At 41.2% G+C, this 67,886-nt stretch overlaps 6 protein-coding genes, 1 long non-coding RNA gene and 1 other non-coding gene across 10 annotated transcripts in view; 2 read left to right on the top strand and 6 right to left on the bottom strand.

Annotated features, from left to right (window-relative positions):
• The first annotated feature begins 10,422 nt into the window (after positions 1-10,422).
• Positions 10,423-25,398, top strand: pkd1l3 (polycystic kidney disease 1-like 3). The gene is made up of 21 exons (XM_086025728.1): positions 10,423-10,536; positions 10,612-10,639; positions 10,739-10,800; positions 10,895-10,957; positions 11,202-11,360; positions 11,464-11,576; positions 11,663-11,786; positions 11,868-11,990; positions 12,933-13,152; positions 14,137-14,318; positions 14,584-14,814; positions 14,965-15,066; positions 15,901-16,079; positions 16,922-17,068; positions 17,151-17,353; positions 20,846-21,030; positions 21,220-21,352; positions 21,434-21,629; positions 21,722-21,938; positions 23,022-23,106; positions 24,280-25,398. The coding sequence occupies exons 3-21, from the start codon at positions 10,762-10,764 to the stop codon at positions 24,321-24,323; spliced, it is 2,745 nt and encodes a 914-aa protein (XP_085881854.1). The 5' UTR covers positions 10,423-10,536; positions 10,612-10,639; positions 10,739-10,761; the 3' UTR covers positions 24,324-25,398.
• Positions 25,399-27,334: 1,936 nt separating this feature from the next.
• ist1 (IST1 factor associated with ESCRT-III) lies at positions 27,335-40,545 on the bottom strand. Of its 3 annotated transcripts, XM_086025370.1 has the most exons (11): positions 40,336-40,542; positions 34,446-34,562; positions 32,943-33,046; positions 32,672-32,852; positions 32,511-32,598; positions 32,350-32,433; positions 32,141-32,251; positions 31,886-32,062; positions 29,987-30,088; positions 29,499-29,538; positions 27,335-28,087 (listed from the first exon to the last, which is right to left on the bottom strand). In XM_086025370.1, the coding sequence occupies exons 3-11, from the start codon at positions 33,028-33,030 to the stop codon at positions 27,927-27,929; spliced, it is 1,032 nt and encodes a 343-aa protein (XP_085881496.1). In that variant the 5' UTR covers positions 33,031-33,046; positions 34,446-34,562; positions 40,336-40,542; the 3' UTR covers positions 27,335-27,926. The 3 variants fall into 3 exon arrangements, with proteins under 3 accessions (XP_085881496.1, XP_085881495.1, XP_085881497.1); XM_086025369.1 differs by lacking the exon at positions 34,446-34,562 and having other exon boundaries at positions 40,336-40,545; XM_086025371.1 differs by lacking the exons at positions 34,446-34,562; positions 40,336-40,542 and adding an exon at positions 34,218-34,397.
• LOC147150444 (uncharacterized) lies at positions 36,236-40,329 on the bottom strand. Its single transcript, XR_015086097.1, has 2 exons — positions 38,593-40,329; positions 36,236-38,406 (listed from the first exon to the last, which is right to left on the bottom strand). It is a non-coding gene; the product is annotated as an uncharacterized LOC147150444 (long non-coding RNA).
• An 829-nt stretch (positions 40,546-41,374) lies between the features above and the next one.
• Positions 41,375-48,815, bottom strand: mphosph10 (M-phase phosphoprotein 10 (U3 small nucleolar ribonucleoprotein)). Its single transcript, XM_086025386.1, has 11 exons — positions 48,652-48,815; positions 47,477-48,131; positions 47,208-47,395; positions 46,948-47,113; positions 46,095-46,236; positions 44,055-44,122; positions 43,812-43,949; positions 43,611-43,721; positions 42,224-42,331; positions 41,894-42,124; positions 41,375-41,661 (listed from the first exon to the last, which is right to left on the bottom strand). The coding sequence occupies exons 1-11, from the start codon at positions 48,735-48,737 to the stop codon at positions 41,515-41,517; spliced, it is 2,040 nt and encodes a 679-aa protein (XP_085881512.1). The 5' UTR covers positions 48,738-48,815; the 3' UTR covers positions 41,375-41,514.
• On the top strand, positions 48,793-51,470 carry mcee (methylmalonyl CoA epimerase). The gene is made up of 3 exons (XM_086025388.1): positions 48,793-48,860; positions 49,473-49,813; positions 51,159-51,470. The coding sequence occupies exons 1-3, from the start codon at positions 48,833-48,835 to the stop codon at positions 51,309-51,311; spliced, it is 522 nt and encodes a 173-aa protein (XP_085881514.1). The 5' UTR covers positions 48,793-48,832; the 3' UTR covers positions 51,312-51,470.
• Positions 51,471-52,933: 1,463 nt separating this feature from the next.
• LOC147150440 (ferritin, heavy subunit) lies at positions 52,934-55,558 on the bottom strand. Its single transcript, XM_086025387.1, has 5 exons — positions 55,278-55,558; positions 54,627-54,732; positions 53,990-54,136; positions 53,554-53,679; positions 52,934-53,349 (listed from the first exon to the last, which is right to left on the bottom strand). Exons 2-5 carry the CDS (start codon positions 54,726-54,728, stop codon positions 53,191-53,193), a joined length of 534 nt encoding a protein of 177 aa, XP_085881513.1. The 5' UTR covers positions 54,729-54,732; positions 55,278-55,558; the 3' UTR covers positions 52,934-53,190.
• A 10,743-nt stretch (positions 55,559-66,301) lies between these two features.
• trnaw-cca (transfer RNA tryptophan (anticodon CCA)) lies at positions 66,302-66,373 on the bottom strand. Its single transcript has one exon. It is a non-coding gene; the product is annotated as a tRNA-Trp (tRNA).
• Positions 66,374-67,434: 1,061 nt separating this feature from the next.
• Positions 67,435-67,886, bottom strand: part of LOC147150438 (large ribosomal subunit protein P2-like) — a 2,166-nt gene continuing 1,714 nt past the window's right edge. Inside the window, exons 4-5 of the mRNA XM_086025372.1 lie at positions 67,757-67,852; positions 67,435-67,555 (exon numbers count right to left, since the gene is read on the bottom strand). Coding sequence (XP_085881498.1) covers positions 67,476-67,555; positions 67,757-67,852 — 176 coding nt within the window. The 3' untranslated portion in view covers positions 67,435-67,475. The remainder of the gene's footprint in view (positions 67,556-67,756; positions 67,853-67,886) is intronic.

The following is a 67,886-nucleotide window of genomic DNA, read 5'->3' as shown; positions in this document are numbered from 1 at the left end:
AGTTCAGATCTTCCTTAGACAACCACAATTATGCCATTCTTTATTCAATAAAATAACAAAAACACAACGCAACACAAATTCAAAAATAATTTAAGCATATATTTTTTCATGAAACTCACTGGGTGGGCAGTCTGTCAATTTGGGTGGGCCTGTACACACCCAGGCCCACCCAGGACTCCGCCCCTGAAGTGTATCATGATTAAATCAAGATATGTGAGAACTGGAGTCGCTGATGGTGTGCACATGGTGGTACACGCGCCTGAGTTTTGTGCGGGCAGCGTGAGATCATTTCCCGCTCAGTGAGAGTGTCTGTGTGTGCCCCGTGATTGGCTGGCGACCAGTTCAGGGTGTTTTCCGCCTTTCGCCCACTGTCAGCTGGGATAGGCTCCAGCACCTCTCCGCGACCCTGTACAGGATAAGCGATGTGGAAGATGGCACATGACACGTGAGAAATGTCTTGCATTCTATGCTCAATACCATCACATTATTATCATTACTACTCTGCTTTTACTGTTCGATCAAGTTGCTAGGTAGGAGTTAGCCTTATTTTTTTTTTTTTCAAGCTAGGAAACGGGGAGCGTCCAACTCCGGACCTTAAGAGGCCCTATTCAGCATGTTTTACTGTAGATGTCTCCCTTCTCCAACACACCTGACTCAAATGACCAGAATCGTTATCATACTTCTGCAGCACTTGCTGAGCTGATCATTTGAATCAGGTGAGTTGGAGGAGGGAGACATCTAAAACATTGACTCCTCGAAGACTGGAGTTGGACACGGCTGCAGTAGACCCACCACTATTTTTAATGGAATGAGAGAAACAAGCGTATGCGATGTGTATGTGTTAATATTAAATATTAATAATATTCATTAAAGGCTACTGTTGTCGAGCTAACCGAGATGTGTGTCATGGTTCTGTTTTCGCCTTCGCTATGTTGCTCTGCATCCTCCTGCTTCTCCCCTCCTTTCTCTGCTCTCCTACCTCTCTTCAGTGCTGGAGTGTGGCAGGGGGTGGGTCTGATTTCAGAGGCGGAGCACCCTCTCACCTGAGCCACATCAGTCTGATTAGATGCTTCTAATCTGATTAGATTAGAAGCTTTTTTAGCCAGCTTCTCCCCTTGTTCTGAGTCGGAAGATTCCTTGACCTCCACGCTTTGTCTCACCATGTTGCTGCCAAGTCCCTCCCGCTGTACGTTCCAACCATTTGCCAACGCCCAGTGATCTAGTTATTCTTTTTTTTAGTTATGAATATTTCCCTCAACAAGGTGGTTTTCACTTGCAACTTTGTTTTCTTGAATTTATGATGTTTTTTGTTTTTCTCCGAATCTAGTGATTTTGTGTTGCTACTTTGTGCAAAATACTTTTTTTTACATTTTTTATGACTCTCTTCATCTCTGCTTCCTGGGACCTGGCCTTTTTGTTTGCCTCACGGCATGTAACAATGTGTGTGCCTTTTGCGTGCAAGTGCACATGCACCTGTGCGTGTGTGTGTGTGTATCTGTGTTTTATGTGCATCAAGTTATCCTCATATTCTATTATGCAGACATGCTTCATAATGATGGGAGGTTGGAACAAAAATACAAGAAGCTGTGTAGTTCTGCTAAAGGCAATGGATCACTCACCTGGATGACAAAAAGCATAAAAGGTAGCAATAACACAGAATACCAGCTTTTTATATTGCAGAGGTATGATTAACAGCTAGCACATTTTCAATGTAGATTGTTTACAGCTACCATTGACTGGTTTATTATGTGCAAAAGTTGTTAATTTGGTTGATAAAAGAGCAATTTCTGCCTTGTTACTGAAGGGACAGTGTGTGGAAGTGGAGAGTCGTTGTGTCTTCATTCACTGAGGTACAAACCATTTTGCCATCCTATTTTTGCCAATGTCATCGACAAGATAATGCATTAATTCAAATTAATGATCTTCAGCGAGCCGTGATTGGTCATACCAGAGCCCTGAACAAACTGAGATGTCATTTTCAGTCAACAGAAGTGACAAAATAGTCGCCCCCTGAGATGGCTAATAATGGGTGGATTACGTAACTCTTATACTCTTATTCCACAAACGCAATATTAATCAGAATGTTGTGTTTAGACTAGTGAAGCCACATAGAACATATTGCAAAGAATTTTAGACTTTCTCTTTAAAAAACCAAAAGTGTACATTTCTATCACTTGGCGGCATGCTCGCTAAAAACCCGGAAAATGCAATTGCAAACCGCTTTGATTGCATTTGACTGCAAACTATGAGATTTGCCTTTTTTAAAAGTACTGTGTGTGTGTGTATATATGCAAAATGAACCCAAGTGACACGACAACGGTGCACTTGTTCGCCACGTTGGCTTGTTGGCAGAGTATCCATTCTTATTGATGGACACCGACTCATTCTTTAAATCAAATGTTATTTCTGGAAATATTGTATATGTCCATCCCACAGTAAAGTGAATCACTGTTGATTGGTAGGCCAAATGAACAATTTAGAACACCTGCTAGGCAGAATTACATGTAATGTTTGCTCTCCAGTTGCTCTCACCGAGGCTTGCCCACCAAATTTTAACTTTTTATTTTCTACCAGGGATGGGAAAAGTGGAGGCGAGACTGCATCAATTTTTATTAATACTCTTTTGTCAAAGAAGATCATTTTTAGCAGCTCTTTATCGTTTGAACATCATGCCTTTATTTTTAGCAGTCCCCCTATTCTCTGCATTACCGTTTATAGACCTCCCCATCATTCCACTTCTTTTATTACAGAATTTTCAGAATTCTTATCCATTTTATATTCCAGTTATAACAGGATTTTAATAACTGGCGATTTTAATATACACATGGACAACATCTCGGACCCACTATCCAGAGAATTTTTAAACCTTTTAAACTGCTTGGATTTTAAACAGCACGTCTTGCAGCCAACTCACAACAGAGGACACACCCTGGATTTGGTCATAACCTATGGCTTGTTTGCTGGTGTGTCCTCTGTTGTTGACATGGCAGTGTCAGACCACTACTGTGACTATTTTAACATCGCCAGTTTTAACCATCTAGCAGCCCCGGTGAGAACAGTGAAGAAACGCTACCTATCTTCTGAGGTGGCTGCAAATGTTATCGAGATCTTAAAAAGCACTCCTGCTGACATTTTATCTGCACCCTGTGATCTTATAGTTGACCACTTTAACCTAAATCTTAAATCATCATAAGATTCAGTAGCTCCACTTTTAATTAAAACAACAAAAACAAGGACTGTACGCCCATGGAGAAACAATGCAATCAAAACATCAAAGAGAAAATGCAGGAGTGCAGAGAGGAGGTGGAGAAAAAGTAAACTTACAGTACACTATGAAATATTATGCGAACAACTAAAATCCTACAATAAAACAGTCCAACTGGCAAGATCTTCCTATTTCTTTAACCTCATTACAGTCAATAAAAACAACCCCAGAGTTCTCTTCTCCACCTTTGAACTTATAACTAATTCTGATTTTAATAAGTTCCCACAGAGACCAACAGACGCTCTCTGTAAGGACTTTGCAGACCACTACAGAAGAAAAATCGATGACATAAGATCCAGTCTTTTAGCCCGTCACAACACAAGTTTCAATAAAAAAATCATATTTACATGAGGAAACACTGGAAAGTTTTGCCCTGGTTGATGCAAGGACACTTATCAATCTGGTTTTAGGATGAACCACAGTACGGGGACTGCTCTTTTAAGGATTTTAAATGATATTAGGTGCACTGCAGACGTGAGAAAACTCACAGTCTTGGTGCTACTTGATCTAAGCGCTGCTTTTGATACAGTAGATCACCAAATTTTATTAAATAGACTTAAAAATCTAGTGGGCATCTCCGGTACTGTTTTTAACTGGTTTTATTCCTATCTCACAGACCGATGTTTCTTTGTATGTATGGATACTTGTTCCTCCAAAACCCATGAAATTAAATGTGGGGTTCCCCAAGGTTCGATTTTAGGCCCCCTTCTTTTTAATCTTTATATGCTTCCCCTTGGGGATGTGATCAGGGGACACGGCATCAGCTTTCACAGCTATGCTGATGCCACACAGCTGTATATTGCCGTGTCTCCTGATGACACAGGACCCATTGATACCCTTTTAAATTGCATTTTAGATATCAAGTCATGGATGGCAGATAATTTCCTACACCTCAATCAGGACAAAACTGAGGTTTTAGTTATCGGCCCTGAAGGTCAGAGAGAGAAACTTTTACCAAAATTACAAGTTTTTAATCCCTCACATTGTGTGAAGAACCTTGGCGTCATTTTTTACTCAAAACTCAGTTTTATTCCTTATATTAAAAATGTAACCAAGTTTGTTTTTTATCACCTTAAGAATATCGCCAGAGTCCGCCCGTTTCTCTCGCAGGCTAACAAGGAAGTGCTGATGCATTCTTTTATTTCCTGTCGTTTAGATTACTGTAATGCCCTGCTCTCTGGCCTCCCGAAAAAGAGCATTTCACCATTGCAACTTCTGCAGAATTCAGCCGCTTGGGTGCTGACGAGAACCAAAACGCGGGAGCACATTACACCAGTTTTGAAATTGCTGCATTGGCTCCCCGTGTGTTTCAGGATCGATTTTAAGTTACTTTTATTAGTCTATAAATGTGTTAATGGTCTTGGGCCATCTTATTTATCTGATTTGCTTTTATCATACCAACCCTGGCGGATCCTGAGGTCCTCTGGCGCCGGCCTTTTAATGATTCCAAGGGTGAGGACCAAAACGCATGGCGAGGCTGCATTGAGCCATTTTGGTCCTCACCTTTGGAATAGCCTGCCAGAGGACGTCGGGTCTGCAGAGACTGTTGATATTTTTAAGAGGAAGCTCAAGACACACCTTTTTAGTTTGGCTTTTAACAACTTTTAAATAATTTATCTTTTCTTTTGATTGAAGATTATTTTTATTTTATCTTACTGATTTTAGTTCTTGGACTATACTACTGTTCTGTCTTTTAGTTTTGTTGCTCTCTGCTGTTGTCATCTTTTAGCTCCAGTGTTTCCTCATGGGGGGGCCTCCGCGTTGGGAGAGGGGTTTCTGTCCTTCCCGCGGGGGCTGTCATCGCAGGGACTCCTTGGGTACGGGTGGCCGGCGGCCTCTACACTTTGTGTGGGGTCCGCCTGTCTGGGGGTCTCTGTGGTGGTGGCGCCCCTGTGGCCGTGGGCTGTCATTCCCCTCAGCGCGGATGAGCTCCCCTTGGGTACCCTTTCCTCATATGGTTTCTCTGTGCCTTGTTATGTCTTTTTAACACATTTTATCAGGTTGTGCACCATGTGTGGGTGTGTGAGTGAGTGCTGATGTACTAGTGGATATCTGTCTTGGGTTTGTTGGGAGGGAGGGCGTGAACGGATCTTTTTATGTTTTGCTTTGGATGTTTATTTTCATTTTTATGTCTGAAAAGTGCTATATAAATAAAATGTGATTGATTGATTGATAATGTAAAACATCTTACTGTCAGGGGCGGAGCCTGGGTGTTCACAGGCCAACCCACATTGACAGACTTCCCATTCGTGAAAAAATATCCATCCATCCATCCATTATCCAATCCGCTTATCCTCACCAGGGTCACGGGCATGCTGGAGCCTATCCCAGCTGCAGTAGGCGGGGTACACCCTGAACTGGTTGCCAGCCAATTGCAGGCCACACAGAGACAAACAAGTATACACACTCACAATCACACCTAAAATTTAGAGTGTCCAATTATCCTACCATGCATGTTTTTGGAATGTGGGAGGAAACCCGAGTACCGGTTACGGAGAATACGGAGAAAACCCACGCAGGCACGGGCAAACATGCAAATGTCACACAGGAATGCCGGGGCCGGAATCCAACCCACAACCTCTGAACTGTGAGGTGGATGTGCTAACCAGTCAACCCCGTGAAGAAATACATAGTTAATAAATACTAATTTTTAGTAAATGATTTTGAAATTATGATGATTGTGTTTGGTTGTGTTTTTTTATTTTTTTGAATATTAAGAATGGCATAATTGTCAGTCTAAGAACTGGACTTCATATTATTCAGTTTGTCATTTTATTTGAATATACAATCAGGACAGGGGAATTGTGCTTAGTGAGAGAAATATTCAGGCCCACCCTGATTTTTTTCAGGCCCAGCCATTAGCCACGTTCTGGCTCCGCTCCTGCTTGCTGTACTGCATTTCATGACTCATGGAATGACTCTTACCAACTCTAAGTGCTTGGTCAGAACTAACTGCTAGGCTTTAATATAACAAGCAATCTCACCACTGTGTCAGGCAAAGCTAAAGTACTGTATTGCTGCAGTAGAGTACACAATCTGTTGGGGTTGGCCAACGACAAAGGGTAAAAGCTGATCAAACCCATCTATCCATCCATCAGTCCATTTGCTGCCACTTATCCTGTTCAGAGTTCCAGTAAAGCTGCAGACTTTCTCAGATGACTGTAGGCAAAAAGCAGACTACAGGATTGGTTGCGAGTCAATCGCAGGGCACATGTAGATACAGACAACCATTCACACTCACACAAGTCAAACCCGTGATAATACTTTCATTTTGCATCTTGTTTGAGTGTCTGCAGTGATTTTCCTAATGTAGTGACAACACATGCAGAGTTTTCCCGGAGAAAGCGCTCTGCTTTACATGTGTCGACAGAAGTAACCTTGACCAGTTGCTGTTCCAGCCTCTCGCTCTGCATCACTTTCTGTATCACTATGTGCCTGAGTTAAGTAACGTCAAAAGAGTAAACATGTTCATCACAGTTGCTGTCTTTTTGTGGGTTGCTTCAGGATATTTATCTGAAACCACAGAACTCTATCAACCTGATGGAAGACCACCGTTGTGTGAACATGTTTTCAGAAATGTTTGTTATGAGATTTGGGGGGAATCTAAATCCTGGACACAAGCGAGGAGCAGCTGTGCACAGCGAGGAGGACACTTACTGAGAGAGTTGAATGATGGTATCAAAATGTTTCTGAACGACATCACCAGACAGAGAAGCACCAGTAACCTCACCTGGTGGCTGGGGCAGGGAGTTTGTGAGGACAACCTGGATGCCTTGTTGGGTGACTATGGTACATTATGCTTCTTTTGTCAGTCGGTGAAATTTCGAGACATGCAAAAAAGAATTTTCAGTATTTTACCATCCAGTTCTCCTTTTATTTTCCTCAGCAATGTGCACAGGCAATCAATAGAAGTATTGTTATTGAAATGCTCCAATGACTATAAATTGCTCTGCGTCTTTATGATTCAATAAACACACACACATACACAAAATAAGAAACTTACAGTAGTGGTGTTACACTTAACACTACTCTTTTATGTGAAGGGTAATGCTTGAGTAAAATGCTTTGCAATGCAACTCAGATGTATTATTGTGTCAGGGGAAAAAAACAGTTATTCCCAGAGGAAAATTTTAATACTCTAAGCTTGCTCCTCTATGGCTCAGGAGATCAATTTAAGATTCTCACACCAGCCCAGGGCTGTGATATTCGTGTCCGGACCCGGACTTGACACGTTTTTTTGTTGTGTCTGACTTGACTCGGACTGCTTGGCATTTGACTCTGTCTTGAACTCGGTCATTAGACTCGCAAAATATTTTTATCAACTCGACCAAGTCCAACTGTGTTTTTATTCCTGAAAATGAACGTTCTTCTTCAAAAGAAACTTGAAATAAAGTTTTCAAGATGATCAAAATAGCCATCTGATTGGTTAACATGACTGAGAGTGCCAAAGCATGCAGTCTATATCTTTCAGTCACGTCATCCAACAGCGGGGTTATACAATTTTCTTTTACCAACCATCAAGAACTGGCATTAGCCACAATGTTTAAAACAAACAAACAAACAAACAAACATGAAGCAACCTGCAGATTCTGTAAGAAGACGATTTTGGATATAAAGGGCACCAGAAGGAACTGAGACCTATAAATTAGAGGGAGTCAAGCTTGGGGCATATAAAGAAGAAAATGGGCAGTAAGTGAGTTTCACACATGTTACATATTGATGGACCAAATGAATCAACAGTGTTGGAGGCTCCTCTCTCCACACTGAAAAAAAGGTGATTGATTTTCATTTGCACACCATTAAAATGTGTTCAATTAATACATATAATTGGATTGTTTTAGAGGAAAACACGGAAAAATTACATAGGCTTACTACATTTTAATCATGTGCAATCGATGTACATGTTGAAATTAAGTAAATCCAAAGGATCTTTATTTTTTTCAGTGCATATTGGTGGCATTCACTCTACTGTCTACCCACTCAAGGTTAGCATGCTGACCGCTAAATTCTTGTGCCGCCAACTCAGCGGCCAGCACCCGCTTTGAAAGCTCTGAGGGGTGAGGCTGTACAGTGTGCAGATGATCTGACAGAAAATAAATTTCCCTTTTGGGATGGATAAAGTAATCTGGATCTGGTGGAATCTTAATCATCTTTATTGAAATGCAACAAAGCATTGAACAAAGATTGATACTTTACAAAATTGATGTACTTTGTAATAACTCCAGTAAATTATTGTTGTTTTTAATTTACCAACCATTTTATGTGCTTGACTATTAAACCTGAATTACATGCAATGGAATAGCCTACTTAAAATGATTCATTTATAAACATAAAAGCACAAGGCCTTTGTAGCCTCCAATCAGACATTTTCAAGAAATTCATTCTACATAATTCAAAAATACGTGAATTACAATAAAGTCAGTCTGAGAATTGAAATAGTGCTAATAGTATGGAGAACTCTTCATTTGCTCTGTCTGATCTTAAATGCATGAACAGAAGCTCGAGTGACACTACATTGAGCTCATAGAGAGATTTGTCTGCCTGAGATGACAAATCCACAAAGTAGTTGAGAACATTTGAAAAATATATGCAAGCTTGTTGAGATCTCTTCTAAAACTCAAGAGGAGACTAAATTGAGATTAAGTGCATTTTATTGCTCTGGAGACAAAGATGAGAAACAGGAGCAATACACAGGAGCAAGTACAGCCAATGAGACATGTTTGAGATCTCAGCTATGTCTGTTTTAGCATTTATTTAAATCTGGATTTTCTTAAAAGTGCACAGTATTTAAGGCAGTCTGCAAATACAGTTGACGTGTTATGAAAGCTTGTTCTCTAATATTTTAAATGAAATAGAACTAATTTCGACTAATTAATGTCATCAGTAAGATCTGTCTCTGAAATGCTAGTTACCAGAGTTGGGCATTTTACTAAAGTTTGCCAGCCGGTCATTCGTCATCCGTCAGCAGCCTGGGTACCCGTCATCCATCAATCCGTCAATTTTTCAAGCCCGACCAAACTAATCGTCTGTCGGTCAGTCCGTCCTGTTATTTTAAGCGCGCTTCCGTCAGTAAACAACAAACGTGCGCCAGTGCGTCTATCATCAATCCAGAAAAAAAAAAATGGTCCAACAGATGAACAATCCATCCATCCATTATCTGAACTGATTTGATCAAAATGGTTAAGTTTTGCTTAGAATCCCGTGTTACATAGTTGACAAAGGTACAATCCTGGTGGATTAAAATGCTTCCTCGTCATTGCAAACCGAAATAAAGCAGAAATGATAATAAATGAATGTTTTTTTCCCCTTCAAATTCGTTGTCTTCTTCTTCATCATCTTTTTCTTCTTCTTCTATCTTTTAGAAGCTGGCAAACAACTTTTGTATCACTGCCAGCTTGTGAAATGGGATGTGGGCCTGAAAATACCATTTCACAACCTCCTAACCCCACTCTTTCCAAAAATAAAAATAAAAATGTAAAACTTAACTCACAAGAACTTATCTGTAAAACTCTGTATTCAAAGTTACTGCTACTTTATTACTTATTACGTATTTACGTTTGGATAAGAAATGGTCAGCCTAAATAAGTCATGATTCTCTCTTTGGTGCATACCGCCACCTGCTGTACATATAGAGTCAGTGTAGTCTGGGCCGCGTTTCCTTCTCTCTTCAGAAAAACGGGCGTCATTCAGTAATGGACTGTGAGGTCCATTCTGATTTGACCAGGTTAGTGATGACAAAAATCCACTTCCCTTAGTCCGTCTTTTTTTTTTTTAAGTTTCTCATCTATAGTTTAATGTCAGCAAAGCAAGCGTCCGTCATAGATGGGTAGAAGGACCGGTCCATCGGACGGACGAAATGCCCACCTCCTCTAGTTACTGTCAACATGACTTTTGAGAAGTCATTAAAATGAAAATGCTGGAATGTTGGTCTAAGATTTTTGACAGTTATCTGTTTGTCCCAACAATTACAGTTATGACATGCACACATAAGTGTGTGCACATGTGTGCATTTTTGTGAACACATCCTACAGAAAATGCTGTTACTCCCAAAGATGCCACCAGCTGCACATATGTGAAGCAAAATCCTTTTCAGCTTATTGCATCATCCGACTGCAACCAGAATCGTGGCTTCCTCTGCACCCACAGTAGGTGTCACATCATTGAGCAGCTCTCCTTTTGATTCTGCACGTAGACTGAACCTCCAAATTCCAACACTTACTGTCATTTTTTTCTTCTTCTGGAAAGATCTGCAGTCTTCACAAAACACACAGGTGAGATACATTTTGCTGACAGTGGAAAGCTAAGTGAGAATTTTAATAATGTGGTGCTTTTGCTTATGATCACAGGCACAGGAAGCATTGGCATCCAGATCACGTAAGTGAGAGTGCTCAAAAACGTCAGACTGAATAGCAAAATTAAAACTGTTTATCTCTGTTGTGTGACACTGTCATACATCAACATACCCTCTTCCAGGGCTCAAAAGGAGTGAACACCCGATGGCTCCGCATATCTATAACATCGTAAACCTCCTTTTGGTGTGTGCTTTTAAATTTTCAAACAATCAATTTTAACGAGATATAAAGTTGTCTAGTGTACATTGGGCTCACATTTATGGTTTATTTGCCACAGGAAGCTGACAATGAACTCATGCGAATGGAAACAGAGGCAGGAGAGCCAACAGATGAAAGTAGGGTGGGTAACTGAATGTACTTTGTGCTTGATGAACAGATTGTGCTTGACTCTTGGAAACCTTCAACAAAAGCAGTACCATTACGATTGTGAGACACTTATTATATACACATTTCTTTGATTGAATCACGACTCTGTCTCAAATATAAAATGAAATTAAAAAATCTCTTCTTCCAATAAGAACAATATTATTATTTCACTACTTTTCTACTCGCTACCCCTTATGGTTCAATTCCATCTGTTTCAGAATGGATTCATTCTGTATTTGTTGAAAGGCACTCAAAATCTGACACCTGAACTTGCCCTTGAAAACACTGACATAATTAGTCACATTATTAGCTGCAGCATGAGCATCCTTGACATCTCCATGAACAAATGTGACATCCAGACGAACCCTACCCCTACTGTAAGTTTAAAAGATTACATAGAAGCTTTTGGATAAAAGAAATGTCATAATACTTCACTAGTGTTGCTCCTGCAAAATAGTAATGTATCTCTACATCCCGCAGTCCCTATTTGAGGATATATTTGAGATTTTTCAGACCATTTCAGTGGTGCTGGGTTCAGCAACCTCGGAAAAAATTGTCATCAAGCACTCAGCAGGAATCATCTACCAGAGCAGGTTGATTCTGACTTTCATTAAAGAACTCAGATGAGACAAACTTTTGTTCCAACAATCAAAATTGCGATTTCCCTGTTTTCACTCAGTCACAACCCTGAAGACCTCAGTAATGTCATTCTGGGCTCAGTGGAAGATGGTGAGTTCATCATAATGCCCCCATATTCCGTTCTTCACAGTCACATTGGCCGAAACGAAAGAATCATTGCTCAGGTGGGTATGCCTGCAATTGGCCCATTTTTCCATCTTTGTTGTCAGAAGCGCCAATTGTTGAACATTTGTTTTGCTTGTCAGATGGCTACATTCTCAGTAAATCCCCATCCAACTGATGACAACATCTCTGGAACAGTTTGCAGCCTTTTACTGAGTAATGGAGAATCAGATGTTGAGTTGTCCAATCTCACAGAGATGATAGAGGTACAGCTGTAATATGACAGAGTTTGTAGCACTGGAGTATGCATGCATCTTTTGATCGACTTTATAAAGGGAGTGAAAGAAAAACTACAAATGTGTGCTTTGTGTAATGCCTTATCTCATTTCATACTGTATGCTATTTATTCTATTGTGAATTTAATGTCAATTTCATCAATGAGTTTCCTGATATAGCCCAGACTTCCCGCTCCCCAGCCACTTCGTCCAGCATTCCCAAGCCATCCAGGAGATATAGGCTCTCCAGGGTGTCCTTGGAAACGAATCGAACTTACTGTCGGCAATGCGAACCAAACTGACAACGGTGGTATAGGGATCGAACAACCCATATTCCCGAAGCACCTCCCACAGAACTCCTCGAGGGACACGGTCGAACGCCTTCTCCAAGTCCACAAAGCACATGTAGACTGGTTGGGCAAACTCCCATGCATCCTAGAGGACTCTCTCGAGAGTGTAGACCTGACCTACAGTTCCATGGCCAAGACAAAAACCAAAGTGCTCCTCTTGAATCTGAGATTCGACTTCTTGAACTAACCTCCTCTCCAACACCCCTGAATAGACCTTACCAGGGAGGCTGGAGGGTGATTCCCCCTGCAGGACACCCTCAGTCTGCCAATCCTGAGGCACTGACCCCAATGTCAACAACATCTAGAGCACATATATCAAAGTCAAGGCACATACAGAGACAAACAAACAACCATACACACCATCACCGATCAAGAACCGATCCTGATCCAATTATAATTCAATGAAATGGATGGATGGATTCATAAATCAAAAGTATATGTGCTTCGTATGATTTTCACCGTTTCGAAAACTGTCAATATTTTTCCATCATAGTATGGATGCCCGTTTTTGTTATTTTTTACATAATCCAAGACAATAAAACTGCAATGGCAGAATTAATGGTACCTAATTGTTTCTTTACAGATATTTATGCCTCGCCCAATCCCTCCAACAATGATTAACCGTACAGTCGTACTTGAAGAAAATGCAAAGGTGCTGACTCGAGTCAACGTCTCAGACCCTACGATGTCCATCTGTGTCAGAGTGGAGCCCAGTGGCAACATGTCCTTGATTCTTACTCTGTCTGAAGGGTCACCTCCCAATTCCACCTACTTTGCCAACATAACCATCCTAAACCAATTAGGTAACCATTGCATTGCTTTTCATAATAACATATTTTTTACAGACTGTAAAATTTGGGGCAGGAACTATTGAGCAAGAATCTAAATGGAACAAGCAGTAAATTTGCTATGATGTATCTTTTTTTGAAATCATAGTCAATAAGTGCAAAAAGATGTAACCTTTTGTAAGCGTAATGCTTATAAATAAATGTAATTTGTAATGATCCTCTTATCTTTGATAAATGTTGCTTTCTGTGAGCGTCTTTGTTTAGTTATTTTACTTTCTGTGAGCTTCTTTATTAAGTTATTTTACCATTTTGCTCTTTGGTTCATTATCCCTGAACCTTACTGATCTTGTTTGTTGTTGTTGTGCCATATTTACTCTTAATTATATTTCGTTTCTTGCCATGGGCTCCTCACCTGTGGGAGGGGCCAAGGAGGTTGGTGGTCCGATTCCTTAGCATACAGAATCTAATTTCTGATAGAATCAGAATTCTGTCCTACAGAAGAAGAAGCATTTTAGGTCCCATCCTGTTTAGTTGCTTAACTGTGCTTACCCAATTTCGCAGTATGTAGATGATATGCAGATCTGGCTGACTGTTCAAGTCTTGGTGGACTGCCCGATCATAGATAGAAATGTCTTCTTTAAACATCTGTAAATAGAATCCCCCAAATGTCTGAAAACATTTGCTAGTTACAGAAGCTTTAACAGTGTCACTGGTCCACTGTCATCTTGCTGTCAGGAAGCTTTGGGTGATTTTTGATAAATAATTCTAATTTGACAACCTGATCAGATGTGTGGTTAAGTAAGGCATGCTTCCATGTTGCAGCTTGTTAAGATGAAGATTTTTCTCAAATGTATTACTGCACAAATTGACCATTGTGTAGTAAAGATTATTTCCTTTTTGCGCGGTTCTGTTATTTATATTATTATTTATATACTATTTAGTTATACAGTTGATCATGCACTTTCATATTTGAAAGTTTGATTCTTCTTCTAACTAAAGGAGGCTATCAATGGATCATAACCCCTGAGATGTTACAAGTGACCCCTGGGGTATGGTACATTAGCATTGAGCTCTACAACTCCACGTGGGAGCCAGGCATTACACTGAGCATCACCACTTTTATGACCAAGTGCATGTACTGGAGCATAGAGCGACAGACATGGAGCGCGGACGGCTGTCAGGTGAGTTTCTACCAGGTAAATCCTTCCAAAACAACATTCCCTGCACTCTGTATACACAGATACAACAAACAGGAACATTCAAATGATCGCTTCTTTTAAACGATGAAGGCAGCTGAGCTCATTTTGTTCTTGTTTTTCTTGTCCTTGGCTGTCTTGCCAAAAACCTTGTTGATGGGTTGGGGCGGGTGTTGGTGGGTGGAGGCTGGTGTGGAGGGGGGGTCTGGTCGTAAGTCAGAATATCACACAATGTTGTTTTTACCTCCAGGTTGGCAAGCAAAGCACTCCCGGACAAACTCATTGCCTCTGCAACCACCTCACTCTTTTTGGGGGTTCCTTCTTTGTGATGCCTAACTACGTGGACTTGACACGCACAGCTGAGTTGTTTGGCACTGTGTCTCAAAACTATGTGGTTCTCTCACTGCTTTGTGCTTTCTTTGGCCTCTACCTGGTCACACTCTTGTGGGCGTGCTATGCTGACCGCAGATCACTCTCCAGAGTGAGTCATAAGACACACACAAAAATCGTTTTTTTGTAACTATCAAAAGCATCCAAAAATACTCACCTATTGTATAATAGCCTGTCATGTCCATACGCTAAACACTTCTTCTTCCCAATGCATTTGTATCAATCAATAATCAAATGTCAGAGGAAGATGACTCTGCTGGAGGACAACCACCCATGTGCGCAGTACAACTATTTGATGAGTGTCCAAACTGGACAGCGCAAGAATGCAGGGACATCTGCCAATGTAAGTCACACAAACTAACAGGTGTTCTTCAATTAATGGTGAGTTAAAATGGAGTATACAGTTGCGGCCAGATGTCTTTGGACAATGACAGAATTCTTGTGAATTTGCCCTTATACATCAACACAATAGATTTGAAATTATACAATCAAGGGAACTGATCCTCCCTTGGGTTGAGTTTAGAAGACCGTCAAAAAGTCTGGAGTTATTTTCACATTTGGCTGAATGTGAGCAGAGAATATAACTTTGTACAACTCACAATTTATCTTGTCGATCAATTCAATTGAGCTTTAATATTGTTAAAAGCTGACATAATTTTTAAAAGCTGATTTTTGATTTAATTGTTTTATGTTTAAACCGGGCATGTCCAGCTCTGGTCCTCATGGACGGCTGTCCTGCCTGTTTTCCATCTGTCCCCGCTGCAACACACCTGATTCAAATGCTCAGCTCATCGCCAAGCTCTGAAGAAGCTTGGTAACGATGCCAATCATTTAAATCAAGTGAGTTGGAGCAGGGAGAGATGGAAAACAGGCAGGACAGCTGCCCTTGAAGACTGAGTTTGGACACCCCTGGTTGACACAATACTGAGCAAACAAAGGCACACAAAAGGAAAATGATCCAGTGTACTTGTTAATTTCTCCAATTTCTCTTTCTAACTTTACAGCAATCGTTTCAACAGTGACAAAAGAATACTATCATATATCTTGTGTTGTAACAAAAAAAAAAGACATTTCATGAATTGGTTGTGAATCATAGTTCACAGTCTGGTGTCAATCATGCTAAGTTTAAGTGTATTGATGTGTGAACAGAACATGAATTGTGTCTCGGTCTGTCTAGGTCACGGCGACGCTGATTGGCTCAGAGGGACAAAGCGATGCGCACCATCTCACGGATCCCGACAAGCCTGTGTTTGAGAGGGGAGCTGTCGACATGTTTCTCTTGGCCACACCCTTCCCACTGGGCGAAATGAGAAACATTAGGCTGCAGCACGACAACTCCGGAGGTCATCCATCATGGTATATGAGACATGTAGCACCTTATTTTTTTGCCAAGCGCAAGACTAGCGGCAAGTGGGTTGTAATTGTGCGCATGGGTGGACAGTTATTTTTTGGGGGTATTTTGGCAGACGCACACAGTTAGAAATGGGCGTTTACGCCGTTGTGGGTGTGAACACAAGAGGGCTTGCTTCCCGGCAAATAGAAGCAGCTCCTTTCATTGCCTTTAAACTCAGCGCAGAAGAGGTGCACAGTCTACATGGCAGAAACCGACTCGCTGTAATATCATGAAAATCAAAGATGAAGACAGACTGACAGAGAGTGGCAAAGCTGGCAACTGTTGTAACAGTGATAAAGGTGAGGGTGTTAAGCCCTTTCACGAGTGAAGTGTTGAAACACCAATGTAGCCCACAGGTGTGATGCCCATGGCTGTAGCATATCATGCTTGCTAACTATTCAGATCTTACTGCATAAATAACATCAGTGGTGGGCCGTGCGTTTTGTACCTAGACCTAAGTTAATCCACATCTTAATACCTCCATTATCACACCATAATTATAAAAACCTTCAATAGTATACAAAAACACAATAACAGCATGCAACTGCTGTCCATCTGGAGCATTTCAGAATCAATATTTGTCCAATAACAAGACAAACAAAAAAGCCATCATACTCACCAAAGATACTAAGGTTTGGTAAATGCATTCATGTGGGCACACAATTGAATAAAGCAAATATTGGAATTTAGGATGTAAATGTTGGTCAGTGCTTCTGTTAGTGTTTAGGGCAGCAGAGAAGGCCTTGCTGGCCCTGACGCCTCACCACTGGATGACACTGATTTAATGAATTCTTCTTGTGTCAAGGTATATAAACAAGGTGACCATTCAGGATCTCCAAACTCACCATGTTTGGCACTTCTTTTGTGACTGTTGGATAAGTAGTGACCGTGGAGATGGTATGGCTAAGAAGATATTCAATGCTGCAAAGAGCAATGAGGTGTCCTGCTTCAGGTGAGTTCAGATGTCTTGAAAGCATATGAGCACGTTACGCGAAACTCTTGAGTCATTACATACTTTGCCTCTTTATTATCAGCAATATTTTCCAGAGCCGAACATCGACAGGTTTCAGGGATGAACATATTTGGGTGTCCATCGTGGATCCGCCATCGCGGAGCCCTTTCACTCGGGTTCAGAGGGTTTCTTGCTGCATGAGCCTGCTCCTCTGCACCATGGCCATCAATATTGCCTTTTGGAACATTCCAGAGAATGAGGATTCACCAGTAGTCTTCTCCATTGGTAAATCTGTTTTTGAATCATTACTGTGCTTTGATTATGTCGATTTATTCATGGCATGTGAATGCCAATAGTTCATATTTACAATAGAATAGAACTATTTGTCATGATTTATACATATGCACATGAAATTTGACTTCTGGATTTGACCCAATTAATATTGTCAAGCATCGGGATAATCTGAATCCGTGCTAAATCTTAATGGGTTAAATGCAAAGGCGTCTTATTAATACTGCTCCAGATCTGCTGTTTTGCTGGATCTCTGGGTAAAAGAGTCATGCCAGTCCTATGATTGTGATTTCCTCTCATCCTAACTAGGCGTGGATAAACTCAACGACTTTTAATTAAAGCTTTTGCCTGATGTCAACTTTTGATCCTGGGATGAGCTACAGAGGATATTAAAAAAAAATCTACACACCGCTGTTCAAATTTTTGTGATACAAAAAAAAATGAGACCATGATACAATGAGTCATTTCAAGATTTTCCATAAGCAATGTGGCCTATAATTTGATCTTCAGGCTTCAGCTATAACCCTACTAAAAGGCTACTAAAACATCTGAACTTTATTTGGAGTTAACCAGAGGTACTTTTAAATGGTTGTGTGCTGAATCCCATTTATGTTTGAATGTGATTGGTTAATACTGAACACAGCCACATCCCCAGTTATAAGGTGTGCACGTGTGAAACCAAATTTTTTCGATTATTTGATTGGCTTTTCCCTCTTGAAAACATTGATTTATTCTTTTTTCACTTGAGTTCAACCGGTTTTAGGTCACACAATGATGAAAAAAGGGTTTGAAATCATTTGTCAATGTCTCATTTTTTAGATCAAAGAAGCCCGATAGTTAAGCACGGGTGTATTGACTTGTAACATCCACTCTACCACACTGAGAAGAGATGTACAGAAGTGTGGGCTGATACTGTGCATTACAAACCATAGCTAAACTGTACCATCTCACCAGCAGAGGGTGCAATGGATTTCACACTACAGTGATTCTTAAAGAGACACTTGATTGGGCTTATATAATAGGTCTGTATGTCAAAATGATGTCAGCACTAAAATTCAATCCTCTGAAAAACTCTGTAGTGATTTCAAGAGTTTCTTTTGGGTGACAAATTTTAGCAAGTTGTAACGGTCCCAAATTGGGAGGCGACTACTTGATTGACACATGAGAGAGGCTACGTCAGTGAAGTAAGGAGGCGAGCATTGTAATATTGTTTACTGGCTTGGTTTGCCACGTTCTGTTGTCATCTAGTGTCTGAAAACGGTGACCAATCGCCACCAAAATTCATATCCACTTCCTATTCTCGTCTAGTTCTATCGTGAAAATATAAAAGCGATCGGTACAATATTTTAGATCTTATCGACTAAATGTTAAAGGAAAAGACTCCTCAATGTCAAATGGTGTTTAATGACAACGATGAAGGAGCTATGCCAGGATACAAACTTGTATGAAATGCGCTATACTGTATAAATAATCCGATCCGCTGACTGTCGAGGGTCCCCCTGGGGCACCACAGTGCGCGGAGCGGTCGGTTCAGGCCCCCGCACCTGGGCAAAGGGCGGCGGCAATGAACCTGACGGATGCTATCCAATACAGGGGGCGGCCGGTATGAAGGCACGGAGGAATCTACGGTTGCGCAAAGTCAGACATCCCGAACCATCAACTTTGACACGACACTGATCGTGACCCAGAGACTCCACCACCACCCCTGATGTGTCCCACTGATGAGGGCTCGGGCCCAGCTGATTCTGGAGGAACACCATCTCGCCAAGCGCCAGTGGGCGAAGAGGCCTCGAGTGAGCCCTCAGTGGTGCGGGACAACCGGGTACGGAGGGCGTCCTCCTTAGCCGCCCATGCCTGGCGCCAAAGAACATAACAAGCTCGAGAACTTCTCCAGCTGAAAGAGTGAATCTCGGAGGGGGTGACTAAAGATGATCTGACCCGGAGAGAGGCAGTAATCCGAATCTGGGCTGTTACGCAACTGCAACATGGCACGCAGAAAGTGGTTGTGATCGAGGCTGCCCGTAGGACCGGTATCGGGCACCAGGAGGCACTTAGCCATCTTCACAACAAACTCCACTCTCCCATTTGACTGTGGGAAACCCACCGAGGACACGCGATGTCTGATGCACCACAGGCAAAGGAAGCCCTCAGTGAGGCTCGCCATAAATTCTGGATCACCATCGCTTGAAAGTTCCTCCGACACGTCAAAGGTGGCAAAGATGTTACAGAGGTGGCGAACTAGGCCAGCTGAGCCATCCAGCCCGAGCGTCCGCCGAAGTCAAAGAAGTCAGCAAACACTTCTTCGAATGGTGTGGACGGCGGGCAGGACGACAAGGGGTGTGCGGTCACTTGTGATGGGACATTACGATTGCAGTCAGCACACCCGTACCTGGTGGCATGTATGTCCTAAGACATCCCAGAACAGTAGACTATAGCGCGAGCATGCTGCTCCATTGCCAAGATGCTCTGGTGTGCAGCATGGAGGTGCCATAGGAGGGAATGTTGCTTGAGCCTGAACACACGAGAGTTAGTTACCTCATCCAGCTTACAATCACCAAAGACCTTCACCAGAGACTTATGGTCAGTAACCACAACAAGATTGTCATATCCTTGTGTGAAATAGCGTGTCTGCTCAAGGCCCAAGGGCACAGCCTCGCCCTCGATGGCAGCATAGCGCTGTTCCGCCCAAGACAGGAAATAAGAACCAGCGATCCTCCAACCCTCCAGACAACAATTCGATACACCAGAGGCACAATTACAATGCTGTTGAAGCATAACCAATACCACGCCTGGATCAGTCCGGGCGGAGGCATGTATGCTTCTGCATGTATGCTTCTGCATGTCGTAAATCTCAAAAACATCACTGATGGCCCCAATAATGGAGCGTTTGGATAGCTTCTTCCGGTTGGGAAGATCATGAGAACTTACAGCATGGGCTGGGAAATGGCTTGAATGGAGCCATCGCGTCACGCAACTGAGCATAGTTGGCCATCTGGTGGACAAGACCAAACCAACTTCTAATGTCATATTGTGGACACCAGGGTGGGAAAGTGCTTCGGGAGCGGTTCTATGGTGGTGTCTCTCTGAGACCTTGAACCAGCAAAGTCGACGCTCCTTTCCGCAAATTGAAACTTGTCAGCATTCAATACAATCCCTGACCAACACCAAATGGGCAATTTCTGTGTGTGTGTGTGAATGATGGAAGATTCTGAATCCCCAATAGTTGCGAATGTGAGTGTGAACGGTTGTTTGCCTGCAGTCTTTGTGCCCTGTAATTGGCTGGCGACCAATCTTGGGTGTAATGCACAAAGTCAGCTGCGATAGGCCAGTTCACCCATGACCCTGACGAGAATATGGGTAGGTGGCTTCTATAAAAGTAGGTTGTGACTGATGACCATGAGAAAACTGTGGGTTCCATTGCACTACTGAATAACTTGCTCACTGGCACTGGCTCACAACTGCATTTTGTACATGACCCTTGCCCAGGTTCGCTGCACGTTACGTGGCAGGACATCATGGTGGGGGTCGAGAGTGGTCTTCTCATGTTCCCAATAAACATCCTCATCATCACCATATTCCGAAGCATCAAACCTCGCATCGTTTCGAAGTGTCAAAAAAGCAGCTCAGGTGACACGAGACCCCGGTTGGTTACCATACCAACCATTCTAAAGGTGTGTTTAACAATAGGTGCACTTTTGTTTTACGCTACATGGCTTCTTTGCTAACCTTGTAAGATCACTCTGGCTGTCCTGTTGTGGAAAAGGAGCCCTGCTACTTTCAGCTGCGTCACGTGTGGTCATTGTTTCTGTCAGCTGTTAATGCATTGATGTACACTGACATTTGTTGTTGCTCCTTCCCAGGAAACCGAGGAGGTCCTTAGTCTGGCGACCAGAAGTCTACGGAACAAAATGGCACAGATATCCAGACTGGAGTCCATTGCTGATCTCTTTTCAGCCTTGAACAGAGTGAATGAATTCATCCATTTTATGCAAGGTACCTCAATTTGCATGCAAAAAAAAAAACAAGAGACATACATAGAGATGCTGTAAAATTCTCCTTTTGGTCTTTGTCAAGGGGAAACTGAGAGTGACCTGCATTGGGTCTATTGCAGCAAGTTCCTCCTAGCTGCCCTTTGCCACCTGCGTATGTGTCTGGAAAAGTTGGATGGAAAGAACTTCCCGAGTGCACAGGATTACACACAAGCACTAGACATCACCAACTTGCTGGTTCGCAAGGCCGACATGGTCTTCAGCAGTCACATTGCCTACTGGTCAGCTCTTTGCCTGTCACACCAACACAAATATGAGCATGTTTCGATTTGATGAGAACATGTTGTAACTCGTTTCCTTGTCCGTGGCCCAGCCCGCCTCCGGTGAAAAAGAAGAGTGTGTCATCCGGGTGCTGGTTGCCTTGGTGGTGTGTGTTCCTCGGCTGGTTCCTGTTAATTTCCCTCAGCGGCGTGTCGACATTTTTCACCTTACTCTACGGATTTTACTATGGCAAAGCAAAGTCCATCAAGTGGATCATGTCGCTGGGCCTTTCTCTCTTCCAGAGCATTTTTATATTACAGCCTCTCAAGGTGGGTCTGGAGGAAACCTGTCCATCTTAAAACATATTCATCCTTCATATGGGTATATATTCAAAATTCTCCTCTTCCCTGCTGTTTTGCTTGCAAATAATATCAGCCTGATACATACAGTATGTTCCACCCCACACTCAATTTAACACTGGCTCATGCCGATTATGATCGTAATTGTAGTGCATCTGTGGTATTTACAACACTTTTTCCATATTTTGCTATGTTAAAGCCTTATTCCAAATTTGATTGAGGTATTTTTTTCCCTCAAAATTTTACACACAACACCACATAAGGAACATTTTATTTCAGGATATTTGCCAATGTATCAAACATTAAAAACATCCATCCATTATCTAGACCCCTTATCCTCACAAGGGTCGCGGGGAGTGCTAGAGCCTATCCCAGCTGTCTACGGGCAGTGGGCGGTATTGGCCCGAATTGGTTGCCAGCCAACCGCAGGGCATTTAGAGACAAACAAATATTCGCACTCACAATCACACCTAGGGGCAAATTAGAGTGTCCAATCAACTGACCATGCATGTTTTTGGAATGTGGGAGGAAACCAAAGTACCCGGAGAAAACCCACGCGGGCACGGGGAGAACATGCAAACTCCACACAGGAAGGTCGGGCTTCAAAACCATGACCTCTGCACTGTGAGGCGGACGTGCTAACCAGTCGACCACTGTGCCTTGACAAAGGAGACAAAGATTGAACTCTTCACTTTAAATGACAGACGTCATGAATGTGTGAAACAGCCCAGAAAAGTGTGCCAAGCTTGTGTTATAGATGCCAAATGTGCATCAACATCACAAAAGGGAAAGAATGACGTGCTGTTGTTTGTACGTTCTGGAGGTACTGTACTACTGTTGTCGTAATCATTGCTACTGCAGTATATCATTATCCTTGATTATTATTAAGTGTCTATTTCCCAAATCTGTATGTGAACTGACAAATGTGTATATGTAGCTACTGACTGACTGATATACTGTCGCTGTTGCCATGCCATAAGTGCTTCAAATGTAATTACTTTAGTGTTTTTCAATCTTTGGGTCATGACATTTTTGTTTACATTTATTTTAAAGGTGATTGGGGTTGCTGTCTTTTTCGCACTGTTGCTAAAACCTGCAGCTGTGGAGGAAACAGAAGAAATTGAACAAGTGCTGTCAGGTAAGGGGTGAAAATGCTGCAATTGCCTGGAAAGTGATGACAACAGGATTCGGCCGTTGTATGAAGACTTTTCTTATCAGCAGCCTACGGGTTCAAAATTAGTCATGCTGCAGTGATTGTCTAAAAAGCATAATGAGGAAATTCAAAGAGTTCAGGAAAAATGGATCCACTGTAAATACCGTGGAGATGCTGTGAATGACGAGACGAAGAGATGCCGCAACAAAACGGACTGTTGACACAGCAAGCTACACAGTTTGAACCCAGAAATATGTTAAGTCCCTCCCGTCGCTTCAAAATACAGGTCCCTGGTGAATGTCTCTCCCATGTGGGTCACCACAATACAATATTGATAAACATTTTGACCAAATGACTAAACTGCACAAATTTTATGAGTTTCTGAGTAATTTTTAAGGCAAATCAACTTCCTTTCGTCACAATTGAATTGAGTATTCATAATGATGAACTTTGGGATGTGTTCCATACACGTAAATTGCTCAGTCCAGACCTATTCATAATTCATGAAAGTAGAGGCCCTGTTCCATTTGGCACAGTGCTTTAATGTAACCAACAATACTAAAAACAGTTAGTATAGTTAAGGGAAACTCACGAAATAACTAAAACTAAAATTGAAAAAAACAACATTTGAACGAAACAAAATAAAAACAAAAAGGCTTCAAAAAACGAATCCGAACTGAAAATACATGTTATGCTCCTAAAACGAACTATAATTAATTGTCTTTGTACGTTAATATCATACATTTTGGCGTTCATTTTCAATGTACGTAGTTCAGTATGCTGCATGTCCCCGCAGACGAAGGAAGGTCACACCGCCCTTTGAGAATTGCAGTTTACTTTATTTCACGACCTAGTGATTTTTTTTTTAATCTTGCACTCAACAAATAGTCCATATACTTTTTTAAAAATTGAAACTTATACCAAAACTAATAAAAGCTCAATTAAAACGAAGCATTTTCTGAGAATATAAAAAATAAAAACTAATAAAAATATATAAACCTGCTCCAAACACTAATTAAAACAGAATTTGAAAAACAAAAGTCAAAACGAAATAAAACATCCAAAACTATTATAACCTTGACTCTAAACAACAAATATATAGATGAAGTAAGATTCAAGTGCCATGCGACTCACTGTTGAATCTTTTTTATTTTCTAGAACAACAAGACAAATGCAGCCGTTACTCCAGGGGCGAACTCTGAGGATGTAGCTATACCGCTTGCGCCCTCTTTTCCAAGTCACACCTTTGAAACCACTGGGTGAAAAATCCACGTTCTATTCTGGTATTTGTTTCTACAGCCTACAACTATCTGGCAGTGGTGATTCAGATTGTGTATATCAATTTTTTAAAGTTATCTGTCCTTTCTTTGAAGGGTTTATGCTGAGGTCTTTAAACGTTGTTGTAATTATCGTGTTGCACAGGCTGCCTCCTACAAATACCTCTTAGCAAAAATTGACCATTTAAAGTAAGCATAATGCCTTTTTGTATGTAGAATTGTCATAAAGACCCAATCTGTCCTCCACAAACTGAAGATTCTTTGGTGTGATTCATAAAATTCTGTCACCATTCAAAAATGCTGTTCTGAGTAGACTGATCAGATATGGTCTTTTTCAAGACAAAAATTGAAAAGGCAGTGAGAGTTTCCATGAAGGTGACTGAATAAAATCTGCCCCTTAAAACTATCCTTGAGGCAAGTGTGGCAACGCAACACTTTTTTTTTTTCATTTTTAAATACCCTATTAGTGAGCATAATTGTTTTTTAAAGACCTTTCTGTTAGGATCTATACTTAAAGGGAAACTCAACCCAAACATATTTTTTTCCTGAATATGTTTTATACAGGCCCACGAGTCTAAACACGACATTCAGATTAATATTGCGTTTGTGGAATATGAGAAATCCACCCGTTTTTAGTTAGGTCAGGGGGTGGCCATTTTGTCACTTCTGTCGACTGATGATGACATCGAAGTTGCACAGGGCTCAGATAATGACCAACCATGGCTCAGCTTCAAAAAACAGGTGAGCCGTGATTGGTCGTTATCTGAGCACTGAGCATTTGTGATGTCATTTTCAGTCGACAAAAGCCATAAAATGACCGCCCCCCTAGGCTAAAAGTGGGTGCATTTTGCTGCTTAAAGCGGAAGTCAACCCAAACATTTTTTTTTCAAGAATATATTCCCAGCAAGTCCACTAGATGAAACACAGCATTCTGATTAACTTTGCATTGGTGGAATATAACTTAAGCATCAAAATGCACTCGTTTTTAGTCATCTCTGGGGGCAGCCGTTTTGTCTTCCGACGACTGTAAATGACATCACAACTGCTCACAACGACCAATCACGGCTCAGATTCAGAAAACAGGTCAGCTGTGATTGGTCGTTGTGAGCAGTTGTGATGTTATTTACAGTCGTCAGAAGACAAAATGGCTGCCCCCATTTTGCCACTTCTGTCAACTGAAAATGACATCAAAATTGCTCGGGTCTCAGGTAACGAGTAACGACCAATCACAGCTCACCTGTGTTCGGAAGCTGAGCCATCATTGGTCGTTATATGAGCTCTGAGTAGCTGTGGTGTCATTTTCAGTCGACAGAAATGACAAAATGGCCACCCTCTGAGATAAATACAAACGAGTGGATTAATTTATTCCATTGCGGATTTGACCAAAATAGCAGGAAACTGAGGACATTCTGTGGAATTCCTGTGCAGAAAAAAATTCTCTTCAAGTGTAATTATTGAATTATTACATACCGGTAGTTTATCATTATTAAATATGTAATTTCAATTGATATTTTAAAGTCACCACATATTTTGTCCTAGTTGCGGTACTTGCGCAGCAGATTGTGCAGAAGCCGCAAATAGTCCAAATACAGCCATAGCTCTCATCGACTGGAAGACCGAGCACAAGTTTTTACTTTTCTACTTCTTTACTGAAGTTTTAACATATAGCAAAATTGCCAAAATGACCATGCCACTATGGTTGACGAAGGCACGTACGTTGATGACGTCACACTCTCCCCCAATTCAGCAATTTTTGTACATTTGTAACCTCTCGAACACCACGTGCACTTCCACTACGAGTACATTCCAATGAGGACCGTAAGGTGCAAGCGTGGGTTTTGGGATTGGGCCTTTATCCATCTCCGGGGGCAGCCATTTTGTCTCTTCTGTCAACTAAAAATGACATCACAGTTGCTCAGGGTTCAGGTAACGACCAATTGCGGCTCACCTACTTTCTGAAGCTGAGCCATGATTGGCCGTTACCTGAACCCTGAGCATGTGTAATTTTCAGTCGACAGAATGGCCGCCCTGTGAGATGGACAAAAACAGGTGGATTTTACTGCTTGAATCATATTCCACAAACACAGTATCAATCAGAATGCTGTGTTTAGACTAGTCGGGCTACATGTAAAATAATTTTGTAAAAAACATTTTTGGGTTGACTTCCACTTTTAGTTCTTACTTGTGCAAAGCGTGAAGATGACTTGAGAAAATATTTAAAAATATGTAATGTACTCTTATGGAGTATTTTAATGGGCTGTAAGTTCTATGATTGTGTGTGGAAGAGCATTGATTGTACCTGCTTCAATGATATCCAAGAAATACCTGGAGTGCCAAAGTTTATCATGAAACCTGATCTTTTAAGTGTGGAATTGAATAAACCGCTCTGATTTAAAAGAATGTGTGACATTTAATGCAGTCAATTTTGTTTTTCACAAAACATTTCAACTATAATTCCAAAGACTTTTACTAAATGAATTTTTATCATATCGGAGAAACACAAGAGTGGACTTCTGCATTACATCATGCATCCTCCAGAAACTGCTGAATCATTCATTCAAGGCAGCTGTCCTTTAGGCATGAGTTAGGTGAGGTTAGGTTGGTTGGACACATGGTATGTGTACACCAACATTTGCAATGCTATCGAAGCATCACCTTTGACCAAATGGTTCATGTGTGACGTGACACTTCTACAAAACAAAATTCAGGAAACATATCCAGTCTTAATGGATAGCAAGTGCATGATGTGCAATCCTTGTACAGACTGGCAAGGCCTCTGGTGAGAGATGGACAAAAAGTCAAATGCAGCAGAACACACACAGTGTAAGACAGGAGACACAAAGGGAACAATCAAAATCTACGCCTTTGGGGTCAAAATTTACATGTAAAAAACCAAGTCGTGTTGGGTTGTCTTTTGATACACTGCAGACATTGGGTAAACCTGAAGGGTTCTTTATTTGGATATATATTAACAAACCCGTCAAAAATCAAACCACTCCCAACTGCCACACCAAGTTACTGTATAAATCACACATTCAACGGATGAATGTATATGATATGGACTGCACACTCAAGGTGGGTAAAAGAAGAAAGCAGGGAACAGAGAAGGCTCTAAAGTAACTTCAGGAACTGAAACCTCGTTCCGTAAATAAATCTGTGAGCAGGCCGGGCCGGGCAGTCGGACTTGTTTAACTGGTCTGAGATGAGACTGACAGTCGGGTGGCAAAGATTACAGCAACACAATACATGCCAACAATGACGGCATGAAGAGTTTGGTATTAGACAGGCAGGAAACCTCAGTAGACAAAATTAAATTAGAAAGCATATCAAACCAATAAAAAGGAAATGTTACAATAGTGACGCCAAGCAACAAGATGTGACTAAGTCTGCGTGAGCAAACCCAACCTCACTGATGTCCAAATCAATATGAGGAAAGAGAAAATGTTATATTTTATATATGTATATAAATGCAGAGCCTTCAACATGTTCTACTTTCTGTTCTCGGGTGTACCCAGGGCAACAATGCAATTAAGTCTTCTTCTTCAGATCCTCAAAGCGTCGTGTTAGGTCATCAAAGTCGATGTCATCTGAAGTGGTGGTATTGCCGCCGAAGGAGGTTGCCGGGAGTGTGTCTGGGACCGAAGGAAGTTCTGGGAGAGCATTGTTGTCATATATTTGTGACGAGGGACCTGCAGCGGAACATGCGGCGGCTGTCAAATGAGCTGGGGTGTGAGGATGTTTTCTATTGTATTTTTCAACAATCTGACAATGCAGATGAGATCCAGACTTTGGTGAGTTTAATAGCTGTATGCCATCATCATTACAATTTAAAAGAATTAAAGTCTTGAAATACTTCACTTTGTGTTTCAATGGAACTACAGGAGTAAATTGTACAGTTTTCAATGTTAGCCAAATTTAACATGATGAACCCGTAGTATCAGGGCCCGCACTTGGCCACAATTTACCAAAAATTTATCGGATTTGATGTCTAACCATTCTCGGTGGTGGAAGACACCGGATTCCGCCGTCTGCTCGCCCACTCCGAGCCTCGCTAGCTACATGCTACCGCAAATTCTTCACAGACGTAGCTCCACCAGAGAGTGTATTGTCGCATCGAAAGTTTCCTACAAGAAGGCCTATTATCCTGTTTAAGTTTTACAAGTGTTAAATGGAGCTCGGATGTCAGTCCTGTGTCGATGTTGAGTCTAACAAGGGAGTTTTTCGCTCGCGTACTGCTTTTAATGACAATGTTCGAACGAGGCATATGTATTCCAAAAGACAAAATACACGTGGTATTGAGCTATAATGCGCAGAACATGCGGAAAGCTATGACCGATAATAAATGGCCGACCGAGTTTGGGGTTTATGGCACGCACGCTGCAACTTGTTATGCATGATGCTTTACTGTCACAGCGCAGTATAAGTGGAATTATTGCCACAGGGGGACGCATTGTAGGTCACTTGTGGGCAACAGACCCACTATATCATTTTATCATTCACAAAAAGATTAACAGTGACTTATCTAATTGACAAATGCACAAGATAGTTTGTCTATGCACAAGACAAGAAACCAAGTTCCTGAGTCCTTTCAATGTAGGAACTCATTGAATCGTTTATTCGAGTGAAGCCTGCATGTGACTATTTTTTCTACTTTGATTATATTCTGAACCATTCATTGTTTAGGTGGCATGTTATTTGACTTTTTTCATAATTAAATCTTTTGAGACTGCTGATTCTTTTGATCTGTTAAAAACTGTGTTACTAAAAGCTGGTTTTTCAATTATCTTTGTGACTGACTAATTGTTGTATTGTGCCAGCAACGGTTTTGTATTTCTTCATGCTTTTGAAAATGTATATAGATTTTTGTCAAAATTACGGCAATATGGGATGGGTTTTTTTCCAGATAATATTGCATAATAGCAGTCACCATAAAATAAATGGAAAAATATACAGATATTCCATGTGATCGGTATCGGTCGATCGCACTCATGCATGATCGGTATCGGTGTCATAAAACCTGATCGGAACATCCCTAGTGAAAACATGGCCATCATGGCCCAGCCATCCCGTTAACTGTACACAATAGTTGGTAGGACTTACCAGTGGCCTGGGAAGGAAGAGAGTTTTTTATGTCATCAATCTGAAACAGAAAAAGGGTGTTTGTGACAGCATCTCCTTATATCAGAGTAGAGGTTGTGGTGTGTTAGTGCTTCAAGTAAGAAAAGAAACAAAAGGTCAAATGCTTGTGGGGCTCAATGAGGAAACCGCCACCTTTAGTGTGCATCAGACTTTAGGCTAGTCAAGAGTCTCCACTGCAGCACTCTGCTCAGTCCAATCTAATCGCAGGTCAGTTAGTGGGACCACTGAGTTGTTAGTGCTCACAATACGTACAAGCCATTCCTGTTACCTACTTTTGTGCACACAAATGAAACACGTTAGCCTACTTAGGGAAAAGGGCAGCAGTGCAGAGGTAATAGCAGAAGCTAAGTGAACAACTCTTCCCTGAGTGATGCCCTGCCCTGTCCTGTCCGTCTGTCCATCTGTAGGGACAGGGAGGGGTCATGGATGGGAGGAGTTTGGTCACTTACGGACTCGTATGTGGGGGGGGAAGTGGGCAGCTGAGGGGGCTGCCCTCCTCCCACGGCGTGCGGGAAGCTGTTGTAAGCTCCAATGGCTGGATTGAACGGTTCCTAGAAGAAAACATGAACATGATTTCAATCACATTCAATCACATTTTATTTATATAGCACTTTTCATACATAAAAATGCAACTCAAAGTGCTTTAAAACATTCAAAGCAAAACATAGAATTATCTTCAATCAAAAGAAAAGATAAATTGATGATGATTTCTAGGTGTGGCGATTGTGCCGTCTAGGCTTCTCACACACCCACCATGCTGAACCTGGAAATAGGTGCGCAACCACCAGGGGGGTGATTCGGTGAAATGTGACGGTGGCCCTAATTTGCGGATCATAGAGTTTTCATGACGCTTGCGAATTTTAGAGATCCATTGAGAAAACATGGCACACTTTAAGATTGTGAAATTTGTGTCGTGGTTTCGAAATGTATTGCCAGTGACGTGTGCATGGCTCTCCTACAGGCCATTTTGAAGGAGCGCGTGTCACTTTTTCATAATTGCAATACGAGCGATTTAATCTGCTCATAACAGAAGAAGAAGAAGATGCAAATTGAGAGTTGGCCAGTTTGCCAAGCAACATACTGCGCACATGGCGCATCAAACACCAACAAATCTAGCGCTTACTGCCCATTATCATGATGACCGTAATGTATGTGACCGGCGCTTCAACTGCAAGTCCTATCAGGGAATGTTTCTCACAGGTGAAGAAGAAAGTAAGTTGTTGCTGATCCTTTTTTTTTCACCATTTAATATGATATATTGTCAACGTTTGGCCATCATTGTAATGTAGTAGGGGTACATAAGCTGTTGGGACGTGTGGCCCCTCAACCTCCTCTCACCCCATCCGCCTGTTAACACGAGTCGGCCGGTGACGGGCATCACTCGCTGTCTGCGGCTGTGAAATGACTCAAAACATGCAATATTTGCCTTCGAGGGGCGCTAGACTCCGGAGTGGGGAGGCCAAAAGACACTGAAAGGAACAGACCAGTTAAAATTCCTTTTGCAGCATTAGCTTTGTCAATGTGTATAAGGAATAGAAGTGCAAACGTCAATGCATCTGATTTCCTGAAAAAAGGTTTAAGACGATTGTGTATCAAAACAATGACGTTCCTTGTGCGTAGCTATTGTGGACATTTTGGACGCTTCAGGTAATCCCTGTGACGTCTCGGCTGCTGTACACTCTCGACTGTTCATTGTTTACCGGTCTGTTGTGCTACGAAAATGCCAGATTGCTTCATCCAGTATTCCCGTAATTTATATATCACTCCGACCGTCAGGTTTCATATACTTCCGAGGAGAAAGGCGGGGGGGAAAAAATGAGACATTAACAGCGTAATGGCTGCGACCCTCCAATGCAACTTCTATCACAGCTCTATGTCCGTAAAACGTAACCGATGATCACCAACATTTCTGTGCGCAGGTGCAAGCGTGTGATAATCATTCAATGAAAATATTAGAACAAAACTCGCAGTATTTTGGATGAGCCTATTCTGATTTAAGCACGTAGGAGAATATGTCCCCTAAGTGCACGACTGCCCAAATTCATTAATACATGTACCACAGCCTTTTATTGTTTTTGTTTTATTTATTGTATTGTAAAGTGCTTTGTTACTGCCCTAGCTGTTATGAAATGCGCTATATAAATAAAATTGTATAGTATTGTACTTGACAGTGGCAGTAGCAATATCTGCAGCTGTTTAAAAGAGGGGGCAACAATTCAAAAATGATTATTCTAATTGTCTTATTTTATGTCACTAAGATTACGCCCCTGTCTGCTGAGCACAACTTGACTGAAAGTGTAATGCATCTGACTTAATTCTAAACAACGATTTGAAAGTAATTAGCTTACTCCTTTGGGAGTTGGATAGTTGAATGGCGTCGGCATCGGCATCGGCATAGGCATCGGCATAGGCATGCCAGGAGCTGTGAAACCACCTCCTCCTCCTCCTCCTCCTCCACCACCACCTCCTGACTTCTTGTCATTGTTCATGTCAATCAGGTCTGCTTCATCGCAACTCACCTCAGGCTGTCAGGGGAAAAAAATGTTGTGACGATAACCGAACAACACGACAACATCCTGATTAGCATCTCATTGAATTCTTACCCGGACCATGGCGTCAGGTTCATACGGCACATTATAATTCTTGGCTATCTCAATTAGGTAGCGCTCCACCAAAATCTTGGGGGGAGCCTCCACACTTAGTTTGTGCATCAGCTGAAAACATAGCATACGTTTGATCAGGATTTAAGTGTTGAAATATTTCTTGGCTGTACACAGTTGAGGCTTTCATGGCGGGTAGAAAAAATGCCAACCCTTTCATTGACCGTTCCAATCTGGTTTGTCCTGCACAGTTTGCCATACTCCTTGCTGTATTTGACACAGAGCTGTTCTGACACCTGTGAGGATTGAAAAATAAAAATGTCAAGACTGGAAAATATTGGTGCCAAAGGTACGTTTCTATACTGGTACTTACCATTTTTAATTCAACCACCTCTGACTGAAGTCGAGGAGCTGCCCAGATAAGAGTGGACACTGCCTCTTGTAATCCTGGATCCAACTCCCTGGAATGATTAACAACCCATCAATACATAGCCTTTCATAACAAAAATTTATGAAAAAAGACCCGCGCCTTACTTCATAGACTGAATGAGGCCGAAACGTGCTAGCAGCAAGTCACAGTAAAGCTCCAGGATCTCCATGCCTTCAACCATATAGTCCTCTCGGATGATGTGCTCCACGCGGATTCGCGCCCGCTCATCTTTTCCTGAAGATAGGTATTCCGAGATCTCCTTCCGAGCCTTTTGAGCAAGCTCAGCTGCATTTTAAAATGTTGAAGGCAAGACAAGCATAATGTGACATTAAGACCAAGATCAGCATGTGGGTGGTTCAATTTGTCAGGACTCACTTTTCTTTTTCTCGAGGAGCTTGAGTCGGTTGATGACAAGCCGAAGGTTGACTTTTAGCCTCTCAGATTTGAAGCCTCCCGGCATCATTGCTGGATTATCTTCTCTGTGGTCAAAAGGTCACAAGACTATTTGTGTGTCTTTGTCCCCAACCATTACTTCCAAATTTCCCCAAAAAGCAATTAGCCCAAATCTGGAATCGATAGACCCACTTCAAAAAATTTTGTGAGTAGGCCCTTTTGTTTCATAAATTAATTGGGCGACACAACAGCATATATTCTGGAGTCAGTTTGCCAGGTCCCTTTCGGTGTGACTCAGACCCGCCATGATGGCATGTATTTTTCAGTCGCTTCCCACGCTAATTTAGTGAGTGTTATCACCTACGAATGCCTCAACACTTAATTTGGTTTTTTTTCTATGCATGGCACCTATTATAGAAATTACTGTATTTACAGCAATAATAGTCATTTTATAGACTTATTTCCTGTATTTTACATTACATTTGTGCATTCTATTCAGCGTTCCCTTACCTTTCCCGGGGGATGTGTTCCAAATTCAACCGAAAAAAAAAATAAAAAATAAAATCTTGACGGGTCCAATTTGAAAGGAAGAAAACTAGCAAGATTAGAAGTTAGGCTCCTGTCAAAGTTTGTGAAATTTACCGTGGGCCTCACCTCCCCCGCCGCTTCTGTGAGTCACTCAATCATGTGAGCACGTCCAACTCATAGCAGTACAACACAACTCCAAATTCAACTTCAAACTGTTAATAAATTCACTGAAAACCAAAAAGCCATCTTGCGTTCAACTATTCAAACATCCATCCATCCATTATCTGTACCGCTTCTCCTCACAAGGGTCGCGGGGCGTGCTGGAGCCTATCCCAGCTGTCTTTGGGCAGTAGGCGGGGGACACCCTGAACTGGTTGCCAGCCAATCGCAGGGCACACAGAGACAAACATCCGCACTCACAATCACACCTAGGGGCAATTTAGAGTATCCAATCAACTTACCATGCATGTTTTTGGAATGTGGGAGGAAACCGGAGTGCCCGGAGAAAACCCACGCAGGCACGGGGAGAACATGCAAACTCCACACAGGGAGGCCGGAGCCGGGATCGAACCCACGACCTCTGAACTGTGAGGCGTACGTGCTAACCAGTCGACCACCGTGCCGCACTATTCAAACATTTACGTTAAAATTAGCCCACACGGTGTCAAGACGGCGGCGTGTTTATTCAAAGCGATACGACATTGCACATATTTTGAAAGTCTTCCCTACCTTTTCTAAAGAAATACAGTAAAACCAAGTGTGGTGCTTTTGAGCAAATGTTGGTTTGTTAGGCGTCTTCTTGTCTGGCATCTGGCTAGCCCAGCTACCTAGCACTAGCTCTGAGCTCAAGAGGACGCAATAAACTGGGACACGTTGCGGTGGTTTCAACAACACGAATAAGCCCGAGAGCTGTTAACGATTAAGTTTGTAACAGGTAATTCTGTGTCAATGCCGTACCTGTCAGTAGCAGTCGAGTGCGGAACAACTCAATGGTTTGCGTCTGTGCTCCGTCGCCTAGTTCACTTCCGTGATTAGCTGTTGTGACGTCATAGTGCTATCTATTCGGGGAGGGAACTGTGGAACAATATCGGGTGCTGACATCAGACCCACTGAACTAGTATACAAAGTGATTCATGCTGCTGATGGAAATGACGTAACAGGGTTTGAAAAGCAAGATACCCCTATGACCGAATGGTTCATTTTGTAATAGCCAACGGTGAAGATTATAGAGGCCTTATATTTTGAAAGGCAACATCAGATCTTTATGGAAGAACTGTACAGTACATTTATTATGCTGCATTCGAGGAAGGTAGGGAATCGGAAACATACCTGTCGGATCGGATTGTCCCAGTTCCGCCCTAAAATCGTTCGAGGCGAATGAATGTAAATGACAAATACAGTATGGCTGATTCCGCTAAATTGATTGTTGTTCTTATTCAAACACATTTTGACCACCAGCAAACCTTCACAAAATGTATTTTATTTATACAATTAAAGGAATTATCTTCAAGGCATGCCATTCATTTCACCAAATAACTTCACGCAGGAAGATAACGGCTTATCTTAACACAGTCAGTGCAAACCGCGTTGTTTTCCGTCAACTTATGTCAAATAACTAAGTAGTTCCAATAATAAGAAATAAAGATACATTTATGTTTATAATTTCCTAAATTATGTTTTTCCATTCACCTTCTCTGTCTACTTCTGGGTCCACATTTTCGCATGACGTCACAAAAGTCGGTTAGTTAACTTGGGGGGCTTTTTTTCCGATTTCACAACTCGGACCTTCGGGTTCAAAGGAGCGTTCTAGTGCTCTTTTCCTGGTCAGACGTCTGAAAACTCGACTTCTCACCTTCATCTAAGCATTTGTACAATTCTAACGATCCTATCCTCCAAGTAGCAGGCTCGGAGAGGATAGGAAAGTTCCTTGGCAAGAACGATATTCGAAAAGGCCCGAGACCGATATTGAGGTACACTTGTCTTGAGAAGTGGAAACTGTAATGATAGCAGTTTGTCCACTAGTCGGCAGTATAGCCTTGTGTGTTGTGTTTAAGGCGTTATAGCACGAACACGTCGGCTTGACTTCCTGAATAACACAAAGCAGAACGTTACAGGAACAAATAGTGTTCGGAATAATAAATTCAAGTGTTGCCAATAAAAAGAAAAAAACGGTTTGACGTGACCTCTACGATTAAGTGGAGGAATGAGAGCAAGTAATGTGGATCAAAGGAGTACACGTGGGCGTTTTTTTTTTTGTAGAATAAATCGTGCGTTAATTCCTGCAGGCCATCCAAAAGTCTGATTATTTGCGAATCAACATAATTTTCTGTTCACGTAGAGGGAATTGGCTGTTCTTTCTTTAAAATGTGGGCGCAATTAATCTCTATGGCTCCGCCTCCAACTATGATAAACACAATTCGGCTTGTTGGTGTTGCCTGTATAGCCCAGCCTATCTGTTATTTCACTCACTGTACCACAAGGTTTTGTGTGGAGGCATGGTCGGAGCTGTGCGTTAATTTACGCAAGTCCTCACGCACAAGTCCAAATGTTTAAACACTAGAATGCCCAGATTTTTTTTTTTTTTATAACTATTGAACTAAAAATCTGGGTGATATTTGACAAACAACTCTGCTGCCTACAATTATCCAACTTTAATTTGGAAATTGCCATTACCTGCCAAAGCAGCATAGGGTATGCCGTGTAATGTTCCCCCTTCTGTTATTCAAGAAGTTACGCAGGAACAGTGATGCTGCAAGCTGTTGTCTTTTTATTTGTATGACTCCATTTACTTCTAACCAGCATACACACTTGTTCGTGTAGTCACCTAACACACATAAGGCAATCCTGCTAACTAATGTCTAATGATGTAACTGCGATCATTACATCTCCCTTCCATGTTTGAACAATACCTAACTATAACTTTTTTTTTTAATAACAATGCTGCACTGCAACAATTTCAGCAACAACAACATGACATTATACCTTTTCAATCAGTCTGTCCGGTGGTTTTCTAACTCTTGATGATCTTCTAAGAGGTTCAGTCATCTGAGAAGGTGCCTGTGGTTGAGTTCGGTGCTCCTTCGGTGTATCCTCCTGTTTTTCAGGCTCAGCCTTATCAGAAGATTTCTCACCGTCCTCAAGAACCTTCAGCAGACTCCTCCTGTTTCTCCTCACTTTTTGTCCATCCTCGGTTTCCACAATGTAAGATCTAGGTCCGGCTTCGCTGAGTACAGTTGCTTTTCTGTCCCAACAATTAAGTCCCTTGATCCTTACAGTGTCCTTTTCTGAAAGAGGATCCAGATGTTTTGTAGCTCTGTCATAACCCATTTTTTGTTTGAGTTTGAGCCTTCTTTTCTTTTCAATCCACATGTTGTTGTCACGTCCTTGTGGTATTTGTGGAAGTGTGGTACGAAGTTTACGACACATGAGTAGCTCAGCAAGTGATGCGTCACACTCCAGAGGTGCAGCTCTGTAACTCAGTAAAGCAAGGTAAGGGTCAGACTTATCATCTTTGGCTTTCCTTAGCAGTCTCTTGACGATTTGCACTCCCTTCTCTGCTTGGCCATTCGCCTGTGGGTACAAATTGCTTGAAGTAACGTGCTTGAATCCGTATTCCCTTGCAAACTCTTTAAACTCCCCACAGTCAAATTGGGGACTGTTGTCACTCACAACACACTGTGGAATTCCATGTCTTGCAAAGGACCCCTTCATGTGCACAATAATGGACTGTGCAGTGGTGCTGGTGAGTTGGGCAATCTCAGGATAGTTAGAGTAATAGTCAATAACAATATGAAAGTCTTTGCCATGCAAATGAAATAAATCTGAGCCCACCTTTAGCCAAGGAGTTGTAGGAAGGTCAGCTACCAGCATTGGCTCTTTGACTTGTCTGTATTGATGTTTTTGGCAGTATGTCTCTGTTAATTCCTGGCCAGTAAATGGCTTCTCGTGCTCTTCTCGTACACTTCTCCGCTCCCAGGTGTCCTTCGTGAAGACGTTGAAGCATGTCATTGTGCACAGATTGTGGAAAAATTATCCTGTCCTTCCTCGGCAGGATGCCGTTTGACATGCACAACTCTGCTCTCATAGGGAAAAACTGAGGGCAGACTCCTTTTGACCAGCCATTGTTTATACATTGTGACACTTTGTCCAATGTTAGGTCTCTTGAACAATTTGTTCCAGCATAGCGTCTGTTGCAGGCAGTGCGGCCGTGACCATGTTGATGTGAGCCTCAGCCTCCTCTGCCGTGATGCATTCCGAGGTCACTGTTAGGGTATGGCGCTCGCGATAGCGCGTCAGCAAGCACTATGTATTTTCCAGGCGTGTATATTAGCTCAAAATCATAGCGCTGCATGGATTCTGGGCGACATGTCATTGAGATTTTTCTTCCTAATTGAAATTAGGGGCTTGTGATCAGTCTCTGCTGTGAACGTGGGTAGTCCATAAACATATGTGTGAAATTTGCCACATCCAAACACTAAACCCGGTGACTCCTTTTCAATTTGAGCATAGTGTTTTTCAGTCTCTGTCATTGATCTTGATGCATAGGCTACAGGTTGCCATGTATCCTTAATCATTTGCATCAGGACAGCACCTAGCCTATCTTTTGGTGCATCAGTGGAAATTTTGGTTGGTTTTGATGGATGAATGTAAGGACTGGTTCAGCTGTCACAGTTCTCTTTAGTTCTGTCCATTCTGTTTCATGTTTTGTTGTCCACTCAAATCCTACGGAGCAGCTCTCTTAGGGACTTTGTCTTTGAAGAGAGGTTGGGAATAAAATGACCCAGGAAGTTTATCATCCCCATTCCTCGCAGAAGTCCTTTTTTCTCAGTTGGAGCGCTCCTATCCAAAATTGCTTGCACTTTGGTTTTGTCTGGCACCACTCCATCCGCTGTGAGCTTGTCTCCCAGGAACGTCATTTCTGTAACTCCAAACAAACATTTCTCTCTTTTTAGTCGTCACTAAGTCGTCAATGTACACACATGTTCCCTCCAGACCTTCTATGATCGACTCCATAGCTCTATGAAAGATCGCAGGCGCAGACTTTATGCCAAATGGCAGCCTCAAAAAGCAGAAACACCCAAATGGTGTGTTGAAGGTGGTGTACCTGCTGCTTTCTGGGTCGAGCTTCAGCTGCCAAAATCCATGCGAGGCATCTAATTTGCTGAAGTACTTTGCACCTGCCATGTCACTGAGGATCTCTTCACGCTTGGGAATTTGGTAATGTTCTCTTTTAATGTTTTCATTCAGATCTTTAGGGTCCAGGCAGACACGTAACTCAGGGGAGTTCCCCTTTTTAACACACGTGATGGAATTCACCCAGTTGGTGGGTTCTTCCACTCTCTATGACTCCCATCTGTGTCATTCTGTTCAATTCCTTTTTTAATCCAACTTTGAGAGGGGCTGGCACTCTCCTCGGAGCATGTACTACAGGTTTGGCATCTTCCTTGAGCCGTATTTTGTAAGTGGAAGGTAGCGTACCATGTCCTTTGAAGACAGAAGAGTATTTGTTCACTATACTCTTACTACATTCACTTTGTAACAGTTTGTTATTCATTTTGTCCTTTTTAACATCCTTGCTGTTGATTTGGTAAATTCTTTTCACCAATCCAAGCTCTTCGGATGCCTTGTTTCCTAGGATTGACTCCAGTCCACTTGGCACGATTGTGAACATTAATTTGTGTAGTTGTCCCTTTGCTGTCACTTTTAGCCGACAACATCCCTTTGTTTTTATTGGCTGATTGTTGTATGTTTTCAATATCATGGCCTTGTCTGTGACTCTTTTTGGTTTCTCTTCAAGTGATTTCAAGCTTGGAAAGTAAGCACGTGTTGCTTTGTTAGCTCGTTAGCTTGCCATGTCTTTATTGCACTTCCCAATATTAGGTCCGGTTCACTCAACAGCCTCTCTTAACTTCTTCTCATTCTCAGTGCTCATCAAATTTCTGTAGGACCTTATCAATCTTGTCTTTGTCTTCTGGATCATCATATACAAATGTGTTGAATACCTCGATGGCCTCCGCTCCGGCAATGGTTAGCAACAGGGCTATTTTTCTTTCGTCCGCTCTGTTAACGACTCCTACGGCGGCAAGGTAGAGCTGGAAATGTTACTTGCAAGCCCGCCAACTCGCGTCCACATTTCCACTCATTTTCAGCGCTTCTGGAGGCTTTACGGGCTCCATCTCGCGTCAGTCCTTTTCTTGACCAGCGGCCTGGTACCATGTAATGTTCCGCCTTCTGTTATTCAAGAAGCTACGCAGGAACAGTGATGCTGCAAGCTGTTGTCTTTTTATTTTTCTGACTCCATTTAATTCTAACCAGCATACACACCTGTTCGTGTAGTCACTTAACATACATAAAACAATACTGCCAACTAGTGTCTAATGATATAACTGCTATCATTACAAGGCGGGGTGACGGTCAAATGTAAAGCAGAAATAGTAAAATGACAGGTTTCTGTCCATTTAGTGATAAATCCCATACTTTGCCTGGGAACGTTCGTATACGCACTCTTTAGGCTTACTTCTGTACTTATGCAAGCTTGATAAATGAAGACCTTAACTGGTCTTGGGATATAACAATATTTTTCTTCTTTTTTTCATCTGGGGTTTTGTTCGAATTTACAGGTTTCACTAACTTTTATTTTGAAATACAACATCAATCAGATCTGTTTGAAAATACCTTTGATTCCCGGGATGTTTTAATCATTACAAAAAAAATCAGGGATAATTGTGCTGTCATCATGAAGGTTTAAAGTTAACTTGCCTTTCTAACTTTCTAACTTGACTATGATCGTTGCTCAAATTTGCCCTTCGGTTATTCAGAATTCACTGGCGCGCCGCGCTGTGCGTACCTGCTTGATGCATCTTGGCGATTGGATCCGCACCTATCCATTTCATCCACATGTACAAATACTGTTAAGTATTGTTGTGAAACACAAACTGTCAAGCAAGCTTTGAGTGAGAAAGTAAAAGCGGGTGGATCACTCTTTGCTCACTCGTCCCACCTAACATGCAAAATGTTGGTACTAAATTTTTTCTTATCGTTTGTAAAGCACTCAACCTTTGTGGTTCATCTATAAAAGGCAAAGGATCATAAAGTGTAACAACATAAAGTGTAACAACTGACGTCACGGTGTTCTGCACAAGACACATGGTGCGATCAAAGACCACTTACATAGTAGGACATTTCAAACTCTGAACAATAACCACAAATACTGTATTTAAGCAATGTGGGCTTTCTAACAATCTATAAAGCCTGACACAAATCAAGAAGGTGAAATTTTGGCGGTGAAATCACTTCTATTTTTCTCAATTAGAAATCAATGATACATCTGGTCACTTATGTTACAATAGGCCTACATAATCAAATCACTAGGCTTCCATTCTCCATTCTGTAAATTTTACCAGTACTTGTGGTGTCAAACGTCAAATACTGTATTCAAGTTTTTTCCCCCCCATAGTACTGTTTCAGTCCATAGGTACTTTATGCAGGTATACTATCAATGCCAAAAATCTTGGTATCATAACAACACTACAGCCAATTGTATTCTATATGTAGGTGAGGTCACCTGTCATAGTTCGTTAGCTTACAGTCCTCTGGGTGACGCTACAATAATTCAGAATTGACCACTCTAGTTCATGGGTCACAAACCTTTTTGCAAGTGAGAGCTACTTCTTGGGTACTGATGCAAATGGCTTATATACTATTTTCTTCACATCACCAACACAGTTGGATGCAGCTCACTGCCCAGTAGGCTACTCGTGTGGTCTCCAGGGGCTACCCACGGGCAACATGTTGGTGACACCTGGATTAAATTGTACGTAAAAAAAAAAAAAAAAAAAATTTCCAGCTTCTTTCAAAATGACCCTGAGCAGACACTATATTAAAAATTGCAAAAGAAAAACAGAGGATTTTAATATTGTTTCAATTTAATAAAAACAAATACATCTTCAAGAATTCAAAGATTGTAGTTAACAATAAAAATGGACTCTGTACAATATAATTTTGTGCTACAAGAAAGCACTGGTCACTATAACTTGAGTTTGCTGGCAGAAACTTCCTTGTGTTTCTTTTTTGCAGGCTGCCCTTTTGCACTTTTGATCTGACTTTTCACTTGATCCTGCAGCTGAGAGAAGAAGGCTTGAGAAGAGCGCAGTGCTTTATCCTTTCCCTCATCCTAAAACAAGAGCCAAATTATTATTAGTCACATATATTAAGTACTGTTCAATAATTCACATTGTCATAATGACAACACATCGATAACGTCATACACACAATTTGTCTGGATTAGACAGTAAACAAAACAATTTAAAATGTGCTGGTGATTTTCTTTGTCATTTTTCATCACAGAATGTCCTTTGTGGCTGTTTCAAATTGTATTACAGTTAAGTAATCCCAAGGCCACTCACCTTGAGTATAGTAGCTTTGCCTCCTTTGCTGAGTTTATTCAGGTCTTCTCTTGCTTGAGCCTTTGAAGGCTTTTTGTTCTCACCGGCTTTACTGGCTTCTTTGAGCTTCTTTTTCTTTTCTTTCTCCTTGATTTTGAAATGTTTCACCTTCTTCTTATGTCGTCTCTCGCGCTTCTTGTCTGTTGATGTCTTCTCAGTGTCACCCACAATATCACCAGCTTTGGTTTTCTCCTTTGGTTGGAAAAAGGTATTCTTATACTTTTGTAACAGCCGCACAGTTTTTGCTGAGAAAAAAAAAAACAACAACCAAAAAACAGAAGTATTCCAAACCTTGATTTCCTCTGGTGCAAGCAGTGTCGCATCACTGGCAGTGACTGGAGCCACTTCTTCCATTGTTATAGATGGCAAGTTAGAAACCACCTTCACCTCAGGCACAGACTGGAGGAACAAAGGAAACATGAGCAAGTGGTCAAGCAGCAAACTTTGAGGCCCGTCTGTCTGAAATCAACTGAACTGTTGTGCAGCGTTGCGTGGCCACACTAATGCAGTGTCAAGGGAAGCAAAGTGTAGAAAGTCTCTGTCGCATCACTCTTGACGCCGGTTTCCTGTCTTTGCGCTTGGAGAGGCAGAGCGTGCTCCCCTCTCATTAATTCCCAAATGCAGCCGCTGTTCTAAACCGACCAGCAGCCTGTGCTTTAACCATTTGCAACTGGATTGCCTGACGCACTGTCGGACCTTGTCCCCAGTTGGAGCGCACACCGGCACTCTATTTTTGGTGCACTCTGAATAACCCAACGGCACATTTGAACAAATTTCCCAACGGTTGGAGTGAAGCAGTACGCGGTCTGAGAATATTTCCAAAGGCGCCGTAGTGCTCGTCGCCGCCCCCCCCCAAAAAAGGTGCCTCGATGTGGTTGCATTCGAAAATACACTCCGAGCGCGCTGCTTCACTCGCATTTCACAAACTCAGCACGTTGCTGAAATGTGCTATTCGGTTATTCAGAATGCCCCAAAAAACAGAGCCCACTGCAGACAGTGCAAGGTTATACGGTGGACATAATTGCTTTAAAAGTGGAAGTCAACGCAAACTTTTTTTTTTCCAGGAATATGTTCTATGCAAGCCCACTAGTTAAAACAAGGCATTCTGATAAATATTGCGTTTGTGGAATAAGTGTTAATCCACTTGTTTTTAGCCATCTCTGGGGGTGACCATTTTGTCTTGTGTCGACTGAAAATGACATCACAACTACTCACAATGACCAATCATGGCTCAGATTCAGAAAACAGGTCAGCCGGAGATGGCTAAAAACGAGTGCATTTTGCTGCTTAACTTATATTCCACAAACGCAAAATTAATCAGAATGCCGTGTTTCAACTAGTAGGCCTGCTGGGAACATATTCTTGAATAAAATATGTTTGGGTTGACTTCCGCATAAATGCCTATTACTGTCTTTAAACTGTACGTTTTGTTCTATAATTGTGGACATTTGAATCCTTTGCTTGATCCAACTGCCTCATATTTTAACATTGCTGTGTATGTCATGGACCTAACATTCACAAACAGTCATGCCTTTACTACAGTTAGTTAGTTACTACATCACAAAATCACATCAGCTTTTTATCTGGGCTGTGAAAAACAAACTTATGGGTTTAGGTGTGAAGTGGAAATTGGAGAGTGCATCCAACTTTAAGAAGAGTGCGTTAAAACCAAACTTACGGGTTTAGGTGTGAAGTGGAAATTGGAGAGTGCATCCAACTTTAAGAAGAGTGCGTCCATCAGTTTTTGTATTTCTACATGGGTTGGGTTCTCCTCTTCCTCGGTCTTGGCCTGAAATCATTACGAAGATGTCAGAAATTAAAAAAAAAACAAACATGGAAACGTGCATTTATAAAGTGTGCAAAAATAATAAAGTGTAACCTGTGTCTGCTTGAGGTATTCCTGCTCATAAATTTCTGCTAGACTCTGCTTGCTCTTCTCCTGGTCCAACGTTAGTCTCTTCTTGTACTCAAACACCGCCTCTTTGGGCTTCTCCTTACGGACCACGTCATCAAATGCCTTGAGATAGAAGCCAAAAGTACTGCATTATATAAAACAGCAAAAGAGTACCACTTAAAATAGTAAACACATTGTAAAATGACTTATTAAAATGTGTACACAAACCTGGTCTTTAATTCTCTGCTTAATGACGTCTTCCAGATGCAGTGTGCTTTCCTCTGTAATTGCAGGCGCTGACAGAGAAAAGAGCAAAACGTATGGTTAGAGTGAGACATTCAAATTATTTATCAGGGCATACAGAGAGGATTAGTTTGGTCCAGTTTTCTTATTTTTGTAACCCCATCGATGGGTGCCAAAATGTGGTATGATATGGCAATGCACTACCAAAGCAGAATCCAGTTTGCTTAATAGTTGACACACATGAAGCGTCCTTTACATCGGGTTGGCTCTGTTGCCGTTTCACTTTTTAGGCGTGTGGCATGACAAACCGATTTCCACTCAGTGCAACTGTTACACTAATGTAAAAGTTTGGTCATTCTTGGCTTGAGGGGTTATGACTGGAGAGGGATGGAAGGATGCACATTGTCACAAGTGCATCATTATCATCTATCATTAAAAGGTCATGGGACAAACATAAAGAAAGTGTGCACCTCACATCACAGAAGTTCTGTTTGCAGCCTAACTGCATGTTACAGTCTTGTTGCTCTACACAAGTTTTCTTCTGAACTAAATAATTGTTTGAATGATTCTTAGATACGTAGCAGTATAACAAGAGATTTTTTTTTTCCAAATAGTTTATTTTTCTGTAAAGCATTATTTTTATGTATTTATTTTACATTAATGTCATTGTAGTTGTGAGACAAGAACATTTCTAAAAGGCAGTGTGAGTACTAATACTTTTTGTTGTGGTGTTTTTCTAAATTAAAAAAAGGACAGATAAGAATACCGTTATGGCACCGGATCAACAAGCAGTATGGTTACTGTCTTTATAGCATATCGTCGCTGTCATGTGAAAAACACTTATCTCCATTTTTTTTCATTTTCTTATTTTTACATGAATCATGTTTCCGCGTTACAGACATCGCATGAAAGTGAAAATTTAAAAAGTTTCCGAAATTGGAGATAAATGTTTTTCACAGGACAGGGATATGGTACTCGTTAACCAGAAATCCCATTGAGGAGATGGACAGAGGAGCGAGGCCTGGAGGAGGGGCAAATGTTTGCAGAAATGAGACGATCATTTCCTGGACAACTCATGTATTTTTCTGACTATACATCACCCTTTTTTTTTTCATAGTTTGGCTAGTCCTGCGACTTATACTCAGGTGCAACTTGTCTATATTAAAATTAGACCTTGGACTGGCACACAATATCCCCGTTCCAGAGGTGGGTAATCCAGGTCTAGAAAGTAAAAACCCTGCCACAGTTCGGCTTTAGCCACAGGTGCTTCTAATCATCTGAGCTCGTTTACCTGCCGGTTGAGTAGAAGCACCTGTGGCTAAGGCCAAACTGTGGCAGGGCTTTTACTTTCTGGACCTGGATTACCCATCTCTGCCCCGTTCCCTAATTATGGTCACTTTCTTTCGCCTGTAGACAAAATCTTTTGGTGCATTACCGCCACCTTATGGCCAGCAACAATAATGCCACAAAAGTATTTGACAATCAGCAAAAGAAAAAATAAGTTAAAGAGGAAGAAACGTAGTCATGGCCACCTTCTTTATAGCATGCTAAAGAAGGTGTCGATAATGCACCAAATGTATTTGCCAACTGCCAAACGAAAATAAATTGGAAGCAAAAGAAGAAGCAATAGTCATGGCAATGAATCGGTAGTTTAGTATGCAGCTCCCTTTCGCCACAACAAAGGAATTAAGTGCGATGCGATTTTCCAGACTGTGGTCGCATCAGATACATATCCGATTTATATCCACATATTAAAGAGACTTACGTCGGATTTGGAAAAAAAAATGTACAGTTCACATTGACATTAAAAAAAAAATCTGATAAATGTCACATTGGGCAAAAAAAAATGTGAATTGACTTGAATATAGCCTTTAGACAAATTGGGAAAAGTGCAGATCTAGTCAAAAATAATCCAGAGGTTGGGTTTTGGCCAAGAATTTTCATTTCATTTCATTTGGGTCCCTACCTATTCACATAGTAGATGCAAAAGTCACCATTGCACCCATGTCCCAGAGTGCTACCTACCCTTCCTGGATCCCTGCTCAAAGTCCAAATCCTCCTCAAGCATGCTGTTCTCCGGGCGGGTTTGCGCTGTCACCTCTCCAGACAGCTGCCACGACTTTGCAGCAAGGGAGGCTTTCTCCAACTCCTCGATCTTCTGTGACATCTGCACACGGCAAGTGAAGAAATCATACAGCTGTAGGCAGCACTGTGTTAAATGGTTAGCGGTGTTGCTTGACTGCCTGTTGGCCGTGATGACTACGATGCTGCAGGAAATAATCCAATTTCACTTAATTTGGCCTGAAAATGACTTTTAATTTACTACAAATAACGTATCATTGTTCATCTATCTATGCTGGTGACGTATAGTAACAGAACAATTACATGGTCTTTCAGTAAATAGCAGAAGGTACAATTAACCTGCGTGTCCACCCAATACTATTCATACAACAGACTAAATGAGCCCCGATTTCACAGAAAATAAGTAAATGTGTGACATTGTCGTTCGGTGGAGAGCTGTGAGGTCTATCTAATGTAAAATATGTGCCTTAATAAAGTTTGGGAAACACTGGTGTAGATGATTACTGAATGATAAACCTATTACAGTTGGGCTAGGGACAGCAAACACCTGAGATTCTAGGTTGACATACTACATATTGGAAATTTTGAAAACTAGTTCATACTACACCAATGTTAAACATTCATTTGAATTATTATATAACACATAATAATATATGTTGTTCTGTTAAAGCATCTTGGAACACAATTCTTGATCTCAGGGCAGCATGGTCTGAATGCAACTACGTTATTAAATGTGTTAAAAACTATCACAAGGGCTTTTGCAGCACTTTTTTTCCCATATACGTTCTACAATTACCTTTTCTTGAATTTTCTCATGTGATGACTTGGGTTGAGTTTTTTTGGAGCTAGGGCTTTTTCCTCCAAAAATATCCTGAAGGTCCTCCCCTTCACTGTCTTCATCACCAGAAAGGTTAAAAGTCACCTTTTTTTGAGAGGCTTTTGCCTGGCTCATGTGTCCGTTCCTTGTGAAAGGTAGAGAATAAATATATTGAGACAAACTTTTGACACTTGAAATGTTAAACGCCCAAAAGAGAAACATAAAATGATCAGTCTTACTCATTGTCAAAGTCCTCGCCGGAATCATCATCATCATCATCATCATCATCATCATCATCTACTTCTTCTTCCTCTCCATCTTCCTCCTCATGCATGTTGTCTTCCTCACTATCCGACTGCTCGCCAGCATCAGCCCCTTCAGCAGCATTAAAATAGTCCTTGTACTTAAGGTCTCTTGAGCTCTTATCCTGTTAATATGAAGAAGATTTTAAAAAGAATAACATTTCATAAGATCCTAAATCATAATGTAAAGATGCAACAATACATACAGTGTTTTTCTTTGGCTTTCTGCTCGACATCATTTCAAGGTCAAAATTGTCATCTTCATCTGAGGGTAGGTCCTGAAAGTAATCCACATCATTATCATCATCGTTCTCCTTCTCTTCTTGCTTGTCCATGTCATCAAGAAATGACTCCATCTCCGACAACTTGAAGAACTTATCATCAACTTCCGAGGGAAAGCTCTTCATGTTGGAATGTTTCTCTGTGGGCTCCCTCCTTAGTTTCTCTCGCTTCTCCAGAGCATCCACGTCAAAATCGAAATCAGAGTCCTCATCTGTGTAATCTTCTGCTTGGCGGTCGGCTATTTTCATAAACCTACCATGTGGCTTCTCTTCAGCTTCTTCCTCCATAGTTTCTTCTGGCTCTTCTTCCTCATCCCCAGTTTCTTCATCCATCTCCTCTTCCTCCTCCAGTACTGCTAACGTCTCATCGGACAAAGCCTCATCAACTGCATTTGTAAAGTGTTTTAGTACAGCAGAGTTCTGCAGCTCCAGTTCCTGCCAGATTTGCTCTTCGTCAAAGTGTTCCACCACCAGCTGAACCAGTGGGCTGCCATTATATTTTGCTGGCTCCTGGGCTTTGTGGAGGTCATAAAGGGTTTTGGTCAGAGATGTAAAGTCTGCTGCCACGGCATCTTGAAGGCTGCAACAGAAATAATAACAGAGCCAATGCATGTAATTAGCAATGGATTTTTTTTTTGTTAATCGTCACACTAACTTTTGTTCATGGTGTGAATCCTTCAGCGCATAAAAATAAAAACTCACAGATAATGACATAATGTAGGTATGACGGAGGATGGGTTTTACTATTTCATTCGAGCAAACACAACGACTACTACTTAACAATGATCATTGTAAGTGATTAAAGAACACAATGTCACCGAGTAATATTTACTAGCTATATAATCACATCTGATTTGTTTTACTGTGCCACAACAATGGAACCGAAGTCAGGAATCACTAAATAGTAACTGACACCGCCTTCGCTACAGTCACTGACTGTAGCGTATCTCTATACTCAATTATATTATTCTATTCTTGAATCAACACTTCAGCATACACTGTGAAGCTATTTGCGTCGTTAGCTTAAGCTAACAGTTAGCTAGATCGCTCGACCACAGTACTGCAACGGTGAAACAAGTTTTCCAATAAATAATACTTACCTCAGAAAATTATCGGGATGCTGTGTGTTGACGTTAAGTTTATTCAAACACGCTTCCAATGTGATGCATTCGTCTGTTTGAGCCATCGTTGCTCACACATGTGAGAGTCCCTGTGTCGCATATAAATAGGCTCTGTGAGAAACTTCGCAGTTTAGTTTTGTTCCGTCGCTGGCGTTCAAACATGGCGTCTGCTTTTCTGAAGGTTGCAGGTTGGTATTTATTTTTGACATGATTAAAGATATAGGCAATTTTTGCCATTATTTTCTTCACTTTTATATTAGCCTACATATGAACTAGTGGCCATGCGATGTGTTCGGCATCAAACTGGTTTGAACAAAATGCAATCTGATAACCAATTAGCGAGTTACTGAACACGGTGACAAGTTTTGTTGTATTCAAGTTGTTTGTTTGTCGGTCCCTAAAAGCACTTTAAACCTTTAAATTGTTTCTACTTTGCGGGCGCATACTGTATTCCCAAATTGTATTCTTTCAGCAGGTAATCGTAATTTGTTTGCTGCTGATGCTGCTGTCAAGAGAAGTCAACATATACGTGTTATATATTATTATTATTATTATTTTATATATATATTATATAGATCACTTCGATACGACTTCGGTTGAAGCAAAGCACGTGCAGTATGGCATGCTATACAGATCACCCAATGACATGTTAACAAAAACAAACAAACAAACAAACAAAAATGTAAGCGCTGACCTATTAATTTGTCTTTATATACCCATACATAACAAATTATATTTCATCTTCAGTAGATAAACCAATACTGGATCCATCTCAGCCTCTTGTCCTAATGTTCTTTAAGTTTCCAGTCTTTCGAGATATTCTCATCTCACACTCCTGAGAGCACATTCGACCTCAGTACCCCTTCATCAGGGCTTCCCCGGGTCACTGTGGAACCTGGGCAAGCTGAACCATATTGCCATTGCTGTCCCAGACATGGACAAGGCCACAGCCCTGTATCGAGACATCCTCGGGGCCACAGTGAGTGAAAAGGTGCCTCTACCAGAGCATGGTGTCTACACAGTCTTCGTGGAGCTCGGCAATACAAAGCTGGAGCTTCTCCATCCTCTTGGGGAGAAAAGCCCAATTTCTGGATTCTTGCAGAAGAACAAGGCTGGCGGAATGCACCACATTTGTATTGAGGTGAGCACAGGAGCAAGCATATTTTGTTTTTTGTTTCTAGGCTTAAAGCATGGCATCACAGCAGGACACACTGTTGTATTTATTCCAAGTTTCCTGCTTGTGTTCACACTGTATACTATGCAGAAAAAGTTAGGGTTATTTTCAGAGGTGTGCATTCCGTCCCAGGGACGGAACGGGCGGGCGCCCATTTTGTGGACGGTCGAACGGAGGACGAGAACTCTTTTAAAAAGGACGGACTAAGCAATGGGCGCCACGCTGATCGACTGGTTAGCACGTCCGCCTCACAGTTCAGAGGTCGTGGGTTTGATCCCGGCTCCGGCCTCTCTGTGTGGAGTTTGCATGTTCTCCCCATGCCTGCGTGGGTTTTCTCCGGGTACTCCGGTTTCCTCCCACATTCCATAGACATGCATGGTAAGTTGATTGGACACTCTAAATTGCCCCTAGGTGTATTTTTGAGTGCGGATGTCTGTTTGTATCTGTGTGCCCTGTGATTGGCTGGCAACCAATTCAGGGTGTCCATCGCCCACTGCCTGAAGACAGCTGGGATAGGCTCCAGCACGCCCGCGACCCTTGTGGGGATAAGCGGTTTGGATAATGGATGGATGGATGTTTTTTTTCAACCTTTTGGCTTGATAAAGGCTGTCGTGAGGACTTATTAACAATGGAAACTTCTTTACATTAAATGTTGGAGGTGTTCTTTTTTATATCAGTCTCCTTATTTGAAAAAAAAAAAGCTCTGTTTAGAGTGAAATGTTTTTTTTCTTCAACATAAATTGTTGCGACATGTTTTGGTCTTAAGTTATATTTTTAAGGTTTTTAAAAAGGTCTTGAAAAGCATTAAAATTGACTTTTCAAATGGTGCAAGAACCCTGAGCAGGCAGCCTTCGGGCAAGCATTGATTTTTATCCCTCCCCGGCTAACAGTAGGATAACGGTACAGCTAATAGCAACAACTAGCTTCAGACCATTAAAATAAAAAGCTTTAGCACAACAACGCATGCGTTAAATGCGTCAAATATTTTGACGCGATCAATAACAAAATTTAATTTCCGCCAAATGTGTGTGTGTGTGTGTGTGTGTCTATGACAATATAAGGCACTCATACATTTACTTGGGTTCAGTCGTCGCTCCGATGGACTCCATAACTATGATGTGTCCCGTGACAAAATGAGGTTGAGACCCCTGCTATACATTGTTAAAGAACTGCAGAACGTCACACTCCATATGAAATTTAATTACAAGATGATTCTAAAATGTAGACTGTTTACTTTCTAGATATTGAATATTAGGAGAGCCATTAATCAAGCAGAGATCATCATTGAAACAACTGGAATAATCTGTTGCAGGTTGACGACATCAACGCTGCGATCAAAGACCTGAAAGTAAAGAACATCAGAACTCTTTCAGCGGAGCCACGAATAGGAGCTCACGGGAAACCAGTTATGTTTCTTCACCCCAAAGACTGTGACGGTGTATTAGTGGAGCTGGAGGAAGCATGAAGCAGATCAATTTCATGCATTGGCGATGAAATTTCAGTATGGTTTATTTTGACACTTTCTATAAAACTATGTGTTAAATTAACTTCCTGTTGCGTGGAAATAACTTGATGTTCAGGATTGTGCGTGTCTCATAAATTCAAGCATTGCTTTCTCAATGAACTTGTCAAAGTTTGTGGCTTTTGCAGCATTCGTTCGTGGAATTATTAAAGCGTCTCTGGCATTTATTTTATGTGTATGTAAATATTGAGCTGTGCTGAAGGATGCGCAAGAGTAAAAATATACTCTTGCATTCAAAGGATTTTATGATTGGAACACATTCAATGGCCAAGCCTTTTATGTGTCTTGTAATATTTAGTCTTATGCAACTAAATAAATGCAAGCACAACATCACGGATGATGCAGTGCTGTTACTACAACAGAATGGTAAACTGAAGAATTAAATTATCACCACCCTGACTGTTTAATTGACAACTATTTTTGATTCAGTTCTTTGTTCCATGTAAAAATGTTTTTATCGCTGTGGCTGTCATGTACTGAACACTAGAGGCACACAAGACTCAAATCACGGAGGGCATGTAAAATGTAATTCTGACACTGGATGTAAATTACCTCGACCTAAATTGACGACGTGCTCAGAGTCTGCACTTTGAAGCACCATCTTGGTTGTTTCATTTCAAATCCATTGTGGTTTTGTACGGAATGCTGAAAATGGTGTCAATGCCCCAAAATGTATGGACCTGACTATAATTTGAAGCATAACTGAACCTAAAATGATGGCATTCCCATGTTAATTTCTGATTGAAGAGTATTGCTTTTCATCCAGTCTGCCATTTATTGTAATGACATTCTCCGGCCATCTTTCTCACACCGCGGATTTGCATTGACATCCGTGCAAATTTTGTGCATCACATATTTTCCCCCCTTGTGCTTATGTGAGTTTTGTGTCGATGCAAAGCATATCGCATAAAAGCAACAGTGTGTGGATGAGTTAAATGATCGCCCACCCCATTCTTTCACTCATTAAATAATTGGTCTGCTTATTTTAAAAAATGGATTAATTTCTAACAGTAAATATCTAATTTTAAACTACTGTATTTTAGTTAAAAACTTTTTTAGACTGACTTCTTATTCATTTATTTCAAGTGTGTCTTGCCCAGAGTGCAAAGCAAGCCAGCGCATGCCCAGACGTATTGAGTGCTTATGGGAATGCGGAGGGCTTGAGGCCACACACTACTGTGCCTAATTTCAAATAGTCTTGAAATTGGATCAGCTTGTGACAATTTTTTTTAACTTCTGGGTCAGGTTCTAAATCCAGACCACCAAGGTTTGCGTTGATAATTTTTTGGGGGTAAGTAGTTCAATGCATTATACTAAGACTTTCAACTGGAATATTTAATTCATTGCAATTTAGGTTGTGTTGCCCTTTATTTTCTTGAGGGGCATTTGATTACGCAACCAAGCGTATTCATGGTCAGATCATTAAGAAACTGCTGTTGGAATTCCTAATGTATTATTTTTTAAATAACTCTTAAGAGTGATGACACTCCTTTACTTGCTGGCCAACAACTTCGCTCGGAACAAATGTCCCTTTATTTATAGACAACACACAAAAGGTGACAAACCATCTTTGAGGTGGTTTATTTGGTCTGGTCAACAGCTCATAGTGTTAAACATTTGTTAAGCATACCACAATGGGGAGGCGGGATGCATGGTACAGCAAGCCATGTCACGGCTCCTCATTCTGAGAGCACAAGTTCAATTAAGCAAGTCTAACGTGGGAGGACAAGTTCAATTACTAACATACTGGCCTATAGCATAACGATGAAGTCTCATATTCAAAAACACAAAGCAAGCTATAAATGAAGCAATCTGGAGGGATTTAGCTGCTTTCCTTGCCCAAAGTATGTTTGTCAAACAAGTACTCTGCCATGCCATTCTGTGGGGCACCCATGCGGCGCAGGTTGGTCACCCAGTCTGCCAGCTCTTTGATGGACTTCACCTGTTCGTCCAGGTAGTGGGTCTCGATGAAATCACACAACTGAAACATTAAATCATCATGGTTAAATAAAGAAATACATCTTTCTGCTGTGCGGCAAACAGCCCACTCTCAAATGCTCACATCCTTAGAAAAAGAATTTTGCATTGTGCTAACCAAAAGAAAGAAACATACCACCAAGATTTGCACTAACATGTTGTGGGGTAAAAGCATTTCTGCAGTTCCTGTATTATGTTTAAAACTCACATGTGGGTCATTGTGATCAGAGCACAGTTTGTGCAAGTCCAGAAGCGACTGGTTGACGCTTTTTTCGAGCTGCAAGGCACATTCAAGGGCCTCGACACCACTGCCCCACTCATCCCGTTCAGGCTTCTGCAATACAAAGCAGGACAAGAAAAAAAAAAAAATGATGCAATTAATATTAAATCAGCAGGCCACTGGCCCGAGGTACACAAATACATTTTCAGTCAAGTCGGTTAATCATGTTTGCGGTTTAACGTTTTACTTCAGCCTCTGGGTTTGTTTGTGAGTCTATAATAGATAAGCAGCAGTAAACACCCACACCCTCAGTATCTTCATTCAGCCTGTGCTGCCCTCCCAACTTGGTCACTGTGATAAGTGTTGAAGTGAAGGGGGGAGGTGAGGCAAACAAACAACAAAAAGATTGAAAATGAGTCAATACCCTGACATCTTGAAGGAAGATCCTCCCACCCCGCTGGTTCTGAAGTTTCATGAGCTTCTCTGCATGCTCGCGCTCCTCGTGCGACTGGTCACGGAAGAACTTTGCAAAATTGTGTAAGGCCTGGTCATCACGGTCAAAGTAGTAACCCTATGAAAATAGTAAAAGTAAGAATGTTGAGTAAATAGTGAAAATAGTCAAAGAATGTTGAGTTCTGAATTACTAAGTAATTTAAACTTTGCAGCCAGTGTTAAACCCATCTAACAAAATGAGAATAAAACAGTTTAACGCGTCTCAGAAGTCACCTTTATTTTTGCTGATTCATTAATTATATGTTGTATAGTAACTAAAAAAAAGTGGTCTTGCATATATGAAACATGGCATCTTCCATTGCCAGCTGGATACTGGCTTTGTGTTCTGAGGCCAAGCAACAAACACTAACCTTATCTCAAATGCACTTCAACCTTTGTTAAATTGCATGGTCACCAAAGAACATGGCCCCAGTTAGCACATTTGATGTGCTGGCAGATAACAAGTGTTTTAAAAAAAAGAAAAAAAATGCTTCCATTTCCGGAATTGTTCCAGTTGATTATGAAACACCTTAACACCAAAGAGGATGCATGAGGACACACAGACTCACCATGGACAGGTAGACATAGGAAGCATACAGCTCCAGGTTGATCTGCCTGTTGATTGCAGCCTCGCAGTCCTGGTGGAAGTTCTGTCTCACCTGGGAACTCATTGTTCTGAAATTAAAAGTATTCTTTACGAATCTATTCAAAAACGAAGTGCAAAGGATTGGAATAGACTGCAATATACAATATTACATAAAAAGAAATAGCCCGCGACCCTTGTGAGGACAAGCGGTTGGGATAATTGATGGATGACTTTTACAAACAATGATCGTGTGGGTTGTGCAAGTGTACCTAATGATGCAGCCATGTGCTTTTTTTAACTCCACAAACCATGTGTGTGTGTCTATTACTCAACCCCGCACTAAATGTAGGTAGGCGTTCAAAACAAAGTCTCTCGAATTCAAAATTGTTTCCACGTCACTTTTCTTTGTCAAAAAAAAAAAAAAAAAAAAAAAAAAAAAGGTTTCTACGCTACTGCATTATAAAAACACATCAACGAAGGACGTCGTCGACGAATGCTGTTGACATAAACAAGCTAGCAGCAAGGCCTAGACTGCGCCAAGGCCTCGTTGACGACATATACACAAACATCCTTGTCGAAGACGTCGGTCGAAAAATACATACACATTATAGGAATGAAGTAGAAGTGTTCTTACCTTAATTCTGAGCGGGCTTTGTCTGCGAAAAATTAGAAATGGCTCAAATGACGTGCGTAGTTAGCAAAACAAACACCTAAGCTTGCGAGAGAAAGCTATTTGAATAACAAAGTTGACCACGACTGTAGAGTTTTTTGTTGATCAAATGTTGTTCTTTTGGTCTTAGTGATGGAACAAAGACAGTTGAAAGGTTGCCGTTCAAGCACTGTTGAAGCAGGTAACCTTCACTGTCCGCTACCGAGACGTGACTAGAGCGATTGAGCTTTTGTGCCTTAGCGTCATCCAGAGGGAGTGCGAAATATGACGTCACTGGCCCGCTTCAAGGGCGGAACCAAGGCGCCGCTGTGGCGTTGTTAGCGAGCCGTCCAAATCCTGTGATGTGATTCTATTTTCTAGACAACGAGTTCGTTGACGTTTGTGCTTGCTGCTGTTTCTTTCATGCTCTCTACTAAAGTCAGAATTACAGCAACTTGCGTAAAAAAAAAAAAAAAAAAGCAAAAACCGCTGGTAAAAGTAGAAGTAATGAATGGGCGGAGCCATGGCCACCCAGATTGACAGTAGGCGCTGAATTTGCAGAGGTGTCAAACGTACTCATGCTCTCTACTAAAGTCAGAATTACAGCAACTTGTGTAAAAAAAGATAAATAACATTTTTTTTTTTTTTAAAACGCTGGTAAAAATAGAAGTAATGAATGGGCGGAGCAATGGGTGGGCCCGGTTGTGCACAGGCCCACGCAGATTGACAGGCTCCCACCCAGTGAGATTTCATGAAAAATATATACTTTTATTCATTCATTCATTCATTCATTATCCATACCGCGTATCCTCACAAGGGTCGCGGGCGTGCTGGAGCCTATCCCAGCTGTCTTTGGGCAGTAGGCGGGGAACACCCTGAATTGGTTGCCAGCCAATCGCAGGGCACACAGAGACAAACATCCGCACTCACAATTATATACTTTTAATTTTTTGTAAATTATTATTAAATTATTTTTGAATTCGTGTTTCATTGTGTTTTTTATTTGATTGAATATTAAGAATGATATAATTGTGGTTGCCTAAGGAAGATCTGAACTTCATATTAGAGTTTGTCATTTTATTTCATATGCTATGTGTCGGGACAGGAGAATTGTGCTCAGTGAGAGAAATATTCAGGCCCACCCTGATTTTTCCAGGCCCACCCATTAGCCAAGTTCTGGCCAATGATTCAACTGCTTTACTTCGGTTTAAGTGAAGAGAAAAAAGAATGAAATGTTCTTAAGGACAAAAGCAAACAAGAATGTTTCCTTTCAATATTGTGATTCTCTGAACCTGTTGCTGTCAGTAATGCTGCCTGCATGGTTCACCCTCCTTACTGATGTCCCTATTAAGACCGAAATGAATCAAGACCTCAGTCACGCTGACTTTATCTCTTTCTATTCAAAAAAAGAAAGTAATTAGCCTATTTTGACAAAGTAAAAAATGTAATGTTTCCTATTTTCTGTGGGCTCAAAATAAGCGGTTTCGCATAACTGTTTCTGTTTGTGGGTCAACATTTATATTTTGGGCCTCTTTAATTCATATTGAATATAGCAAAACTGAGACTCAAACATTAGCTACGTTTACACGGACACATTTATTCGGATTAAACGCCTGATCAGAATAAAAATGCTTCATGTAACACCCCATTCGGAATATTCTGATCGGATCACGCCCATTCCGATCAAGATTTCATTGTTGATGTTGTATGTAAATCCATTCGGCGCGCATGACAACACTTATTCCGACATTTCGGAACAACCCGTCTTTGTACGCATGTGTGTGAGGTCAGAATACGCGTTTCTGTTATTCCCGAAAGCGAGTAGAAGCAGAGCAATTGTTATACGGTATTGTTTGTTGTTTGATCCGTGTTTGAAAGACAAAAAAAGAAGCAAAGTGATCGAAAGACATGGCGGGTGCAAGAATGAACTGGTACATTTGCAGCGACATTAGGATGGGTTGTTTTTTTTAATATAACGAACACAAACAAATAAGGCTCAAAACATACCTTTTTAGTTTGGCTTTTAAATAATTTTAAATAACTTATCTTTTCTTTTGATTCGGGACTATTTTTTACCTTGTCTTACTGATTTTAATTCTTAGCTTCTATTATTGTTTTGTCGTTTAGTTTTGTTGTTTTTAGCTTTTAGGTCCAGTGTTTCCTAATGTGGGGCCTCTGCGCTGAGAGGGGTGGCTGCCCTTCCCGCGGGGGGAGTCATCGCAGGGGCTCCTTAGGTCGGGGTCACCGGGGGCCTCTGCACCACGTGTAGTTAGTCTAGGCCGGGGGTCTCTGTGATGGTGGCGCTCCCTATGGCCGTGGGCTGTCATTTCTCTCAGCGTGGATGAGCTCCCCTTGGGTACCCTTTCCTCATACGGTTTCTCTGTGCCTTGTCATGTCTTTTCAACACAGTTTATCAGGATGTGTGCGTGTGTGTTTTTGTGTGTGTGCGCGTGTGTGTGGGGTGGTGAGTGCTGATGTGGTTGTGGACATATGTCTATGTGTATTTTGGGAGGGAGGGAGGGAGGGAGGGAGGGAGCTGGTCTTCTTTTTATGTTGTGTTTTGGATGTTTTTACTGCACAGCACTTTGAGCTGCATTTTCGTGTATGAAAAGTGCTTTGAAAATAAAATGTGATTGAATGTGATTGACTGACAAATAAGACACTCGTGTATCAACAAATTACTTGACATAGATTGAGCATAAGTAATGAGAATTAACCTATAAAATAATCTATTAAAAAAAACAATAACTAAATAAAATACAAACATAATTGTACTTGTAAGAGGACTTTCTATAACAAATCAAATATTTCCAATAAAGAAATAGGCAAAGGGATTTTCTGTCCTTAATCAATTTCAAAGATTTGCAAAACAGTAAAAAACAATCATTCTTCCAGTGAAGTAAACACGGTTTTGTTTTGAAATATCTGCATTTGTGAACTAAAAATTTCCCTAAAATGAATAAAATGTTCAAAATGAATTCAAATTTCTTCTCTTCCTGAAATATACCAAAAAAATGTCTCTTTGTCAAGGGGAAATCAATATTATTCGATTGTAACCAACTCCTTAAATTACTCAAGAAGGAATATACCACCTTGCAATGAAAGAAAATATGGCTCAGGTTTTCTACATCGTTACCACAAAACACACAATTATTAACATCAAAGTCAAATCTCAGTCTTAAAAACCTCTATGATGGGTAAATTTTGTTCAAGATTTTAAATTGGACCTCTTTCACTTTGGGCGGCACTGGATATGACATAATTCTTTCTTATGTTTTTAATCGTATCCCTCTCAAATCGTTTCAAATTATACAATATTTTAATTGGATTAGGGTAAAATTCATCCAACAACGTTTTCCTGATAACTTTATGACACTTATGATCACAAAAAAATCCAGCCCCCAAATGCACAATTGTCTCAAATTTTTGTCGAAATTGGTAGGGAAAATGCAAGGTAAGTGACTCTTGACAGGCTATCCATTTTTGTTAACAGAACCCTTCCAAAAATGGCTCTGTAGCCATCGGTTTAAAATAGATTTACATTTGTTCACAGATTAATTCATTTTTTACGTCAACATTTTGTCCTTAGAGATAATGGAGCAATGTTTTGTTGACACGGAAGTCGCAATGGCTCCTTCTTCTACTACTATTTCCTGTATATTTGGTAAATATGCACATCAAAATAATTTGTTCCGATCGAACATGAACACACAAGTCCTAGTTGGATCAATATTTCTAGTGTCTATGAAAACAGTGCATCCGATCATAATTTTAATCGGAATTTTGATCGGATTAAAGAAATTTTGTCCATGTAGACGTACTGTAGCCAATGAAGGCAACGTTCATGCACAGAAAGATGCTACGTGTTAGGTTCTTGTCAAATATGTAATGTCTAGTGTTGCCCCTACCTCTGGTGAAAAACTATGGAAATAAATGCCAGAATGGAATGTTTATACATGTATATGTGGGTACTGAAAATGAATTCCCTACTTTCAGGAGATCTGTCAATGACTGCCTGGAATGTATTTTGAATTGAGGAGGGTTTGTTCACTGTTATTGGTGTGTCTGACCTGAGATTATTATTGATATCATAATAGGCAGTTTTCCACGTGAAAGTGATGAAAGAATTGTGCCCTATTGTGGTTTTGTATGAGCTGTCGGAAATGAATTTAATAATAAAAACAATAATAATTGAAATCTTGTATTGTGTTTTATTTAAGGTCATGGGGTATTTTTCCCCACAATATATAGTGTGGCCACTCAACGTTAATCTAAACACCTATTATTGTCATTATCACGTGCACTGTCAACACTACAATTTGTTGCTCCAACACTTTTTGGGAACATTTGACACTTTAGGAAATGTTACTTTAACACCGGGTAGTGTGGATGCATATACTGTAGAGCAGGGGTGCCCATTACGTCGATCGCAAAGGCATCGTGGGTAGATCACCAGCCTATCATCCATCCTCACTACTGTATTGCTACGTTCACACCAACTGCGTTGGGAGCATTTCTGGTAGTGCGTTTCAATTGGAGTTAATGTAGTTGCGTGTGGGGTGGCGCGAATGATGCGTTTGGAGCGGTGGGACGCGGAGCGAAGCGAAGCACCAGAAATCCACCCAGTCGCTCCATTCGGCGCGTATAAAACAAGTCAACTTTTTTGCCATTTTGCCTCAGCCAATCAGCATCGGGCATACTACTTCAAACATAGCCACACAGCGTCCTGTTCACTCGGCGGCTTTTTAAAAAAAATTGAACAGTTCTTGAACTTTACCAAGACAGCAATATCGATAGCATTAGCATAGTGTGCAAAAAAGTTGACTTGTTTTATACGCGCCGAATGGAGCGAATGGGTGGATTGTTGTTGCTGCAAATCTGCTTGAGGCTGCCGATCAGCAGCTACTGTCCGGGCTATGCGTCCCTGGCTGATTCCATTCAGTGCAAGTCATCAGAGTAAGGTCATTAATTACAAAATATGTTTTGTTGTATTGTGTTATATAGGTTGATGCAGTCATGCAAGGTAGGTACACCAGCATATACGGTACATATAAAAATAATTCTCAATATATTTATAGATAATGTGTTTTGCATGTTTAGTAGGTGGTAGATCATTTTGACTCGGTCATGTCATAAGTATCTCTCAGGCTGAAAAAGTGTGAGCACCCCAGCTGTAGAGTGTAGACACTTGGCTTATATGTTAAAATGAACACCCCAGTTTTACGCAGGCCCACTAGTTAGAACAAGACATACTGATTAATATTGCGTTTGTGGAATAAGAGTTAATCCACCCGTTTTTAGCCATCTTGGGGGGCGGCTATTTTGTCACTTCTGTCGACTGAAAATGACATCACAGTTGCTCAGGGCTCAGGTAACGACCAGTCACACCTGTTTTCTGAAGCTGAGCCATGATTGGTCATTATCTGAGCCCTGAGCATCTGTGATGTTATTTTCAGTGGACAGAAGTGACAAAATGTCTGCTTCCTTAGATGACTAAAAACGGGTGGAGTACTTTCAACATGGCCCAGATATGAGATAACTACTTGATGATTTGAAAAATTCAGAGTACACGCAGAAAACCCTCACAACCCACAGAGGCCAGATTCAAACACTCAGCCTGAGAACTGTGAGGAGAATTTTACCATTGCTGCCACCTGTTACATAATGAAACATTCTTTTGTTATGCTATTTGTTATTGTTGTGTTAAGCTTCTTGGCCTTTAGCTAGCTAAGAGGTAATAGCACGTAGTGTATCAAAAGCCAAGTTCATAAAAACAATAATTTGATCATTTTGAATTTAATTATTTAATTATGTGAAACTGGTCTATGGTGCAAAAAAAAGGTTGGGGGACAAATCAAAATGTGCATTCCTGCCCGAGAAACGTTGGTGTAATTAATTGTAAATTGCAACTTAACATTATCAACATCAGGCGACTGTAATATTTTTTCTCAGTCTAAAACACTTGATTCAATCGGTTTATTCACCTTGAAGAAATAAATGCACAGCATTCAATGAGTGTTTTTTTCTGAATCCCTCTTGATTGTTGATTAGGAAAAACACTGAACAATCAATGGAGAAAGAAGAAGGGCAAACCCCAACTCTACTATTAACCTCGTTCTGTCAAGTGCTACTAAAACCTCGTATGGAAAGAAGTCTAAATTAGCTTTCATTTAGTCTGTGAATAAATGATTACAGTTGGTATAAGGTCACAGAAAATCAAGTACATAATTGACAAATAAGGGTTTTGCTGAAGAGTGCTTTACAACACCTGACTCAGCGCTGTGTTTTTCCAATGACGTCACACTGCAGTTTGGCAAGAAGAAACAGTATTCATGACTCACCACCAGCTCATGACTACTTGTCATTCATACCTATTAGTAAATACTGTAGCAAAAGTTCAGAAGGTAGAGGTCAGAGACTATTCAGATTCCCTCTGATTTTTATCACCTTTTTTTAAAAAAATGTATAGTGCAGCCTTAAAATGTATTCATGTCCCATTTCCATATGGAGATAGAGCTCAATTATCTCTCAATAAGGACACTTGATTGCTTAGTTTGGATGGTTTTGATGACACACATTAGACGTGTATAACTCATCGCAAGTTTGTGTGTAAGGTAGCACACAAACTGCCAAAATTTACTGCTTGTGTTACTGAGTTCTTTAAGCGGTCATGTTCAATTGCTGACTGTCTGGTGAAAGGATTATAGAGCAATTAATACCATTTGGTTCATCAAAAAACTAGATTGGATGGGGATCTGCAGTTGAAACTATCAACTAGCCGTCTTGACTCAATGGCATCTGACTTTTTCAAAACTATTGTGAAATCTGTTCTGAGTAACAGCAAATAATCAACAGTCAGCCCTCCCCTGAAAGTAGCCGTCAAACCGCTTCTAAAAAAAACCCCCGCTAAATGTCTCTTTGCTAGCAAATTATAGACCCATCTCAAACCTTCCCTTCTTAACCAAGATTGTCGAGAAAGTGGTTTTTAATCAACTCAGCAAATTCTTGAACTGAAACGGACTTTAATGATGAATTCCAATCAGGCGTCTGACCTCAACACCGTAGAGAAAAAGCTCTTGTCAAAGTACTAAATTATATACGATTGAACAGTGACGCAGGTAAGGTGTCGGTGCTAGACTTGGATCTCCGTGCAGCTTTTGCTACGGCATCATAATATACTGCTGAACAGGTTGGAAACTTGGGTGGGATTACATGGAGCACTCCTAAAATGGTTCATGTACTGTATGTATAAAGTTTATACATGTACTGTATAATGTTTATATTTGTACAGGGCAAGTGACCATGTTCTTCCTTTTCTTTAATACATTTCAATGTGTATGCTTCAGAAGATTTTGAGAATTATTATGCAGAAAACGGAGTGAAAATAGGATGTTGAAAATGTTAAAATTCTCAGCTTGAAATGTGAACGACTGAAATTCACAGTCTGGTGTTCATTTTTGTTCATTTGTTTTTTTCCTCTGTATTATCGTAATCTTTTACTTCTTCTGTAACGATCATCGCAACCAGCTAGGAGCATTTCCCCCTCCTTCTTTTCCAACTTTGGAAGACTGATCCACGCTGTACCTTCACCTAAATCCCTTACTAGCCCTGTGTCTCTTAAAAACCAAATCAATATTCTAACTTGATACCTCCAACATATTCCCAATACCCCTGCTAAATTAAAATCCCTCACCCCTATTTTCCTTAATCTCTACTTCATTACCTTTCTCTTGTCTCATCTTCCACATCGCATTGATCCTTGATGTTCCCCCAACTTCTATTCCTCACCTCACCTGAACCTGTTTCATGTTTCCCTATCATCTTTAGTGCCGTATTTAATCTACAGTGACCCAACCTTACCCTTGTAAACACTGTTTCCGCTTTTCTCTTCCCACTAACCCCTATTAACTTTAATGTTATTTTTAATCTATACACAACAGTCTTCCTTTTCATTCGCCGTCACATCTCTCCTGCCACATTTGACTGATTTTGCACCACACAACACTCTTAATCACTGACGTATTAATACTGATGTTCATTTATACCTTTTTTTCTCCAAAACCCCTTTTGCCAATTTATCATTATACATTTTACTTGCCCTCCTTGATTTGTGACTGTAGTGACTGACTGTAGATATTCATATAAAATATCTTGACGGCTGTTTGAATGGAACAATCTCAAGCTTTCTAATACTGCTGCGCTGAATCCGACCGTATAAGCATCTTTCTTAAAGTGGAAGTCAACCCCAAAATGTTTTCTTTATAAGAAATGCTCTATGCAGGCTCATTAGTCGAAACACGACATTGTGATTAATCCACCCATTTTGTCCATCTCAGGGGGCAGACATTTTGCTTCTTTCTGTCAACTGAAAATGACATCACAATTGCTCATGGCTCAGGTAATGACCAATCATGGCTCAGCTTCAGAAAACAGGTGAGCCAGACAAGCTCTAAACAGCTACATGTCCAATCTACCAACAACTACTAATCCAGGATGACAGGTGAAACTTAAACACTTTTTTTCTAGCTTGGTTCAGTCCGTGAGGTCCGCATGGGTCTACGCAGCGAAATCACATCATTCCTTTGTGCTCTATAAGCCAGTACTAGCCAAACTAGCTGTCCAGGATGCTAGCGAGCACATCTCCATTTCTCTCTCTCTCTCTGCATCAGCACCACAAAGAAAAATATATACATTTGAAGTGAAGTGGGCGGATGTTATTCAACTAAACCATTTAAATGCGGCAAGGCTTCCGGTTCTTAAAGCTACATTGAACTCCAAAAAGGTCCTGGAAGGTTTTAAAAGGAGACCCATTGAGACCGGCTGCGGTGAGGCTTCCATGCCGCAGTGAGTCAGTCTTTTGTTTCAAATATCGCGGGGGGCGGGGGCGCGAGTGGTAGTTTGTCGAAGTTGGTAGCAGGGGCGGAGCCATGGGTGGGCAGGCCCACCCAAGATTGAGAGACTGCCCACCCAGTGAGATTCATGTAAAAATATACACTTTTATCCATCCATTATCTATACTGCTTCTCCTCACAAGAGTCGCGGGTGTGCTGGAGCCTATCCAAGCCGTCTTCGGGCAGTAGGAGGGGGACACCCTGAATTGGTTGCCAGCCAATTGCAGGGCACACAGAGACAAACAAACAACTGCACTCACTATCATACCTAGGGGCAATTTAGAGTGTCCAATCAACTTACCATGCATGTTTTTGGAATGTGGGAGGAAACCGGAGTACCCGGAGAAAACCCACACAGGCACGGGGAGAACATGCAAACTCCACACAGTCCGGAGCCGGGATCGAACCCACGACCTCTGAACTGTGGACGTGCTAACCAGTCGACCACCGTGCCGCCCTATATACTTTTATATTTTTAGTAAATTATGAAATTATTTGTGTTTTTTTTTTTAAATTGAATATTAAGAATGCCATAATTGTGGTTGTCTAAGGAAGATCTGAACTTCATATTATTCGGTTTGTCATTTTATTTGAATATACGATGTCGGGACAGGAGCATTGTGTGAAGTGAGAGAAATATTCAGGCCCACCCTGATTTTTCCAGGCCCATCATTAGCCACGTTCTGGCTCCGCCCCTGGTTGGTAGTCGGAAACGCTAACGGAAGCCTGTTTAAAATCATAGGCAGACCGGCAATTACAATTTTTTCCAGCTGGCCAAAAAGGCAGATAGACGGCACGGCGGAAGGGTAGCCCGGCTGCAGGCGGTAGGCGATAAAATGGGCCGCAAATTCTTTTGTAAAATGCCCAGCTCCGCAACTAACGCCTCGAGAGGTAACAACTTAAGTATAAGAGCGGTTGTGGAGACTGAACTCCATGCTAACTGTGGCTAGCGTTAGTGGTTAGCATCCGCAGCTAACACCCGCATCCGAGCCCGAGAGGATGGGCCCAGCTTGAATGTTTAGTTTACAAACTGTTCAAACACAACTCCAGAAGTCACATTTGACTCAATCCAAATATAGGCTATTACCTCCAGGGCATGAAGAAAAAAAATCAATTGGAAGGAAATCAAAATCTTTATTTTGTGTCCTTTGGACGTATATTTAGTTCCATAAAAATCAAACTTGATGTCTGCAAATGCAAGATAAAAGGTTTTCACAATCAGAGCTGGGCATTTTACTAAAAATTGAAGGTCCGGTTTTTCGACATCCGTCTGCAGCATGGGCACCCTTCCGTCGTCCGTCATTCGCCTTTTTTTCCGGGGGGAAAAAATAGTACCCGTCTACAACCTGGTCCGCCTCTAATTTTAAACGGCCGTCCGTCGGCGAGTCCGACTAAACTTTCACTCGCACCCACCCCCTCCACCCGGCTGGACGAAGTTGGAACAGAAATAGTGACTCACTGTGCTTTGGAAGCCTCTTCACAGCCTGGTCCCTCACTCAAATCTGTCCACAAGCAACAACAACTCACTATTTTCCTCCCCGCGCTTGCCGCGGCCATCAAAGCGTTGTCGCGAAAAATAGACTAATGACGGACTGCAGACAAATGACGGACTAAATAATGGGGTTTCCTTCTATGCTTAATCGGTCTACTTTAAAAAATGTTCCCGTCATTCGTCAACCGTCAGTTAAACGGGTGTCCGTCAGTGACGGATAGACAGACGGGTCCGTCACAAGGAGGGAATGTCCAACTCTGGTCACAAATGATAACTCCCATTTTAAATGGCAGTAATTAGTTTGAATGATCACCTGCATGTAATACTTTTTAGAGTGTAGGGACGATTACAGCGATGGACGAAAACCCACTACTGTCCTTGCTTTCCGCCCCTTCTCATCCTACGTCCCCAAAATAGTGTGCGTCCAGACCGTTCCATCCCTGGGCCGGAATGCCCATCTCTGCCTACAGGTTTTCCAGAGTACTTCTTTCACTTTCAAATACAGAGGGACAGATTGAATGATTGACGCGTCTGTTTTGGGGCTCCGCTGAATTGATACGCTTCCATTCTTCAACATGTAAATTTAACTAGCTAGTTTTCGCTATTGTGGCTTACAACAAAACAACTGACCCTGACGTGATTTGAACACGCAACCTTCTGATCTGGAGTCAGACGCGCTACCGTTGCGCCACAGAGTCTTATACTATCATTGGCGTCCGCTACCCAATATATATTGTACTTAGTCTACAAACCCATGGAACGCGCAGTACTCAGGTTTGGGGTAGGAGGAAAATTACAAAAATCTAGTACATTAGTTTGATTTAAATCAAACTTATATATTTTTACAATGCTCACTGCCTACTGTACCCATAATGTCACTCCCTATCCTTGAGGAGTGACATCTGTCGCGCAGTTTTGCAGGGCTTTGGAGACGTCGATGGTCTATTTGAGGACACACTTTTTGAACCAGCACCCCAAAATATGACTCCGATGTGTTGTGATCTTTTCCGATGAAATTGTTATAGTTTATAGGCCCTTGAAAGAACGTTTTCCAGACTACATTTTAAAACGTTGAGGAGGGTATTAACTATTAAACATTCAGGGATGTTTTACTACCACCTTGTGGACAGAAGTGTAGGTCGAACATTAAGTCGTCATGAATCTCAATGTTTTTCACGATTACACACTTGACCCCATACATGACCCCAAAACGTACACTATAATAACGGTTTGCCAGCTCAACAGCCACAAAACAGCATCATAGCTTCTACTTAGTCTAATACTACTGTAAATAGCTATATCATGTAAAAAAAAAAAAAAAACAACCTTTGTTTCAAATGGAATATTTTTTTACAATACAGTGTAATGTATCCTGAATTTACTGCCTCTGACAGTTTTCCTTTGAACATTTACTGGAACATACACATTTTCTACATCCCTCTTTCTCATTTGTCAGCTTGTGGGCAAGCTGGCGTCTATCGCAGTGGACTTTGAGCAGAACACACCCTGGACCGGTCACCATTGAGGACCACTTGATTGTACACGACAGACTGCTCAAATACTTTTTGGGGGCTAACAAAATAATTTATCCCACAATTATGACCGAAGATTCAGTGAAACATTGAATTGTCCTCCCAACTGATTAGATTATCCATAAAATTCTTAAATTTGCACACTTATTGTATTACAATTAGAACCCGCACTGTTAACACAAGAAAGTGTTTGTGATGTAATTTATATAGTATAAGAACAAGAGTTGTTTTTTTTTTTAAAAACATTTTTTTATTTCATATAGAGCGCTTAGTCAAAAAGACCGAATCCCATGTCGTCATCGGATTCTTCAGACTCTTCCTTCTTCTCCTCCTTCTTCTTTTCTTCAGCTGGAAAAGAAAAACAAAGAAATTGGCATGTCTTCTCGAATTTCTGGTAAGTTTTAATACTAGAAACTATGTTTTGATTTATATTGTGATTATGCTGGCCATCTAAAACTTAGTGAACTAGGCAGATAGAAAACATTCTAAGGAGAAATCAGAAGCTCTGAGTGCAAAGAGCCAAACGAGATGGTGATCTTTGACGCTCACCGGCGGCAGGGGCGGTGGCTCCTCCTGAACCAGCAGCTGCAGAGGTGGCGACTGCTACAGCACCCCCCGCTGGCATGCTGGCCAGTTTGCCCATACCTGAGGAGACGAGACAAGAATTGCACTTCATTTG

Source organism: Filicampus tigris, chromosome 3 (assembly GCF_054856515.1).
Source record: "Filicampus tigris isolate MCC_2025a chromosome 3, RoL_Ftig_1.0, whole genome shotgun sequence".
NCBI lineage: Eukaryota > Metazoa > Chordata > Actinopteri > Syngnathiformes > Syngnathidae > Filicampus > Filicampus tigris.
This window is presented reverse-complemented; position numbering and strand designations above follow the sequence as displayed.

What these genes read in the sequence shown, in the direction of transcription:
- pkd1l3 (XM_086025728.1), top strand. Translation starts at nt 10,762, where the DNA reads ATGGCTCCGCATATCTATAACATCGTAAACCTCCTTTTG. An exon ending in AGCAGTCACATTGCCTACTG is followed by an intron (nt 21,630 to 21,721) that starts GTCAGCTCTTTG and finishes TCCGTGGCCCAG; the next exon opens with CCCGCCTCCGGTGAAAAAGA. An exon ending in AATTGAACAAGTGCTGTCAG is followed by an intron (nt 23,107 to 24,279) that starts GTAAGGGGTGAA and finishes TTTATTTTCTAG; the next exon opens with AACAACAAGACAAATGCAGC.
- ist1 (XM_086025369.1), bottom strand. Translation starts at nt 40,376, where the DNA reads ATGGATAGGTGCGGATCCAATCGCCAAGATGCATCAAGCAG. An exon ending in GCTCCTCGAGAAAAAGAAAA is followed by an intron (nt 32,853 to 32,942) that starts GTGAGTCCTGAC and finishes TTTAAAATGCAG; the next exon opens with CTGAGCTTGCTCAAAAGGCT. An exon ending in AACCTGACGCCATGGTCCGG is followed by an intron (nt 32,063 to 32,140) that starts GTAAGAATTCAA and finishes TTCCCCTGACAG; the next exon opens with CCTGAGGTGAGTTGCGATGA.
- mphosph10 (XM_086025386.1), bottom strand. Translation starts at nt 48,737, where the DNA reads ATGGCTCAAACAGACGAATGCATCACATTGGAAGCGTGTTTGAATAAA. An exon ending in ATGAGAAAATTCAAGAAAAG is followed by an intron (nt 46,237 to 46,947) that starts GTAATTGTAGAA and finishes TGCCGTGTGCAG; the next exon opens with ATGTCACAGAAGATCGAGGA. An exon ending in AATACCTCAAGCAGACACAG is followed by an intron (nt 43,722 to 43,811) that starts GTTACACTTTAT and finishes TAATGATTTCAG; the next exon opens with GCCAAGACCGAGGAAGAGGA.
- mcee (XM_086025388.1), top strand. Translation starts at nt 48,833, where the DNA reads ATGGCGTCTGCTTTTCTGAAGGTTGCAG. An exon ending in TGCTTTTCTGAAGGTTGCAG is followed by an intron (nt 48,861 to 49,472) that starts GTTGGTATTTAT and finishes ATGTTCTTTAAG; the next exon opens with TTTCCAGTCTTTCGAGATAT. An exon ending in TGCACCACATTTGTATTGAG is followed by an intron (nt 49,814 to 51,158) that starts GTGAGCACAGGA and finishes AATCTGTTGCAG; the next exon opens with GTTGACGACATCAACGCTGC.
- LOC147150440 (XM_086025387.1), bottom strand. Translation starts at nt 54,728, where the DNA reads ATGAGTTCCCAGGTGAGACAGAACTTCCACCAGGACTGCGAGGCTGCA. An exon ending in CCTATGTCTACCTGTCCATG is followed by an intron (nt 54,137 to 54,626) that starts GTGAGTCTGTGT and finishes CTATTTTCATAG; the next exon opens with GGTTACTACTTTGACCGTGA. An exon ending in TCTTCCTTCAAGATGTCAGG is followed by an intron (nt 53,680 to 53,989) that starts GTATTGACTCAT and finishes TTTGTATTGCAG; the next exon opens with AAGCCTGAACGGGATGAGTG.